The 72089-nt window shown below is 40.7% G+C and overlaps 2 protein-coding genes and 1 pseudogene across 4 annotated transcripts; all 3 read left to right on the top strand.

Moving 5' to 3' along the window:
- The first annotated feature begins 2215 nt into the window (after nt 1-2215).
- On the top strand, nt 2216-6736 carry LOC311503675 (uncharacterized protein). The gene is made up of 2 exons (XM_084566540.1): nt 2216-5900; nt 6262-6736. Exon 1 carries the CDS (start codon nt 4005-4007, stop codon nt 4935-4937), a length of 933 nt encoding a protein of 310 aa, XP_084422666.1. The 5' UTR covers nt 2216-4004; the 3' UTR covers nt 4938-5900; nt 6262-6736.
- A 15359-nt stretch (nt 6737-22095) lies between these two features.
- LOC311503115 lies at nt 22096-41413 on the top strand (annotated as a pseudogene). The gene is made up of 15 exons (XR_014700000.1): nt 22096-22668; nt 22999-23124; nt 23574-23767; nt 24092-25979; nt 26292-26462; nt 26638-26811; nt 27078-27268; nt 35616-35835; nt 36166-36288; nt 36634-36756; nt 37399-37592; nt 37686-39477; nt 39693-39860; nt 40221-40394; nt 40578-41413. The product of XR_014700000.1 is annotated as an uncharacterized misc_RNA (transcript).
- A 17836-nt stretch (nt 41414-59249) lies between these two features.
- Nucleotides 59250-71179, top strand: LOC311503642 (NLR family CARD domain-containing protein 3-like). 2 transcript variants are annotated; one of them, XM_084566492.1, is made up of 15 exons: nt 59250-59266; nt 62086-62235; nt 62354-62461; nt 62579-62686; nt 63418-63611; nt 63708-65529; nt 66072-66242; nt 66466-66639; nt 66874-67047; nt 67559-67735; nt 67994-68167; nt 68246-68419; nt 68547-68723; nt 69010-69186; nt 69912-71179. In XM_084566492.1, exons 2-15 carry the CDS (start codon nt 62102-62104, stop codon nt 69955-69957), a joined length of 3810 nt encoding a protein of 1269 aa, XP_084422618.1. In that variant the 5' UTR covers nt 59250-59266; nt 62086-62101; the 3' UTR covers nt 69958-71179. The 2 variants fall into 2 exon arrangements, with proteins under 2 accessions (XP_084422618.1, XP_084422617.1); XM_084566491.1 differs by lacking the exon at nt 59250-59266 and having other exon boundaries at nt 61972-62235.
- The last annotated feature ends 910 nt before the right edge of the window (nt 71180-72089 follow it).

Below are 72089 nucleotides of genomic sequence, written 5' to 3'. Positions count from 1 at the left end.
ACAAGCTATTGTTGTACTGATGGGTGATAAAGAACATGTAAATGAGGTTAAAGGTGAATTCAACAATTTTGTGGGTTTGTCTGAAGAAATACACCAAGTGCATAAGGTTTTGTTGGGTCTATTGCCTCATGATGATGCAACAAAGCATGATATATGGTTTCAAGCTAAAATGTTGAATGTCTATGATTTTATTGCTGGTACAACAAAGATGTTGGCTGAAATTCAAAGTTGCCCAGCCTCTGTGGTGAATGACACTGAGCAAACAAAGGAAACACAACGTAAAGCTGCTGCCCATGATCAAAAGGATGATGAAAATAAAAAAGGAGTGGAGGCTCAAAATGAAGCTGCTGGTGATGGTAATGAGGAGGAGGAGGAGATCCAGATTGAACCTCATGATAGCGTTTCAAATGTTGCTTCAAAATCTTCCAGGAAGCCATCACATCATAAAGGTTCCTCAACAGCCAGTTCCTCCTCTAGCAGCAAATCCTCTGCAGCTTCTGAAAGAATAAAAGCAGAGGCGCAAAGGGCTGGACTATTTGCTCGTGCTGCTGCTTTAAAGAATAAACACGCTCTGGAGGACCAGGAACTTCTGCTAAAGAGACAAAAAGAACAGCTTGAGTTGCACACTGAGATAGCTGTCGCTAGTGCTAAGCTGGCAGTGTTGCAGGCCAGTGGCAGCAGTAGAGGAAGCATTGCGTCGAAGCACTCTGACGGAATGGAGTCTTACTTCAACAGAGGGGCTAAGCCTAAGAACAGGCCTGTCTTTCTGAATCCACATGCTTCACAATTTGTGCCTCAGCATTCTCAGCAGCATGTGTCGCAGCATTCACCACAAGGCGCTGAGCCATTGTCAAAAAATGAGGCTGCGTTTGATCCAAATACAGGTCACCATAAACAGCAGTTGGACCCCAAAGGTTATCCAGTCGACACCATCTCAAAGCCTCTTGTGTCGCAAATAAGCTCATCTGTCATCTCAAACTCTCTACCACCGCATTTTGAGTTGCCTAAAATTCCAGCTGTCACACAAAGCAATCCATCTGTGCCAGGTCAAAATCAACCAGTAGGAGACCTCTACAGTGTGTTGCAACAACAAAATGCTATAACTGCTCGTCTTGTTCAAATGCAAACATCACAGTTACTGCCACACCGGAAATTCCAACTTATGATGGAGATCCTCTGCAGTTCAATTCATTTATGAAAGCATTTGAGCACTGTGTGGAGGCAAAGACCAAGTCTAAAGGAGACTGTCTGTACTACCTTGAGCAGTATACAAGGGGGCAGCCAAGGGACATTGTGCGCAGTTGCCTTCACATGACCGCTGAGAGAGGATACGCTGTTGCCAAGCAGCTGCTTAAGGATCATTTCGGAAATGAATTTAACATAACAGCAGCCTACATGGAAAAGGTCACTGGCTGGCCAGGTATCAAGTCCGAGGATACTAAAGCACTGAAAGCTTATGGACTCTTCCTTCGGGAATGCTGCAATGCTATGGAGGAGTTACGTTATTTAGAAGAGCTAAGCATGCCAGCTAACATGAGAATTCTGATTCAGAAGTTACCGTATAAACTCCGAGAAAAATGGAGAACAAAGGCAAATGAAATTTGTGAGAGAACGGGTCAAAGAGCATGTTTCCCAGACATTGTTAACTTCATTGAGCGGCAGATCAGAATTACCTCGGATCCAGTCTTCGGTGACATACAGGACACACCGCCTGTTAAAGGAATAACAAGACCAAGTAAACCTCAAATGAAATCACAATTTAAAAGAAATAGCTTTGCAACTCATGTTTCCATTAATGATGAGTGCAAAGCAAGTGCTCACAATAATGGAGAAACTCAGAAAAAAGATGTCTCCAAGGCAAACTCTCCCTCTAGTTTGTATTGTGCACGTGATGGTCATGTATTGGAACAATGTTATCAACTGGGTAAAAAATCACACAGAGAAAAATTTGACTTTCTAAAGGAGAAAGGCCTGTGTTTTGGCTGCCTGAACACAGGACACTTAAGCAGGAGTTGTGATAAGCGCATCACTTGCAAACACTGCAGCCAAATGCATCCCAGTATTCTGCACATTGGACAAAAGGAAAGAGTGAATCAGAAGGATACAGAGAAGCTGAAGAGGTCTTCTGAAAGCTGCACAACTTCCTCAACTTGTGGCCATACAGGGGCTGGCCACCGCAATGGTATTCTTCCCATCTTGCCTGTACAAGTAAAGAGTTCAAGAGGAAATAAGGTTATTGAAACTTATGCCTTCCTGGACCCAGGGAGCACAGGTACCTTCTGCTCTGAAAAACTCCTTCATAGGCTGAACACTCAAGGACGAAAGGCCAAGATTCATCTTCGCACTATGGGTCATGATAAAACGGTAACTACCTCCATTGTTAAAGGCCTGGGCCCGTATTCCTAAAGATTCTGAGAATCCTCTCAGAGAGCTCCTATCTTAGCCTAAAAATTCCTAGCTAGGAGTCTTAGCTTAGGAGTGATTCCAGAAAATTCTTAGAGAACTCTTAGCAAGGAATGGACAGAAACTCTTATCTTAGTGAGGAAGTGTGGTTGACCCCGTTGCCAGGTATGAGTCATCATTTAGAGAGGTGTGATTGGTTGATCCTAAAAGCTAGATAAAAATACACTTTTGGTGATAATTGGCCTAGAATAGACGTCAAATTAATAGACTTAATAACAGAATCAAATCTCTATGAAGACTGTATAATTATAAATAATACTTTACATAAAAATAAATAAATAGTACGCTATACTTTAAAAAGTATCCTATAAAATGTGTGATTAAACTCAGGCCACTACCACAGTATTCACAAGCTGATAGTTCTATTTATTTGCTTTCATTCATTTACCACACTGGTAACATTTTGCACTTCACCTATTTGGTATTAACAAGAGTAAAATGGCTCAGCTTTCATCAATTTCTGTGATTGCTAACCGGCCTAGAAGAAGCAGTGTTGGTTGGTGTTCAAATCTTCCAAAAACCGAACAGCAGTGGAGAAGAAATGAAGTAGGAAACCCAACTGAAGAGGAACAGTGTTTGCTTCTGGATCAACTGGTCAATGAGAATAAAAGTGTTTAGAGACGTAGATTTGGCTCCAAGTCATCACTGCTGCATTGTTGCATTTTTTCATTTTTCCTGTTGCTAAATACCTCAGTGTTGTGATGACTTTCATTTCCGGTGATACAGTAGTCCCTCGCTATAACGCGGTTCACCTTTCGCGGCCTCGCGGATTTTTGTAGTGCAATTTTGCATGCTTTTTTTTTTTTTTTTTTTTTTTTTTTTACAGCGCATTGTTTTCTGCGTCCTGACTGGCTAAGGGAGAGGCTGCGTGTAGTCTTCTGCGTCCTGATTGGCTAAGGGACTGTAGACCATTGTCAATCAATCTCCTCCGTACGGTGTCTACAGAATTGTTGCAAATTTACATATACAGTATCTTTGATCGCTGGCAGTGTGACTGAAGTGCGGTATGTTTGCAAGTTATTGAGAAAAGTGTATAAAGTGTGTAGTGAGGGGTTTTGCAACCTTAAAACATTTATAATCATTGTAAAAAATAAAGCTGACTACTTCGCGGATTTCGCCTATTGCGGGTTATTTTTAGAACGTAACTCCCGCGATAAACGAGGGACCACTGTATTGCGATTGTAAAAAGCTCGATCGTCATTCATTGTTTGGAGAATATCTCTCCTGCCTCTTCTTTCAGCCATTTTCTCCTCTGCTTAAGAAATTCCTAAGCCTCCTAAAAGTCCTCCTCCCTGCTCTTAGCAGATCTCACCTTTGGAGCACTCTTAAGAGCTAACATTCTTTAGGAATAGCTTTTATCTTTACTAGGAGCTACTCCTAACTTTAGGAGGGAAACGTCATGATTCTAAGAATTTTCTTAGAATTTGGCCACTAGGAGCAACTCTTAGCGCTAAGAATCTTTAGGAATACGGGCCCTGGAGATTTCAGACTTATCTGGCAAACATTTCTATCAGCTTCCCAGTACATTTACTGCAAAAGAGATGCCCGTCTCCACAGACAACATAATCAGTGAAGAGGAGCTGACCAAATGGCCCTATCTTAAAGAGCTTAAAATCCCTCTCATAAATTCTGACGTTGATTTGTTAATTGGCACCAATGCATCCAAGCTGATGGAACCATGGGAGGTGGTTAACAGTCGGGGTGAAGGGCCCTACGCCATCAGAACCTTACTGGGGTGGGTCATAAACGGTTCAGTACACGGATATGGTGATGGTGAATGGGGTTACCCTTCAGTTCATGCCAACAGAACTGTGGTTGACAGAATAGAGGAGCTGTTGACTAGCCAATACAACTGCGACTTCATGGAAAAATCCTTTACAGAGCAAGAGGAAATGTCAAGAGAGGAAAAGAAGTTCGTAGAAATAATGGAGGACTCTGCTCGGCTTGAGAACGGACACTACAAGTTCCAACTACCTTTCAGAGGGAAAGACGTCTCAAAGCCAAACAACCTCACCATTGCTCTGCACCGTGTCCGTGGTCGGAAGAGGAAGCGTCAAAGAAATGCAGGTTTTCTAAAGTACATAAGAAATGAGGACCGGAGGTTTCAAACCTTTATTGCAAACAGGATAGCTACCATCAGGGATAACACGGAAGTTGAACAATGGCGATATATTCCAACAGCTTTAAATCCTGCTGATGATGCTTCTCGTGGAGTAAAGGCAGAAAGCCTTTTGAAGCAAAGATGGATGGAAATCCCAAAGTTTCTATGGAATCCTGAAGAAAAGTTGCCAAAATCACCTATGGATTTCACTATGACTGCTGACGACCCAGAGGTAAAGGGGAACCTCAGGGTCAATGCAACAGTTATCAGCACCAATACCACTTCTCAGCTGATTATCTTTTTCTCGGACTGGCAAAGGTTAAAGGTCGCAGTGGCTTGGATCATCAAGTTGAAAGGAGCTCTGCTAAGCTGAGTAAAAAGAGGAAAGAGTTGCAGCTCGCTAATGCAAGTGCTAATGGAGCACCAGTGAATGTGCTAAAGGAGATGCAAACATTCAGAAATTCACTTGGGAATCAAAGGGTCTTGGGTGCTTGGAAATGTACTTAAAACCTTTCCAGATAAGAAAGGTGTGGTACGTGCGGTTCGTCTTAAAACCAAAACAAATGTGACAAAAAGACCTGTAACAAAAATATGTTTGTTATGTGAAGCCACAGTTTAATTTATTATGTAAAGGCTTGGGTTATGCTCTTGTGCATATATATTCTGAAGTCATAGTCGATTCATATTTGTATGGCTCCTTTAATTTATGTTTTTTAATTGCTTTGACTTCTGCCAGACGCAATTAGGGGCTGGCGTGTAGGAGCCATTTATCATGTCTTTCATTTATCATCATTGTATCTCCAAACCGCTAGGCGGCAGTATTTTCTTTTGTTTCTAACCTGAACCGGATGTTGGTGGTCAGGCGGGTTATTTGAGGTTACTCAGTGTTGAGCCAGGTGCTACTGATGAGAAGGAGCAAACAGTTTTTTGACGGGTACGGTCCTTAAGGTCTAAAAAGGTACTTCTAGGTTGGAGCATTTTTCTTTGTTATTTTTGTATACAAGTGGCTTCGTTAAAAAAATAAATGAATATTATTATTTCAAACACAAAAGGATTTCGTTGGTTTATTACGCTTTGGAGGACCAGTCAGAACTAAAGCAGTCAGTAACCAGTAGTGACCACAGGATTGGTCACTACAGGTGGTGTTTGTGACAGTTAGTTGGTGGCAGTTAGAAAAGAGGTACCCCCTGTCACCAAGACTGTATTGGCCACCAGATAACTCGCAGCCGACAGTTATCTGGTACCGCAGCTTTTTGTCCACTACACCTCCTCCCTCACTGCTGCTTCGCTGATAAGAAGCTTTCTCAGTAGACTGGACCAAAATCCTTCTGAGACGGTAGTGTCACTCTCAGTAACTTTTATTTCATGTTTATTTTTGTGTCTTAGTTTGATTCACCATTGCAAAATTATTTTTTATTATATTAAAAACCTTTGTAAAAAAAAAAAAAAAGTGATGATACATGTGACAAATGTTTTGTCTTATAGAATATAGACAACTGTTTGGTGTTTCCAAAACAGATTCAGACTGTACAAAAAGATTTAAATATAAAATATGATGACGAATAATAACAATGATAAATAATTAGTAACATCTCAATGGGCAGGTTGCTAATCCCAAATACTTCAACCTTAGACATTACAATAGGTGGTCACTGTCTCTTTTAGTCTAATTTACTGTTCTCCTGTATTTTTTTAAGTGTCTACTGGAAGAGGGAAACTCGACCTTTGATGATCTCTTTCTAGACAAGTTTCCAAATGAACAGCATGTTGATTATTATTGTTGTTGTTTCCAGATACTGAAATAAATACACATGTGTGTAATGCCATTTTGTGAATTCTTATTTTTAAGTTAGCTAAACTAAGGTATGTTGAGTGCATTTATTTAAAATGAAGTACTGCTCACTTACTTTGGCACAGTATATTAAGTTAATCTTAAGTTATCTTTATTAATTTTTGGTCAACTTTATTGAAGTAGATTACACTAAAATACCTCAAGTGAAATATATTACAAATTTCATGTTCGCTTGTTTTGGCAGAATATATTAAGTTAATGTGACACAAAGTATTTGAGTTGCGGCAACTTGATTTGAATTTAACTACTGAAATACATTAAGTTCTTACAACTTCAAAAACAAGTACAGCTCACTTAAATATAATAATTTCACACTGCTTCACACAATTAAGTTCATTTACTTACTTTTCCCAAGGTAAACGGTTTCCTAAATTTCTTTAAGTAAACTCAACTTGTTAGAATTTACAGTGCACCCACCTCCTCTGACAAGAATCATCAGCCACAGAAAAGTCACAGGAAACATGATGCAGGTGATCCTGGTCATCCTCATTGTTATATTTAATAAATGTACAGTGTACATGTATGAAGGTGAAGGTTGGACAAATAGTTTTCACATTTATGACCCACGTTTTTTTTCCCAGCATCACCTCTAAGCACGGACGTAATTTGGGGGGGGGGGGGGGGGGGCATACAGGGGACATGTCCCCTGCACTTTTTCAAAAGGCCGTTTTGGTCCCCTGCACTTTTTACCTCCAAAAACAATGTTCCGCTATAGTAAACAGAGACCCATCAAGCACTAGGACCAAGCGGAAAACGGCCGCTCAAGCTGAAGCCTGTTTCCCTTAGTTTAGTCCCGCCCACGAGCTCTTCGATTGGCTCTGCCGTTTCTTGTGTGATTGGCCGTCCCCGCTGTCACTCCACCTTGCTGTCACACCGGTCTGCTAGTCTGCGGTCAGGAGTCGTTGTTAACCTGCTACTGTAAGTTGGGCGTTTGTTCTGCCTGGGTCACGTCAGCTAGAAGGATTGTAATATCAGAGGTTTCATTTACATTAACGTTTGAATCGGTGTCCATGAGCGTGCGTGCCGACATTTTATTCAGTTTCTCTCCACCTGTGATGCCAGTTTGACCTGCGCACCACTGGGTGGTGCTATGTAAATGAGCTCTGATTACCATAAATCCCATAAATAAGTGTAAAATTGGTGGTACTGAGTTGGAGTGAAGTTGACTAACCAGGTGAAACACGGAATTGGGTGATAATGTTTTGCTACATGCTTTACAACCAGTCAAACCAAAAAAGGGAACATTAAACTTAATTTTTTTGTAAATATTGTGTATAGATGTTTGTTCTTTTTTTTAGTTCTCTATTTTTTATTGTTGATATTTAGCTTTTTGTTATATTTATGTATGGTGTTGAATGCCTGTACACTGCTGCTGCAACAGAGAAATTTCCCAGTTTGGGATTAATAAAGAATCTATCTATCTATCTATCTATCTGTCTATAAGTAGCAATAGAAAACTAGAAGAACTACTAGAAAACACAGTGAACTGAAAGATTAGAGTTTTATTAAAAATACTTGTGTCCCCCCCACTTCTGAAATCAAAATTTCGTCCTTGCCTCTAAGTGTCTCCAAAGGATCATCAGCTGCAGAAGCCAGTGTACGCCAGCCATGACGTTGGCGTGAGGCACATACAAGTTCGCGGACATTTCACTCTTGATACATCTGAACTTTTCCGTGAACGAGTACGTACCAGTCAATGGTACGTACAGAACGTTTTTGTGCGCACGCACTCTTCGTACATGAGGGCCCAGGTTTTTAAAGGGAAAAACAAATTTCATAAATATTTATTTAGTTTAACAGTAATCTGATCAGATGAGTCTTTAGCTGCCTTTTAAAAGCATCCACAGTGAACATTAATGGTGCAGACAGAGCATCACACAGTTCAGGTTCAGGCTACAATCAAAGATCCACTCTGATATGTGTTAACATATTAACATACAGTAATTGCTTTAGGAAATGCACTGCACATAAAATTATAGACAAGTAAATGGTTTTCTGTACAACAGTGTGTTTCTCCTGTCCACTGTAGGGTAGTCTACACCTTTAAAATGTCTCGTTAGGGCACCACCTCCTGTTATCGTAGGAAGAACACGGTTTAAATCAATTTATCAGTCTCAGTTCAATAATTTGCATATCTGAAGGAGTGAATCCTTTACTACAATTTGTACCAGTCATTCTCTGCCGTAAAATAACATCACAAACAACTTCTTAAGTGTGAACAAATATTTATTTAATAAAGTGACAACTATGAATAAATGAGGGACTAATAGAATATAGGAGTGTAATCAAATGAACGAATATAATAAGGTATGAAATAATTTCTGGAGCGATGGTGAGAGATGGAGATGTTTAAGTCCTAAACTAAAGGGAATGGATTTTATACCTAATCTAATTAATCTTCTCTAAAAGATGTTAGTAGGGAGTTTCAAAGTAGTGACACCAACTCTTTGTCTTAAGCGGTAGGAACAATTCAGCCTACTTTTGTAGAGTCTTCTCGGCGTCGGTGATGGCGGAGCGTCGGTGTGACGAGATGGTGACGAAGCGGCACAGCTGATGCAGGTCTCTCTTGGACCGGTAGATAGGACTTGTTGCTTGATCTGCAACTCCAACACCCAGCTTTGCTTGAGAGCGTTGTAGGTGTTCAGTCAAAGGCAGATGACACTTGGCAATGTCTTTGTATTTGAAGAAAGAAACTGGATCGTCACGTCTTCTTGATGTCGTTGCTATGGCAACAGCTTCTTGATTTCTTGATCCGTCGAAGAGATTGGGTCTTTCTCTGATATCCCAGCTGACTACGCTGGCTAACTTATAAACGATGTTGGTTAGTACTTCGGTTCGTAGATTATAAAAATGAATAAAGCTAGAAAAATATTTAAGTCACTATAAAAATCGTACGTCGGGAAAAACATCCGACGAGAAACAAACAGAGCTCGAAAAGGACCGTATTGTCAATATTCAAGTTGTTCTTAAAGTTACTAAGTAAAAACGTGACTAAGTACGTAAAGAAGAAAACTAAAATAACAGTAAACGTGAATGGAAAGTGGAAAGTATAAAAGTGCGGCGAAAGTGCGGCGAAAGAGCAAAGAGCAGAGAAAGAGGAGCGTCTCTCTGGTTTTATGAGTTAATTATTCAGGGCGTGTTTGGATCGGGTTTCCAGAATCTTGGCGCGGAAAGAGAAGAGAACGCCTTCTCCTTTGTTTCGAGATGTCTTATTGCCTGATCTTCTTAACCTATTTTATATTACTAAATTTTAATCATTCCATCACTCATCATGACTCGTTAGCAATGTTTTTCGTATGCGACAACACTCAACATTACAACATGACAAGATGAAGTATCAGAATGACTACATCAAAGTAACTCAAAAGCATCAATAAATTAATAAACTCAAGTTCTCTTTACATTGACATTTTGCTAATAATAAAAGGTCAGGGTTTCTAAAATAACAATTTCAACAGTTATGACTTCAACTAATAGCTACTATTAGTATAAGAACATACCTAAGTTTCAACATTCTTTAACTTCAACAACTGATTAAAGAGAGAAAATACTTTTAGAGATAGCCACTTGATGGCAATGTTGATCCATCCTTACTGTGACAAATTATGTGAATTTGGGCTAGCTTTATCGTACAATGATCAAAATCGTCTCATTGTGATCGTAAGCACTTCCTGAACAATAATATATAACTTACCAGGTTATTACATTTTCGATAGTCATATTATAAAACTTAGGTGCTTTTCAGAGGAAAATGCATATCAGAGTCTGGTTCTGGGGAAAGAAAGTTATTTACGACCGGCTTATCTGTGTTCGTTCCACTCTTGGAGAGGGGAAAGCAAACCTGTTTAGTGGTGTTTACATATGTAGGTGTCTCTGAAAGGAAAATTAATGAATACAGATTTAAAACATAATTAGTATCACATTAAGGCTTCTTGAATTTATCCATTCGAATCCAAAAAGGTGAGTCTTTCATTAAGACCCCCCCTTTTGTTCCTGGGATCTTGTTGATGTCTCCTCAAGTGGAAAGAGGAAGATTAGAAGAAGAAAGAGGGTGTGAAATTCCAGAGAACGGTAAATCTGTCCCCTTGTGGCTCAGATGACGTCCAGAGCATCAGGGAGGTCCGATAGCGCGGGCCTGTACCACGTTCGGACATGGCACATTTATGGCTAAGGTGTAAAAGGTTGATCTGTTAGAAGAGTTCTTCTGCAAAACAACTTCGTAAATTTAAATTCCAGAGAGGGGATAATTGAGAGGACGACTGGTTCCCCTACACCACTTTCAGGTAGGTCAGTGAGTCCTTGTTCCCTCAGATGGTGCTGGTGTAGCACCTTTATCTTCCTTCATCCTGAACCTTCACTCCTGTCAGCTGCAGTGAGGCGTTTCCTCTGGAGATGTGCTCCTTGAACAGCGATGTCCTGCCTCTGAATTGTTGTGTCTGGTCTTTAAGCTGGTCTCGGGTAAGATGCATCTTTCCATGAAAACAGAGGATGCTTCAGAATCAGTGTTCATTTGTTTTACTAAAAGAAAAATTAAGAGAAATGCAGTGAAATCTACAAAAATTGAACTTTACAGCCTCGATAAGTGACACTGAGGCTGTTGCTCTAAAATGTTTTAACTCCACTGAAGCAAAAGAATGAAGTGGTACAAATGATAATCACAGCATTACAGCTTGGTCCTGGTGCAGTCACAGACACAATTTGGTAATTATTTTGTCACCATGCATTTTTTATGCAGCTTTGTCTTTTTTTATAGAAGTTGGAGAGGACGGACCTGCAGGACTATTTATGTTTTCAAAATGAAAGGAGAGCTCTTGTGTGGTGGGTGGATTCCAAACATCGAGATGACTGGGACTTGACTGAGCAGTTCCTCTTTGGTAGGATTACGTACTTTCCATCTATGAAACTGCAAGGTACGAGGCAGATTCCCATGAAACCTCAGAACATTGTCTGAAACTGTTAAAGTCTGTTACTGAGAGGCTTGAATCAGACGAGCATCCAAAGCAGATGTAGCTTTAAATGTTTTTAAAGCTTGTCCCTTCTGTTCAATACAAACAAATGATAGAATGTATAATCACCAATCAGCCATAGCATTATGACAGGAGGTGAATGATCCTGATTATCCTGTTACCATGGCATCTGCCAGAGGATGGGATATATCAGGCAGCAAGTGAACATTTTGTCCTCAGAGTTGATGTAAAACAAATGTGGTGTGCTCTCAACAGTCTTACGCCTGGAGTTAATGGTGTGCGATACCTCTAGATTTGATATCGATCCGATATCATGTAAATATTGGGCCAGTATCGCTGATACCGATATCGATACTTTTTAATAATTAAGGTGGATGCATCGTTAATCTCAATCAGTCTAAATCTGAATAAATTTTTGGACATTTAAGTGTTTTTGTGATTTTCCTTTTTAATTATTAATCAGTTAAAATCCAGTACAGAATTTGGGCAAAGGTTATAAGTAAATAGAAAATACTTTATTGTTACAATAAAAGTTTTTGTTCAGAAACAACACAAAATGATCACTTGAGAACAAATGATAACAAATTCTTTTTCAGGCAGAGCGTTCAGAAACTACAATACAATTATAAAACAAAATATTTTTTTTCAATTCCAGTAAATGGATTAATTTAAATAACACGCTTCAATGGGATAAATGTATTATATCCATGTCTTAGCATAATTGTGGCACTTGGAGAGGTGGTTAGCAATGATGCCTCACAGCGAGAAGGTCCCGGGTTCGAATCCATGGGCCGGCCGGGCCTTTCTGTGTGGAGTTTGCATGTTCTCCCTGTGTCTGCGTGGGTTCTCTCCAGGTACTCCGGCTTCCTCCTACAATCAAAAAAAAGACATGCTGATTAGGTTCATTGGTGATTCTAAATTGGCTGTAGGTGTGAGTGTGAATGGTTGTCTGTCTCTCTGTGTTAGCCCTGTGATAGACTGGAGACCTGTCCAGGGTGTACCCCGCCTCTCGCCCAATGACAGCTGGGATATGCTCCAGCAGACCCCCACAACCCTTAACAGGAATAAGCGGATATAGAAGATGAATGAATGAATGAAAGTTGGCAAAAGTAACAAATGACAGTTGTTAATTATTATTAACCAATGCTAAAGGTAACTAAAATATTTTCTACCACTATTATCTACCTGGATATTCTCAGCCAAACTGAAAGGCCTCTGTCCATGACCTCTGCCTCTGGGTTGGGGTCAGGGGGCTGGAAACTGTATTATCGTTTTGGGCCTAAAAATAGAACAGCCCTCTTCTTTCTCTCTGCCATTCTCCTGCTCTGTCTCTGTGTTGTGCGTAACGCGCTGCTGCTGCTGGCTGGGCCTAGCTGGTAGCAGTGGGTGGTGTTTGGTTGCCAGGCACTGCAGAGTCAGTGACGGTATAACAGACTCATGAGAGGGGGAGGAGGAGCAAAGCAAGTCTGCTCTGCTCTGTGACATCAGCAGCATTTAGACAAACACAGTCGCCTCTTCAATGAAACGAGAGAAACAGAAACAGTATCGACCTCATTACATTGGTATCGATTGATAATATCGATACCAACGTTGGTATCGATATTATCAATGTTTGGATTGATCCGCCCACCACTACTGGGGAGGGGGGGCTTGAGCCTATCCCAGCTGTCATTGGGCAAGAGACGGGGTACACCCTGGACAGGTTACCAGTCTATCACAGGGCTAACACAGAGAGACAGACAACCATTCACACTCACACCTACAGCCAATTTAGAATCACCAAGCATGTCTTTGGAGAGTGGGGGGAAGCTGGAATACCTGGAGAGAACCCACGCAGACACAGGGAGAACATGCAAACTCCACACAGAAAGGCCCCCAGTCAGCCCAGAACCTTTTTGCTCTGAGGCATCAGTGCTTCAGGGATTGATTCAGTTTGAAATCACAGATCTGCCTGTGCTGTTAGTGCTCTGATCAGTCAGTGCATTAAAACAACAGGACAATAATGAAGAAAATAGAGAGAAAAATAATGTCTGTGTTTGTAAGTCTGGAAAGGAGAACAGTGATGTGTTCTACCTCCCTCAGCGAATCAGTGTGTTTGTTAGCACGAGCCAATGAGAGACATCGTAAAGCACGTCTCACTATGATGCCTCTAGTGTTAATTTCGTCAGACGAGACGAGACTAAATATGTTCGTCAACGACCTTTTTTTCCATGACTAAGACGAGACGATGATGAGACTGCACCATTGTCCAAAAACGCTGACTAAGACTAAATTATCATCCATTATTGTTGACGAAAAAAGACGAGACTAAAATGTTTTGCATAAAATAAAAACTAAGATAAAATCTCTCTTCAGTTTCGTCTACTTTTTCATCGTGAGATAGAGTAGGCCTACCGTAAATTCCGGATTATAAACCTCTTTTGTCACTTGCTTTGGACCCTGCGGCGGATGGATTTCTACAGCTAACGGTCACCAGGGGCGCACTATCATGTCATAGACGATGACACGAGGAGCGGTTTATAGTCGGGTGCGGCTTATAGTCGGGTGCGGTTTATATATGGCACAATAGTTTCCCCAAAATTTAGCTGGTGCGGCTTATATTCAGGTGCGCTTTATAGTCCGGAAAATACGGTATTCAACTGTTAGGCCTTCAAAATATTCCGAACGAGTTCGTGCTGTTGCTGCCAACCTGTGGCTATGCTGCCAACCTGTGGCTGCAACATGAAACTACATGGAGCAAAAACACTCATAGATAGACAGTAGCAAACACCAGAGATTTCTGCCAGACTCAGAGTGGGTGCAGACGTCGACATGCTAGGTAGAAGGAAGAGGCTCGATATTTGACTGAAATGGTTATCAGAAATAATCTCAGAAATAATTTGTTATATAAAAAAAGACTAAAATGTTTTGACTAAAACTTGACTAAGATATATTGAGTTTTCTTTTGACTAAATCTAGACTAAAAATTAAGAGACTTTTAGTCGACTAAAACTTGACTAAGATACCTTGAGTTCTCTTTTGACTAAAACTAGACTAAAAATGACGAGACTTTTAGTCGACTAAAACTTGACTAAGAAAAAAAGATATGTGAATGACTAAATATGACTAAAACTAACAAGGACATTTGGCACAAGACTAAGACTAAATTAAAAATAGGTGACAAAATTAACACTAGATGCCTCCAACATTCTGGTTTTGTCCAACTAACATCAAAATCTTCACATTCAAGAGGATGAAACAAGAAAATGTCTGTTTAATGTAGCTGTAAACACAACTGAAATTATTCATCCACTACTGATGAATATTTTCATATGGCTGATCAAAGTTTTACTTTATGTAAAGAAAAGTGACTCTATCTGCAAGGCTCTGGATTGTCCGTTTAAAAAAAAAAATCAGTTTTACAGCTCCAGATCATTATGTAACTCATCTGAGGCACTTCGTAAAGTCAAGACACTCTAGTATTGTAGAAAGCCCCAACAGTTCCCCTTGAGCAGCAGTTGGTGACAGCGTGGAGGAAAAAGTCCCTTTGAATAGAAACAGACTCAGGGTGGATGACTGTCTGCCTCAAGCAAGTGAAACTTTCTCTCCTGCAGCTGATCCTGTAAGTGTGTCCTTCCTCCGACCTTTGATAAGTACCAGATGGAGGGTGATTTGTCTGGAGATGACTCTGGAGAACCTAAAGTTCTATTGTTTGTGAAAAGTTATCAAGTGCCTTTGTATCAGAGCTGTTTTACTAATACGAGTTCCTAGATGTAGATGAGTCATACTGGTGTCAGTGTCTGTTCATCACTGATTTCTATAACATATCTAAACCTCTCTGTCTCCATGTCACATTTCAATTCATTCTTATTATGGCAGTGTTGTTCTACAGGACACACTGAAGGCTTTTCAAAGTAAGTCAACCTGTAACAGATCAGGTTTGCTCTGTGATTCTGTTCCTTTTATTGAAGTTAACGCTTTGACTGTTGCCTCCATCACTGCTTAGATTGTATTTTCACTTTCATTGTCCTCTTGTCTCTCAGATATCATGTACCGGAGAGTCCTCCACCTGATTCTGCTGCATGAAGACATGTCCCTGCAGTATTTTATCCCTGCTGAGACACATGAGACCAAACTCCCTTAACATCTGGGAGTCTGTCCTCCATTTGAATGATGTCTTGAAGTTGGTTGCAGTCATCACAGTGGAAGACTTTACCCTCTGTTCCTTGGTAGCAGTAAAGACATGCTGCTAAACACACATTTATCACAGAGGGAGGTCAAAGAGGCATTTGGACAGTGGAGATAAAAGAAGTTCAGATTGTTTTTCACAATAAAAATATTTAAACAATAGTTTTTTTTATAATCTTCATAGTACACACCTAAAAACCCTTTCCCTCTTATCCCTCGTGTTGCTATCACACAATACAATCAAACTGATTCAGATTTTTCTTTGGGGTTCCTTAAAACTCTAAAAATTACTTTTGAATACCTGAACAGTCATGACATCCTAAAAAGTCAAAGTTATCTCCAACCAACTGCACAAAAGTGCTGTCTATGGAAACTGTTGACAGCAAGGCATGGCCATATACTCTTAGGAGGAAGTGAGATGTAGTTTATCTGTGGTTAAGAAAATTAATGTGAGGAAGTAGTAGTAGTGGCAGTAGTAGTAGTAACACAACACACTTGACTTTACACAGGTGTAAATTACAAAATAAATGAGTACATAACCTCACCCCTCCTTATCTCTCGGATCTCCTCCACATTGTCACCCCCTCCCGCTCCCTCAGATCTTCCTCCTCTATCCACCTCTCTGTGCCCTCGGCTCGCCTCAGTACCATGGGGAGCAGAGGCTTCAGCTGCTTTGCTCCCCAACTCTGGAACTCACTCCCATCGGACATCCGAAACATCGACTCTTTCCCTCTCTTCAAATCCAGACTCAAAACCCACCTGTTCCAGAAAGCTTATTCCCCGTGACTGCACTGTTCCATTTTTTATTTATTTTTTTCTATTCTGTCTTGTTTTGTGTCCTTGTGTTTTGTAAAGTGTCCTTGTGCGTCTTGAAAGGCGCTTATAAATTAAATGTATTAATTATTATTATTAATCATCACTCTATCAGTTCCATGTGTCTTAACTAAGTCAGATTAACATGTTAGCATGTTGCTTTTATTTTGAAATCAAATGAGCAGGGAGAGCCAGGATGCACCGAGGGAACATAATAATGGACAGCTGCTGTTTCTTTTCCTTCACTGTTCTACATGTTGTGTTCTACAAGTGCAGCAGTATGTTCTTGTCCCAGTTTCAGCCTGTGAATATTCACCGCTGCATTTTAAGTCACAGAGATAAACAGCCAATTTTGTGAAGAATGATGATTCAGCGGGGCGGCACAGTGGCGAGTGTCCTGGGTTCGAATCCATGGGCCGACTGGGCCTTTCTGTGTGGAGTTTGCATGTTCTCCCTGTGTCTGCGTGGGTTCTCTCCAGGTACTCCGGCTTCCTCCCACCATCCAAAGACATGCTGGTCAGGTTAATTGGTGATTCTAAATTGGCCGTAAGTGTGAATGGTTGTCTGTCTCTCTGTGTTGGCCCTGCGATAGACTGGCGACCTGTCCAGGGTGTACCCCGCCTCTCGCCCGATGACAACTGGGATAGGCTCCAGCAGACCCCGCGACCCTTAACAGGAATAAGCGGGTACAGAAGATGAATGAATGAATGATGATTGTTTTTATGATGCAGCAAGAATACAGAATAATCTGTCATCCGAATGAGCTCTCTCTCTCTTTCTCTCTCACACACGCAGGCACGCACGCACACACACACACACACACACCCACACCCACCCACACACACACACACATTTTCTCAATGTAGGAGGGGTATCAAAAGTGAAAGTGTTCTATTGAAAGTTAACATTTTGGGTCGACAGAAAATATGAAGAAACTGAAGGCAGCAGCAGGGTGAGTGTTAACCTTATTGTCATTCATGTGGACTGTAAAGGGAAGAAGAGTCAGGAAAAAAACAACAGTTCAACCTTACATCCGTGAGATGTAGTTTATCTGCAAGAAAATTAATGTGAGGAAGTGGTAGTAGTAGTAACACAACACACTTGACACAAGACACTCTGGACACGACACAAGTGTAAAATACAAAATAAATGAATCATCACTCCATCAGTTCCGTGTGTCTTAACTAAGTCAGATTAACATGGATCATTCATCTAATAAAGACTGATTTGTAAATCCTGGATGAAGGTGTGCTGGTTACCATTGTGATTTTATTTTGAAATCAAATGAGCAGGGAGAGCCAGGATGCACCTAAAGTGAAAGTGTTCTATTTGTTGACAGTTAACATTTTGAGTCGACAGAACATACGAAGAAACTGAAGGCAGCAGCAGCCAGTAGCGGTTTTAGGCACGAGCACTTGGCAAAAAATAAATAAATAAATCTGCTACATGGTTTTCTATTATCTGTCATATCTGTGTGGGGAATTGGCAAATTGGCGCTCCCTGCAGCTGCAGTCGCCCCTGCTGCTGAGAAGGTGCCGTGCACAGAAGCTGTGTGTGAGAAAGAAAGAGAAAGAGAAAGAGAAAGAGAAAGGGGGGGGGGGCACTGTAAAAAGGGCTAAAGTCAGTCACACCTTGACTTTCTTCCATATAACGCACATTTCATTCATAATATTATAAATACAGGCCTATCCACCTTATTCCTGGGGGCGCTGATGTAGAAACGATTATGGGCGCAGCTTCCGGTGACACACCGGTAGTAGCAGTGAGCCGTTGCGGTTGCTAGCGGTTTTCGTTTCCCGTAACGGTTTATTTGGAATTTTTTTTGGTCTTTACTGTTTTTTACTAAACGATTATCGGCTCCCGCAGCATTTAAAAATGTCCTTGCGCAGCTCGGGAACATGTTGCGCTGTTCGCGGTTGTACTAATAACCAGGCGAATTTGAATCTGTGGCTACAAGAGCAGTGTTCTGAACATGCACCCCTTACGAATGTTGTTGTGACAGTCGGTACAGCTTCCACCGTCTACCGAGGGATGAGGAACTCAGAAGGTTGTGGCTGAAACAACTCAACTTGAAAAAAAAAAAAACACCGAAAACATTGTGTGCTACAAAAAGCCCACGGAGGAACACCTGTACCCTACTTGTGGTTGGGAGAGACCACCAGAGAAGAGAAGCCGGGTGCTAAAGAGGACTGACAGCAGTGTCACAAGAATAACAGTGTATAATATATACAGTACCAGTCAAAGGTTTGGACACACCTTCTCATTTAATGTTTTTTCTTTATTTTCATGACAATTTACTTTGTAGATTCTCACTGAAGACGTCAAAACTATGAATGAACACATATGGAATTATGTAGTAAACAAAAAAGTGTTTAATAACTCTAAATATGATTCATATTTTAGATTCTTCAGAGTAGCCACCCTTTGCTTTGATTACTGCTTTACACACTCTTGACATTCTCTCAATGAGCTTCATGAGGTCGTCACCTGGAATGGTTTTCCAACAGTCGAAGGAGTTCCCAGAGATGCTGAGCACTTGTTGGCCCCTTTGCCTTCACTCTGCGCTCCATCTCATCCCAAACTATCTCCACTGGGTTTAGGTCATATGACTGTGGAGGCCAGGTCATCTGGTGCACACTCCTTCTTGGTCAAATAGCCCTTACACAGCCTGGAAGTCTGTTTGGGGTCATTGTCCTGTGTCCTGGTTCAGTGTGCCTTCAGTTTTGAATAAATCCCCAACAGTGTCACCAGCAAACCCCCCCCCCCCCCCCCCCCCCCCCCCCCCCCCCCCACACACACACACACACACACCATCACACCTCCTCCTCCATGCTTCACAGTTGGAACCATGCACGTAGAGACCACCCGTTCTCTGCGTCGCACAAAGACACGGTGGTTGGAACCAAAGATCTCAAATTTGGACTCATCAGACCAAACCACAGATTTCCACTGGTCTAATGTCCATTCCTTGTGTTTCTTGACCCAAACAATTCTCTTCTGCTTGTTGCTTTTCCTTAGTTGTGGTTTTCTAGCAGCTGTTTGACCATAAATGCCTGATTGGTGCAGTCTCCTCTGAACAGTTGATGTAGAAATGTGTCTGCTACTAGAACTCTGTGTGGCATTGATCTGGGCTCTAATCTGAGGTGCTGTTAACTTGTGATTTCTGAGGCTGGTGACTTAGATGAACTTATCCTCAGCAGCAGAGGTGACTCTTGGACTTCTTTCCTGGGGCGGTCCTCATGTGAGCCAGTTTCATCGTAGTGCTTGATGGTTTTTGCAACTGCACTTGGGGACACAGTCAAAGTTTTTGCAATTTTCTGGACTGACTGACCTTCAGTTCTTAAAGTAATGATGGACTCATTTCTCTTTACTTAGAATTCATATTATGGCAAGAACCAATCAGCTAACAGTTGTCAAATATGGCTGTCAGCTGTGTACCAACCTGACTTCTGCACAACACAACTGATGGTCCCAACCATATATACATAGACGCCTCATTGAGTGCTGGACCGTACGTCAACGTCGCCGCCATATTGGAGGTGGTAGCTCTGTCCCGCAAACCAATACGAGTCAGTGGAATGAACTTTATTAAGCGCCTTCTACAAAGTACTATAAGCATTTACACATTCACACACGAACGTATGTATTGAGGAAACCGATAGGAACTAAAAACAACGTCTGATTACATTCTGAGTAGTTAATGTTTCAGACGTTGTTTTTTCTATTATTAGGCAGCGGGATTGTAATGTCGTCTTGTTTGAGCTGGTGTTCCCACATGGTTTACGTGTCGAAGTAGTCGGAGAAAGTGGATTCGCGCTGACAGCTAGCATGTAAAAACACAGCTTCCGGTTCGTACCGGAAGTCTCGCCCATAATGACTCAGTGTTACGGGAGCACCGGCCCCTGTTGATGGCCCTGGCCCCGTAAGATTGTGCTTTGCAACAAAACTGTTACAAGTTCAGTTATTATTTATTTCCATCACGATGGGTCCTTTAATTAGCCAACTGAGTTTTCATTCATTAATACACAGGATTAGATGTAACAATCCCTTGTGCCAAAATCCCAGGCAAAACACATTTAGAGGCCCTGTCCAACTGAGAAACCCTAACAAACCTATAGTCATGTGATATGACGCTTAACCTACAATCTAAATAAACTAAGTAAATGCTGCTGGCTTGTATGACCCGCTCAGCAGCAGACGCTAACTCAAACCTTGTGAAATATAAGCTAACCAAATGCTGCTGGCTAACTTAACCTACAATCTAAATGAACTAAGTAAATGCCGCTGGCTTGTAGGCCCACAGAGCAGCAGAGGATAATTCGAACCTTGTGAAATATGAGCTAACCTAACGCTGCTGGCTTGTATGGCTCGCTCAGCAGCTAACCATAGCCACCAAGCAACATGAAGACATCAGGAACCTGGCCTAAACAACAGCAGTATGCAGCATGTCGTTGGGGTTTTCAAGTGGGCACCTCCCTTCACCAATGTTTCGTTAAGTTAGGCCCACGACACCTCGAGAAGGCTTAACAGTGAATTCCAGCGTCCTCGAGTCACCCCCCTCCACGCTGCCACTGCAAAACCCCATTTTCCTCACCATTTCTCACCATTAATATTAGACAACAACTAATATTTCAATAATTAGCCTAGTCCTTTTATGAATCACGACACAAACAAATCTACCATGGTTCGCCCCAATGATGCGGACTGAACCACGAAACAAATAAACAAATCTCATATCATATCTGTAAGTAGTTTCAAAGATGAACATTTGCCATTTGCTACAACTCTATTTCGTGTCAAATATAGTTTAACCAGTCAGAACTAAAAGTGTGCCAAGCATATAATTCGAGGCAGTAACCAAGAAACTAATTGTTCCTCCCTGAAAGATAGATTAATATAGCGTCTAATGACAGACATTTAGCATGTAAGGGCATGTCTGTTTAAATTTGCAATTCATGGATGTTTTGTAGAAGAGTTATATTGTAGCCTATGGTCTTTTGATGTCAGTTTCAATTGCAATTTCAGGGGCACTTCTAAAATATTTTGGAGCATCCTCTGCCACTGGTCAGGATGAGCCACCCACTTCCCCTGCTAGACAAAACCTGCCATCTACCTACCTATGTTGGAGGTGGAGATTGTGCACCTTAAAAAGTGTGTTTCCTGTTGTAATTGCAATAGTTGATGGTCTGGGGAGTAATTCAATGTAGAACCGCCACTGGCAGCAGCAGCACGGTGAGTGTTAACTTTCTTATTATCATCCATGTGGACTGTAATGGGAAGAAGAGTCAGGAAAAAAACGTCTGAGGTTGATCCGTTAGAGTTCTGGCTGTATATAACTTAGGGTAGGTACTTATATTGAGAGTGATAACTGAAGTGATAATGACTGGCTAAGGCAGGGTAAGATTTCAGAGTAAGCCAATCAGCGGCAGGGCAGTGTTCAGTTGGGCGGGTGTTGTTTACACACAAACGCGCGCATAGCAGTATCAGACAAGCGATCAAAGATGGCCTGCAGCAATGGAGAGTTCGGAGCATTCGGAGGTAAAGTTGCTGTTTTCAAGGTGGAAGTATAGGCACTACTTTAAGCTCATTTAGGTAAAAGGCAAGAACGTGCACGTGAAGTGTACATTATGCTCAGAAAAAAACTTCTAATTCTTAGACATATTTAAACATATATATATATATATATTTATATATATTATTAGATGAATGATCCAATGACAACATGTTAATCTGACTTAGTTAAGACACATGGAATTGATGGAGTGATGATTCATTTATTTTGCAATTTACACTTGTGTCGAGTTAAGTGTGTTGTGTTACTACTACTACTACTTCCTCACATTAATTTTCTTAGCCGCAGATAAGCTACATCTCACGGATCAACCTCAGACTTGTGTAAAGGGTTGAACTATTGTTTTTTTCCTGACTCTTCTTCCCTCTACAGTCCACATGAATGATAATAAGAATAGATAGATAGATAGATAGATATACATATGTAGGTAGATCACTTTGACTTGGTCACAGCAGCTCACAGGTAGAAATGCTTTCAGCGGCATAGCCCCCCACATTGAGCATCACATACACTCTTTTTTTAAAATGGTAAAATCAGGTTTCTCCCATTCTTACTTCTACTATGGTAACCAAGTTTCTGCTGGTTTACTTTTCAGACTGACCGAAGTCCGGAACATGGAGGAAGAAGTGGAACGAGTTGAGTCTACAGTATCCAGCTGTCTATCCATGAAGAGTGACCGGTCTATAGGAGAACCTCCCCCTTTCAGAAATGAACCTGGACCCTCAGACACAAAGTATGAGAACTACTACTAATTGATTTGTATCACTCTTTTGATTTGCTTCAGCCAGTTCCAGTATATTCTATGGTCCTTGTGGTCAGTTTATTTTACTACAGTGTATTTGCTAAAATACAAATAAATATGAGTCCTGTCTTCCTCTCAGCATCTCTGACAGCTGTTAGTCACCTAAAGAAGCTGTAATCTAATGTCAGAGGACTGTTACAAACATGAAACCATGTTATTATCTGTGGTAGCTGTAGGTTGTGGGTTAAGAACTACTTAAATGTCATTTATCACAGAGTTTGTAAGGGATTGATGAGAATATAAACATATTTGTTTTTACAGAGGTCAGTACCACAGACCTCGGGGAGCATGGGAGTCTACAGTATCCAGCCGTCTGTCCATGAAGAGTGACCGGTCTAAAGGGAAACCTCCAGCTTTCAGAAATGAAGCTGGACCCTCAGACACAAAGTATTTCTACTGTAAACTGACCTTTTGGAAGAGTTTAGGATGACGTAGAAATGTTATGCTTAAATATTTATAGTCAAAATGCAAGTAGGTAAGATCCTAGTTTGGATTTTGTAATCAAGAATACTGAGGGTTTGTCTATAGAAAAACACGTGAGAACCTCCATTTCAGAAATTACACTCGTAAATATTCTGTGAAGTTGCTGAAGTCCATAACGATGTGCAGCTGGGCTACTAGTGTATGGATTGTACTGCAGTTTTGACCATATGTAAAATTGAAGAGTGGGGTTAGCAAAGGCTAAAACGCACAATGAGAATTGCTAGGATTGAATGTGATGTATGTATGTTATTGACTTTGGGTAGTAAATATATGCAAGGGGTCTGCCAACATCAATAAAAATAAATAAACACCAATCTGCAAATGTTTGAAGTGATAAATAAATGTGTTGACAGAGAGAGGAAGATGCGTCATGTTTCTGTGAAGGAGCAGCTGTCCTGCTGTGCTTTGTGTCAGGACGTCCTGAAGGATCCAGTCTCCACCAGCTGTGGACACTGGTTCTGCAGACAGTGCATCACCTCCTACTGGGACCAGTCTGCTTCATCAGGAGACACCTCATGTCCCCAGTGTGGAAATAGATCCAGAACAAGTAAGACTGTGCATCTGTCTGCTGATGGACTCTTCTCTGGACATCTATTATTTCAATACACACACATAGTGTGTTCAACGGTCTGACAATTTCAGAGCATTATAAATAATATTCTAAATTAACTACAAGTGACATTTCATTTAATTGTTTCTGCTCTGTATGTACTTGACTTGTGATCTCAGACCTCTGTCAACAGTCTGTAAGACTGTACATCTGTCTGATGATAGACTCTTTTCTGGAAAGTGGACTTGATGTCGTGATGTACTGTACCAATATTCCATTTTTATTTTTCTTGAGTTCCATTGTTCTCTTGCCCTTCAACAGATGTTGGTCTGCAGGAGATTTTAGATGAACATAAAGTCAGTTTGAGGTGGAGATGTGAACATGTGACTGAAGGGACTGCTATAACAGGAAGTGGAACCCTCCTCAACAGGATCTACACTGAGCTCTATATCACAGAGGGACAGAGTGAAGAGGTTAATACCCATCATGAGGTGAGACAGCTTGAGACAGCTTCCAAGATGAAGTCCCTCCATGACACTCCAGTCAAGTGCCACGACATCTTTAAAGCCTTACCTCACCAACAGAGACACATCAGAGTGGTTCTGACCAACGGTGTTGCTGGTGTTGGAAAAACCTCTTTAGTGCAGAAGTTCACTCTGGACTGGGCAGAGGGTTTGGAAAACCAAGATGTCAGTGTGGTGATTTTGCTTTCATTCAGGGAGCTGAATTTGATCAAAGATGAGCAGTACAGTCTTCTCAGGCTGCTCCATGTTTTCCATCCAACATTACAGAAGGTCACAGCAGAGGAGCTGGCTGTCTGTAAACTTCTGTTCATCTTTGACGGCCTGGATGAAAGCAGACTTTCATTGGACTTCAACAACAGTGAGGTTGTGTCTGATGTCACACAGAAGGCATCAGTCAACGTTCTGCTGACAAACCTCATCAAGGGGAAACTGCTTCCCTCAGCTCTGGTCTGGATAACTTCCAGACCTGCAGCAGCCAATCAGATCCCTCCTACATGTGTTGACAGGTTAACAGAAGTACGAGGCTTCACTGACGTCCAGAAGGAGGAGTACTTCAGGAGGAGGTTCAGTGATGAAGAGCTGTCCAGCAGAGTCATCTCCCACATCAAGACCTCCAGGAGCCTCCACATCCTGTGTAGAATCCCAGTCTTCTGCTGGATCACTGCTACAGTTCTGGAGCACATGTTGACTACAGAGCAGAGAGGAGAGCTGCCCAAGACCCTGACTGACATGTACTCACACTACCTGGTTGTTCAGACAAGGAGGAAGAAGAACAAGTACAGTGAAGGACATGAGATGAATGCACAGGAGCTGATGAAGGCTGACAGTAAAGTTATTCTGAATCTGGGGAGGCTGGCATTTGAACAGCTGGAGAAAGAAAACATCATGTTCTACCAAGAAGACCTGGAGTGCTGTGGTCTTGATGTGACAGAGGCCTCAGTGTACTCAGGAGTTTGTACAGAGATCTTCAGAAGAGAGAGTGTCATCTTCCAGAAAACAGTCTACTGCTTTGTTCATCTGAGTGTTCAGGAGTTTCTGGCTGCAGTCTACATGTTCCACTGTTACACCAACAGGAAGACAGAGGTGTTGAAGGACTTCCTGAAAGATTTGCAGCATTCCAATCTGGATGACCCCGTGAGAGACAGTGATGATCACGATTATCACGACGATGACATGCTGATGAAAATATCATCCAAACAAGACTTCCAGTGTATCAGGAGGTCTCTGGATGACTTCCTGTTTAGAGTCACGGAGAAATCCCTGCAGAGTAAAAATGGTCACCTGGACCTGTTTGTTCGTTTCCTTCATGGCCTCTCTCTGGAGTCCAACCAGAGACTCTTAGGAGGCCTGCTAGGTCAGACAGAGGACAGTCCAGAAATCATCCAGAAAGCCATCAACAACCTAAAGAAGATGAACACAGATAAAATCTCTCCTGACAGAAGCATTAACATATTCCACTGTCTGATGGAGATGAACGACCTCTCAGTGCATCAAGAGATCCAAGAGTTCCTGAAATCAGAGAACAGATCAGAGAAGAAACTCTCTGAGATCCACTGCTCAGCTCTGGCCTACATGCTACAGATGTCAGACGGGGTTCTGGATGAGTTGAATCTTGACAAGTACAACACATCAGAGAAAGGACGATGGAGACTAATCCCAGCTGTGAGGAACTGCAGAAAGGCTCGGTGAGTCCTGATGTGTCTAGGCCCATCACAATGTTGCACGTACGGTGTCTTGCAGTTAATACTTAGATTCATATTCTTTATTGTCAAATAGTAACTTAGTTACAACAATAATAGTAATTAATACATTTTAGTAACATGGGTTTACACGGTGTAAAACATCTTGAAACCTGCTGCTTGGACTTTGTCATCAACATGCTCTCTTTTTTTGTTCATCAGTTATAACGTCACTCTGTTTCAAATGTATTCGGTATGTAAAAGGCAGACAATTTCAATTTTAGATACAAACAGATTGTATATGTTTTGTAATCACAGACTTTCTGGATGTCGACTCTCAGAGACTCACTGTGAAGTTGTGGCCTCAGCTCTGAAGTCCAACCCCTCCCATCTGAGAGAGTTGGACCTGAGTGGAAACAGCCTGCAGGATTCAGGAGTGAAGCTCTTTGCTGGACTGGGGAGTCCAAACTGTAGACTGGAGACTCTGAGGTCAGTTCACCGATTGGAGCTGTTGTAGGAGTTCTTCATTTCTGTGCTAGAGTAAGAGAGACTTAATTTTTGTCGAAGGCTAACATGATGATATCAGAAGGGCAAAGTCAACTCCTCATTTTAACAGACATGTTGTTGATTAGATTTTTATTTATATCTTTTGTTATTTATTCAGACTGTGGGGCTGCGGTTTGTCAGAGATCAGCTTTGATTCCCTGGTCTCAGTTCTGAAATCCAACCCCTCCCATCTCAGAAAGCTGGACTTGAGTCTGAACAACCTGCAGGATTCATCAGTGAAGCAGCTGTGTGGTTTTCTGGAGAGTCCACTCTGTAGACTGGAGACCATGAGGTCAGTTCACTGGCTGTCTGTTACTATTGTAGATCTGATATATTTAATTACCAACTCAACCAAACTTTTTATGCTTTTATACAAGTGTTAAATTTCCTTTTGTTCAAGATGACTGTTTCTAGCAGAAACTGTAGAAAATGTCCACTGTTAGTTCTTAAAGTCAGCAAAGCTTAAGTGCAGTTTCATGTAATCCTAACACATCTAATTGAATTTTAACTTTTATCTGCATTATTAAATTGTATCTACATCTTTTATTCTTCATTCAGATTGAGTCACTGCAGGTTGTCAGAGATCAGCTGTGATAATCTGGTCTCAGCTTTGAAGTCCAACCCCTCCCATCTGAGAGAGCTGGACCTCAGTTACAACAATCTGCAGGATTCAGATGTGAAGCAGCTGTTTGATCTCGTGGAGAGTCCACTCTGTAGACTGGAGAATCTGAGGTCAGTAGAGGGTTGCAGTCAGTCCATGCTGCTTTCAACAGTATTGTACTAAACACCAGCTAGTGTCAAAGCAAAGATTCAGTGTACCTCCTGTACACCTTTCTGTAAACCTGCTTTCATCAGTGAAGCCATGAGAAGAGAATGGAGACAAAGAGAGACAAGAGTCTTGTTGTGATCATGTGTTCAGAAAATAAATCTGGATTCCAGCTGACAGCCTTACAAGATGTACAGCGACAGTGGTGATCATTCATCAAACTGTCCTGATATGTCTGTTTCAGACACAGATGAGATGTTCATTATCACACACAGACTGTTTCTTTAAATGGAGCAGCAGTAAATCCATCACTAAAGTGTTTGTACAGTAATGAATTGTTCAAGAATCTCAGCAGTTTATTTCTACTGTGGACTTGAGTGAAATCTGCAGAGGAAACAGACTTGATGCTAAAAGTTTCTGCAGGTCTGTGTGTGTTCACTCCAACACGTTAACAGCTGCTCCACTGCTGCTCTGAACAGGACTGAAGTCCCTGCTGCTCTTTATACTGGTGTGCTGTATCACTGACTGACAGCTGATGAAGGGAGTCTCTGGAAACACTCATGTATCTCCTCTCTTCTTTCTTCTTCTCTCTACAGATGGGAGTCTCGGTCTTTGTAAAGATGACAGTAAACAGGATGGTGTGTGAGTTCAGAGAAGATGAGCTGTGTCCTGATGATCCAGAGAGGTTGAAGCAGCAGCATCAGCTTGTGTGTAGAGTAGGGGTGTAACGGTACGCACAAGTCACAGTTTGGTACGTACCCTGGTGTGGGGGTCACGGTCACTCAACAAAAACTCACACATGTATAAGACTAGCTTTTTTTCATTCATTTATTTTGAACTGACACCAATTGACAAAAAAATAAAAAACACCTCCTGTTATAAAAGTAAAAATATAAAAGTAAAAAATAGAATAAAACATAAAAAAAAAAAAAAATGCATTAGGAGGGTTCTCATACCATTCATTCATTTTGTTCATACAAAGGAAAAGAAAAAGCACAATTTCTCGTAGGGATTAACTGTCAACTTTGGTAACTTCATTATAAGAAACTAACATTTTCAGTGTTGTATTACACAGTAAAATGTAATCAGTGAACATACTCTCACACTAGCAATATTGTCAAAAAAGTCAAACAAATATTTCAAATACTAGCAAAATCTCTTGAAAATACTACAAAATAAATAATGAGGGTGCCTGATGTACGTTAGCATGTTTCATGTGTTTCCAGCGACGCACCTCCATTAGACAGCATTGGCAGACAGTCTTTGTCCGGTCCACCACTCGCGTGGAAATTACTTTTCTTCTTCTGTAGGCTAATTACGTTTGCTGGCAGCTTTTAGGCTCATTACCGCCACCTGATTGAAGTGACAACTCGACTTTTTCTTTTTTTTAATAGGCTGCTCACTCAGACATACATTCGCCGCATGACTGCGTGCACCAAAACCGTGACACCCGTACCGTGACACCGGGACAAATACAAATACCGTTACACCTCTAGTGTAGAGAGACTCAGACTTCCTGCTGAAAAACATGAGCGAAAACACATCCATTTTACTCACAGTGATGCAGACTCTGTTTAGTTTCACTGACTCAGCATTTAGATATGTTTCTCTTTCTGTTCCGTGCTTATAGTTCATTGAGTGAAGATCATTTCTGATATTTACTATAACAAATGCAAATGCAGAATACTTTAACCTTCACGAAGCTTAATAATGATAACATGATTACATGGAGTAGAGGCCTGGAGTGATGCACGTAAAGCCTGAATTAAATAATTCTCCAGGACAGGGACATTTCATATCCCTCTAAAATCAAGAATGAGAAGATGACTTCAGTCATGAAAGACCTGTATCCTCCCCCCAGAATAACACCCAGAGCCATTTGTATCCTGACATTTCTACTTTGTTTTTTCTTCTGTTACTTTTCTGTTACTCTTCAGGATTTTAGAAAGAGCTAATCAGTGATTTCCTGCTTATGATGTTTCTGTGTAAATTAGATTAGTGTGTCATTCTACAGAGTGATCTTTCTATCTTCTACTCTCAGCAGAATCAGTTTGCAGCTCAGATTGACTTTGGCGCCCAAGCTTGGGAAGAGAGTGCTTTATGCTACCATGATAGCAAAAGTTTCCTTGTCCAAAGTATTTCTGGTGAATAATGAATAAGATGATGTGCAGACTGATGCAGAATATTTGCTTTTAAAAAAAAAAAAATAATAAATAAATAAATAAATAAATAAAATTAAAAAAAATTGAATTATTATGATTTTGTAAACTCTTTTGTCTGGTCTCCACTTAATGAATCGGGTTGTAAATCTGGTTAACTCCTTTAACTCTTCTGCAACATCTTCCAGATGCGGATATTTCAAGCTCTCTAAGCAGACAGTTTGCCAGGAAATGAGTACTTGTTGGAAACATTTAGAGGTCCCCTAATTCTCCCATAAAATTAGTTATTTAGAAACACTCCTAAACTACCAACTGGAGCTATGTATTTACTAAGAGGACCTGCTACTCATCACTGTCTGTCCATTTACTGGCTGATAGAGAGTTGTTGCTGAGGTTCCTCTAAAGGCCACCAGATGGTGGTGTTTCCTCATCCACTTCCCTTCATCTCATTTTTCCAGAAGTTTGAACACAAGATGATAAATTACACCCTCTTCATATGATCTGACATTGCCATGCCCTTAATACGACATTAACATGTGAAGCTGCCAAGTGTAACAATTTGAAGAAACATTTGAAAGAAAAATGTAATATAACTTGTTTAAAGATTGTCTTTGACAGAAAAATATTGGGTTTAGGTACTAGATTTAGCAAAACAGGTTATATTCATGTACGATTATGTGCCTTGCTTTGTAGAAAACTTGTTAGTTCAAGGAGAGTTCAGGAGGCCTGAGACCTTGGTGCCACCTGAAGATACTCCCTCTCTCAGTAGAATAGATAACATGTTTGATGACAGGCAGTATGACGTGTACTGAAGATAATCTAGCATTGTGTATAAATACTGTTTCATTCTTCTGTTCGGAGAGCTCCTCTCCCATAACCTTGTGTTGTGTGAGATTCAGTGCACTGCTTGAATAAAGAAACGCCGACTTCGAGATCCTCATTTCAAGAGTGGTGATTCCTTTTTTCACCTCACAGTCTTCTTCAGAAAAAGCCTTTATTTGTCTCACAATGGGGAACTTGCAGTTTACAACAGCATACAAAAGAGCAGCAATATCAAGAATAAAAAGTACAGGGTATAAAAGATAGATAATAAAATAAAATAGAATAAAAAATACTGGCATATATACAAAAAGTACAATGGACTACACAGGTTTTGAATTGCACAGATGATTGTCAGGTATTGCACAGATGGACCATGTTATCAAGTTGTACACAGTAGTAAATAGTAAGAACGTTAAACCTTGAGGTGTAATAATATTGCACATATTAGTAGTGGAGGCAGGAGGCAGGAAAGACCTTCTGAATGTTTCCTTCACACAGCGAGGGTGAAGCAGTCTGTCCCTGAAGCTACTCCTCAGTGCTGTCAGGTCATCCTGCAGGGGGTAGGACTCATTGTCCAGCATGGAGGACAGTTTAGCCATGACTGTTCTGTCACCCACTTCCCTCACTGAGCCCAGAGAGCAGCCCAGGACAGAGCTGGACTTCCTGATGACCTTGTCCAGCTTCTTCCCCTCCCTTTTCTTCAGTTTTCTAAAATAAAAACTCAACAAAAACGCAAGTCTCACAATAAAGTCTATTAAAAAGTGAAAATAACTTCAAGCTATATCTGGAAACTCCTCTTCTGTTATTACAGCTAGTGAATTAACCACTTTTTTGTAATGTTTCTCTCCAACAGTCAGCAAGGGTTACGATGTGTTTATTTGCTGGAAATTTTTAGAAGTGTCCTGAATTACCATTATTATCATTCAATTTAAAAAATCTTGAACATCCACTAAATCTATGTACTCGCATGAGCTCCAACTGCTGAAGAAGTCAGCTGCAGTTCTTCTAATGCTTGATTATTCTGTTGTTATCACAGACAGTTAACCAACCACAGTAACACTGATGTTTCAAACTCTCCAAGCTGACAGTCAGCCAGGATGTGTGTATTTACAGGAAATAAATAGAGGTCCCTGAAGAAACTATCAAATCATTATTCTAAAAACAATTGAACTATGGATCTATGTATGGATGGCAGTTGAAGTATTGGCTGGGATGTTGTGCCTGATGGTTCCAACTCATTTTGTTTCATCTGGGGCCTATAAACACACCGTCAGATCCACACATCGATAAACTCACCAGATTTCCTGTAAATAAACGGGGGAGGAGCTCACCTGAGCAGGTGATCAAGTTTCATGAGAACAGGAAGAGAACACTGAAATCAACTCTGACTTTGTTGTGAATCGACAGAAGGCGGTTGAACGATGAGGCAGGGTGAGTGTTAACGCAACATTATAGTCCTTTTTCATGATATTTTAACTTGTCACAGTGAGGAAACCACAGGAGTACCCATGATGGTTCAGTTCCTTTAAGCATCTCAAAATGCCATGACAGGACCTCCCCTAAGTGGACGGCACCTATTATTAATACACCTGTGTTTTCCTCACTATGACCAATCAAAAAGTTAAATTATAATTTTTCTCTGTATGCATTGGGGAGAGAAGAAGATTCAGAATTGACTTCTGTCAAAAAAACAAAACAAAACAAAAAAACGACATTTGTTGTGTTTTCTTGGTGTTTTCAGGAGTGCCACTTGACAGACTGGCTTGTCCTGATTCTTGTGTTCTGACGTCACACTCTGTGCTGCTTGTTTACCTCTAAAAAAAGAAATGAAAGAAGCAATGAATGGAATCTCCAGTACCCAGATTAGACTGACCTGAATTCTGTGTGGTGTCTCAGTTCAGCAGTGACAACAAACTTAGAGCATGTTAATTATAAGCAGATTAAATGATGATGAAGACTGCAGATCTGGAGAAGAAGTTGTCCCTCAGTCTGTTAGTTGTTCTTCTGATTGTCTTGTATCTTTCCCTGATGGCAAGGGGACAAACACACTGTAGTCTTGGTGGTTCAGGTCAGAGCTGTTAGCTCTTTTGTGTAGGCAGCTTGAATACATATAATCCGGATCTGGAAGAACAGTTTCCATTAACTGTGAAAAAAGTGAGTATAGATAAACACAGGTGGCAGTGCCTCACCTGGCATCATGAAAAGTAATTATGATAAAATAAATTACACTATTTGTCCATTGGTCTGTGATATAAATGCAATTTCTGTATGATTCCCGTCATTTCGATCATTTTTATAATCAAAATCGCTGAATGTACATTTCCTGTGTGAATACAACCATAGGGAGCGACGCAAGTTGAAGCAGCAGCGAGCTGAGCCTCACCTCGAGTTGCACAATTTCTCACAAACCGGGTTAGGCTCTTGTGCTTGGCGCTGGATGGTAGCAGTCCATTTATTGTGATCTTTTCTCTGTGTGAAAGCCAAAAATGAAAGACTGTCGAGGGTGAAATGTGTTTGAAGATAATGTATTAGTAGGAATGTACAGTGAAATGTATTTTTGTACCAGTAGCCAGTAGTAAAAAGTTATGCAGTAAAACAGTAATAATTGCACATAGCACACAAGGTAAACAATATAAATATAAATGTAAAACTGGGAAAAATAAAATAGAATAAAATATGGACTGTACATAAAATATAGACTGTTAACTTGAAATGTAAACTTAGAAGGGGTAGCTCGTATGTATACACATTCACAGTATTTGAAAGCAGCTATGTGACTAAAGTGCAGTAGTGCTGTGGTATTAAGGTCCAGTTAAGGCTCAGTGTTGAGCAGACGGATGGCCTGTGGATAGAAACTCTTCTTAAGCCTCTCAGTCTTTGTCCTCAAGCAGCAGAAACGCCGACCTGATGGCAGTAGAGAGAAGCAAGAGTGTCCGGGGTGACTGGGCTGTTTGAGGATCTTCTTGGCCATTAACCTGCAACATTTTGTGTAAATGTCCTGCAGGTTTGCAGGTTAGGGAGGGGGATTCTGATGGTCTGATGAATGGACGACTCTTTCTACCTCTGAGCCACTGATAATAACTGGATGCAAGACCCTCTGCTGTTTCCTGCTGAAGTCCACTATCAGCTCCTTTGTTTTGCTGACGTTCAGCAGGAGGTTCTCCCGGCACCAGTCCTCCAGGTGGGAGACCTCCCTCCCTTAGGCTGTCTCGTCATCGCGGGAGATTAGTCCCACAACAATGGTGTCATCAGCAAACTTGATGCTGAGTACAGCAGAGGGCTGAGCACACAGCCCTGGGGGAATCTGATGTTGAAAGTGAGGGGGGCTGAAGTGTGGTGACCGACTCGAACCACCTGTGGTCTGCCGGTCAGGAATCTTAAGACCCACCTGCACAGGGAGGAGTCCAGACCCAGGTCATGCAGCTTAGAGGCCACTCTAAGCACTCTCACATAGTTTCTCTTGCCAGTGTCCACATGTGAGAGGGTTTTGTGGAGGAGGAAGGTTATGGCGTAATTAGTGGATCTGTCCGGCTGGTATGCCGGTCTCTCAATTGGACCAATATTACAAGATTCAAGCCTTGGTTGTTTCATACTTCAGCTGTAAAATGAAGAAAATAAAGTAAATCTTTCATCGTTTCATAGGAATAATCTGCAGTTTACCAGGGGCGATTCTAGACCTGGAGCTTTGCTGGGGCACAGGCCCCCAACTCCCAATACATTAAAAATAAAAATAAAAAATTAAATGTGTGCACAATATGAAATAAATGGCTAGCCTACGGGTACAAGCTTCAAAATCATTATTGTCACTGTCATACTGTAGGCTATATTAAACCACTGGTAAAGATACAAGGATAGATTCATGGGTACAATATAATGATATTTATTTGCACATGCACACCTCAAAGATTTACAAACAACATCCTCTTACTGCAACCATTTAAGATTAGAAAGAGTCAGATTCTTTACTACCTAAACCTCAGTCCATGTTTAAAACAAGTAGTTCAGGAAAGCAAAGTAGGCTTTCCTACTAATACAAGGGAAGCTTATTTTTAGTCAAAATTGAGATATACCTACCTCCCAGGCAAGGGTCCTAGTCATCCTGGCAATACTGCAGTTCTTTGTAGCTTAAATAGCCTACTAAAGCCTTCATACTGACTTTTGGTGATAATTTGCAAATGTATCAGAGCTCTGACTCTGTGTAGATTAGTATAGGCTACATTATAGGCAAATTATCACCTATAGGCTACTCTGACTCTGTGTAGATTATTATAGGCTACATTTGCAAATGCACAAACTTATTTAAGTTTGCCATTAAACCATTGATCAAATCATAGCACTGGCTATTACCAGCATAAATGTTAATGTTACCGTGTGGACAATTATCATACCTCCCTCGTCCTCCTCATCTCTCCTCACTGTTCCTCTCCCTCTGCCTCTGTTCAGGAAGAATCTGATGTCCATCTCTGAATAGTTTATCAGAAGGCTATGTTTAGTTTTACAGTAGGACAGCTTCACAAACAGTATAGGCTACTTTTACAGGGCTCTCTCTACAGTATACGTGTAAATCATTATTAATTGTCCGCATGTGTGCATGCAGCCTACGCATGGTGTGAGTGTGTGTGTGAGGGAGAGAGCACAAGCTGGTAAACTGTTGCTAAATTTAGGCTACAATGACGCTAAGCATTGAAAAACAGATGCTAATTATGTGGGCAACATTCTCTAACAGCGATCAACTTGTCATTTTTTCTGTCAAACAAGTTGTGAATTTGTTGTAACATTAAAACAGGGGACGACTTACTCTGTGCTGAAAGTGATGTGACGAGCTCCAGCGGTTTCCACTGTGTACTGTATGTGTGTGTGTGCATACAACGAAACACTCGGAAGAATCATGTGAACGATTTTCATTGGTTGTTGCGTTCAATCTTACCCAGCTACAGAGGTGCTATTTCCTGATCGGCTATTATGGCCCCTTTCTTTTTTCTTTGTTTTTTTTTTTTTTACTGGCTGGTAAGTGACAGGCTCGAGTCGTGACTAAAGCAGGCACGGAGATGTGCTCATGAATGCCGTTTCCAGCGAGAGCAGCGCTAGAATTTTACTGGGGCACTGGAGACTTTTACTAAGGCACGTGCCCCAGTGAATAAGGTCTAGTAACGCCCCTGCAGTTTACTGTATGTAGGCAACATAGACATGCTCCCAAGAGGAGAGAGTCAAAGTGTCCATATATCGAAGACACTCACTGGTTTGTTTACAACCTGGACTCTTTAGACAGACACAATATGTATGGCAATGGTACAATGCTGAAATGATGGACAAGAAGCAGCCGCACACTGACTGCTTGATGAAAACTAGAGAAAAGCTTTGTCCTGTTCTGTTGTTCAGTTCAACTCTTTGTGGGGGTAAACAAACTCATTATTCCTAGTTTACCTCTCAGACTGATGGAAGTCCAGAAGATGAAGGAAGAAAAGGACAGAGCAGAGTCTCCAGTATTTAGCTGTCTGTCCATGAAGAGTGACGTGTCCAGGTTTGAACCTCCTGTCTTCAGTGATAAACCTGGACCCTCAGACACAAAGTAAGTGAGCTGCTACTAACTCATCTATGTGACTAATTCTGAACAATTTCAGCTAAAATGTAAGTTCCTGGTGGTTGATTCATTTTACTACAGGACTATTACTATTATGAAACATCAATTAAATGAATTCAGTTAGTTTCCAGTCATTCTGCAGCATGGAATATGTTGCAGAATGACTGGAGAGTAACTGAGTTCATTTCACTGAGCACTTTTAAATCCAAACTGAGAGGACATGAAGCTGACTCCACAATATGCACATGTTTTTATAATCTCCTCTTAAATATAATCTTTTTTCCTTTACTTGTCTTTTGTTTGTGTTTCAAAATACAGAGGTTGGTACCACAGACCTCAGAGAGCAGAGTCTCCAGTATCCAGCTGTCTGTCCATGAAGAGTGACGGGTCCAGGTTTGAACCCTCATTCTTCGGTGATGAACCTGGACCCTCAGACACAAAGTAAGTGAACTGCTACCAATTTTGATTCACTTTAGTCAGTTCCAGTACAGTTTCTGTTTCCTGGTTGATTCATTTTACTAAAATGTATTTTCTGAACTAAATCAATTTTCTTTTTTTGTTTTGACACATAAATATAATTAGTCCTGTCTTCCTCTTAGCATCTCTCACAGTTGTCAGTCACATAGAGAAGCTGTAATCTAATCTCAGAGGACTGTTACAAACATGAAACCATCTTATTATTTGCAGTAGCAGAAGTCTGTGTATTAACATTAACTTAAATGACTTTTATTACAGGAGTAATATCATCAGTGATTGCTGACAATAGAAATACATTTGTTTTTACAGAGGTCGGTACCACAGACCTCAGAGAGCAGAGTCTCCAGTATCCAGCTGTCTGTCCATGAAGAGTGACGGGTCCAGGTTTGAACCTCCATTCTTCAGTGATGAACCTGGACCTTCTGTCACAAAGTAAGTGATCTTCTATGAACTCATTAATATGACTCTTTTGAATCCAGATCATTCAGTTTTATTGAAGGACTGATACAAACCAGTCTGGTTCCTTTCTGAGCAGAGTTTTCATGTTCTTCCTGTGCATGCGTGGGGTTTCTGTGGGTTGTCTGGTTTCCTCCCACATTCCAAAGAAATGCATGTTACGTTAATTGGTGATTCTAAATTTGCCCTTGGTATGCACGTGAGTTTGAATGGTTGTTTACCTCTGTGTTTGCCCTGTCATAGACTGGTGACCTGTAAGCATGTTCCCCATCTATTGACCAAGCTGTAGTTTATGTATTTAGAACTACTTAAGAAACTTGGAGTGCTTATGGTTTAGAAAGTAGAGTGGGTTCTCCACAAACCAGAGGGTTTCCAGTTTGACTCCCAGTACAGGGACCACATGTCAAAGTGTCTTGAGCAAAACACTGAGCCCTGTGGTTGGCACTGGTGTGTTCTTGAGTGAACGAGTGGGTGACATTGTGAATGTAAAGCGCTTTGAGTACCAACAGGTAGAAAGGTACTTTATATTGTATATATACGTAAATACAAACCATTTACCATTTTTACATTAATCACAGAATTAGTCATGGTTTTAGTAATAAATAAATGTGCTGACAGACAGAGGAAGAGGAGTCATGTTTCTGTGGAGGAGCAGCTGTCCTGCTGTGCTTTGTGTCAGGACGTTCTGAAGGATCCAGTCTTTACCAGCTGTGGACACTGGTTCTGCAGACACTGCATCACCTCATACTGGGACCAGTCTACTTCATCAGGAGACTCCTCCTGTCCCCAATGTGGACAAAGATCACAAACAAGTAAGACTACATCTGTCTGCTGATGGGCTCTATTCTGAAAACTGGAACTGCCATTTTTTTTTCAAATATTACATTGTTAATTTTCCCCAACAGATGTCTGTCTGCAGGAGGTTTTAGATGAACATAAGATCAGTCTGAGAAGGAGATGTGAACGTGTGACTGAAGGAACTGATCTAACAGGAAGTGAAACCCTCCTCAACACGATCTACACTGAGCTCTACATCGTAGAAGGACAGAGTATACAGGTTAATACCCAACATGAGGTGAAGCAGCTTGAGACAGCTTCCAAGAAATCCCTCCATGACACTCCAATCAAGTGCCACGACATCTTTAAAGCCTTACCTGACCAACAGAGACACAGCAGAGTGGTTCTGACCAACGGTGTCGCTGGCGTTGGAAAAACCTTTTCAGTGCAGAAGTTCACTCTGGACTGGGCAGAGGGTTTGGAAAACCAAGATGTCAGTGTGGTGATTGTGCGTTCATTCAGGGAGCTGAATTTGATCAAAGATGAGCAGTACAGTCTTCTCAGGCTGCTCCATGTTTTCCATCCAACATTACAGAAGGTCACAGCAGAGAAGCTGGCTGTCTGTAAACTTCTGTTCATCTTTGACGGCTTGGATGAAAGCAGAATTTCATTGGACTTCAACAACAGTGAGATTGTGTCTGATGTCACACAGAAGGCATCAGTCAACGTTCTGCTGACAAACCTCATCAAGAGGAAACTGCTTCCCTCAGCTCTGGTCTGGATAACTTCCAGACCTGCAGCAGCCAATCAGATTCCTCCTACATGTGTTGACAGGTTAACAGAAGTACGAGGCTTCACTGACGTCCAGAAGGAGGAGTACTTCAGGAGGAGGTTCAGTGATGAAGAGCTGTCCAGCAGAGTCATCTCCCACATCAAGACCTCCAGGAGCCTCCACATCCTGTGCAGAATCCCTGTCTTCTGCTGGATCACTGCTACAGTTCTGGAGCACATGTTGACTACAGAGCAGAGAGGAGAGCTGCCCAAGACCCTGACTGACATGTACTCACACTTCCTGGCTGTTCAGACAAAGAGAAAGAAGAACAAGTACAATGAAGGACATGAGATGAGTGCACAGGAGCTGATGGAGGCTGATAAGGAAATTCTTCTGAAGCTGGGGAGGCTGGCGTTTGAACATCTGGAGAAAGGAAACATCATGTTCTACTAAGAAGACTTGGAGCGATGTGGTCTTGAAGTGACAGAGGCCTCAGTGTACTCAGGACTTTGTACAGAGATCTTCAAAAGAGAGAGTGTGATCTTCCAGAAAACAGTCTACTGCTTTGTTCATCTGAGCATTCAGGAGTTTCTGGCTGCAGTCTACATGTTCCACTGTTACACCAACAGGAAAACAAAGGTGCTGGAGGATTTCTTGGGGAAAGACTTGCAGCACCTCACTAAGTCTCTGGATGACTTCCTGCTTAGAGTCATGGAGAAATCCCTGCAGAGTAAGAATGGTCACCTGGAACTGTTTGTTCGCTTCCTTCATGGCCTCTCTCTGGAGTCCAACCAGAGACTCTTAGGAGGGCTTCTGGGCCAGACAGAGAACAGTCCAGACACTATCCAGAGAGCCATCAACAACCTGAAGGATATGAATACAACTCAATTCTGTCCTGACAGAAGCATCAACACCTTTCACTGTCTGATGGAGATGAACGACCTCTCAGTTCATCAGGAGATCCAAGAGTTCTTAAAGTCAGAGAACAGATCAGAGAAGACACTCTCTGGAATCCTCTGCTCAGCTCTGGCCTACATGCTGCAGATGTCAGAGGAGGTTCTGGAAGAGTTGGACCTGGACAAGTACAACACAACATGGGAGGGGCGACGGAGGCTGTGCCCAGCTTTGAGGAACTGTAGAAAAGCTCGGTGAGTCCTGATGTGATCATTAACATAATCAATCAGTGTAGATTAGTAATTTAGTTCTTCAAATATGCATCGTATTAAACTGAACCACAGATATGAAGAGGAGATGTTCATCAGATTATGACTTCACACTGTTTCATATGTTCATATGCATTCAGTTTGTATTTAGATTGTAAATGATCTGCTTTTACAACAGATGTAATGTTTTCTAATCACAGACTTACTGAGTGTGGAGTCTCAATGACTTTCTGTGCAATATCAGCTCTGAAATCTAACCCTTCCTACCTGAGAGATCTGGACCTCAGTAGAAACAATCTGCCGGATTCAGTCGTGAAGGCGCTGTCTGGTGGACTAGAGAGTCCAAACTGTAAACTGGAGATTCTGAGGTCAGTTCACTGACTGTAGCTGCTGTAGGTTTTCTCCATTTATCCAGGTCAAATCATTGAGTGATGTGTCAAAAATTCAGTAATGCAGTATGTACAAATCTAAAGAAGTTCCTACTTTTTCTCAAATGTTCTGTCTTTCCAAATGTCTTATGGCTACAAATATACTGAAAACTTTAAAATCTGTTCCAAAATACACTAATAATCAGTGATGGATGCTAAATGTTGTGTTACATTTAGTAGTCGTGTCTGGTTGAAATGATGATGATCCACAATAACAGAAGGACTAAGCCAGTCTGCACATTTTAACAAAACATGTCTGATTAGAATTTTTATCTAAATCTTTTCTTCTTCTTCATTCAGATTGAAGTGCTGTGGTTTGTTAGATGCCACCTATGCTGACATTGTCTCAGCTCTGAAGTCCAACCCCTCCCATCTGAGAGAACTGGACCTGAGTGGAAACAATCTTCAGGATTCAGGAGTGAAGCAGCTGTGCGTTTTTCTGGAGAGTCCAGACTGTAGACTGGAGAGTCTGAGGTCAGACACCATGTTTTATTTGTCTGATGAGGTTAAAATTATGTAAAAGCTAACACATACGTTTCTATACATAGAGCATCTGGTGGAACTGGCTGAAGTCACTTTGTCTTTATTGAAGCAGCACTGGATGATTTCAAGCAGGAACTTTTCCTTCTAAACTGACATCTTTTAATCTTTATTCAGGTTAGCTGGCTGCAGTTTGTCAGAGATCAGCTGTGACTTTCTGGTCTCAGCTCTGAAGTCCAACCCCTCCCATCTGAGAGAGCTGGACTTGAGTGACAACTATCTGCAGGATTCAGGAGTGAAGAAGATGCTTGATCTGAAGATGAGTCCAGACTATAGACTTGAGACTCTAGGGTCAGTATGAAGTTGCAGTCAGCAAGCATGCTGCTTTCATGGGTATGGGTACTCTCCAGAAGCTTGTTGAGATCATGTGTTTTGTGTGAGTTGATGTGAAGACTGTTGTTGTTGTTGTTATTCTGATCATGTATTCAGGAAATGAATCTGGATTCCAACTGACAGCCTTACAAGATGTATAGAGACAATGATGATCATTCATCAAACTGTCCTACCATTAAATCTGATGTCAGACTGTGTGTTTTCTTATTTCATCAACGAACAACTGATCACAGCTCTGAGATCAGTCTGACTGAAGCCTGCACAGCCAAGTACCATCATTACATTTAGTAACCATGAGCAGAGTCATCACATTTGTATCTCTGTCCTTGTGATATCTTCAGGCGGCAACCTTCGGGTCTGAACTGAAGCCCATGTGGAAGTGTTTTCCACATGAACTGCAGTTCATCGAGTGGCCGCCTGAGGCTGGCTCCAAAACAGATCAAATCCACATAGACCCCCATGTTAAAATGCCCAACTTCACAACAGTGTTAATATTTCTGAAACGGATGAGATGTTCATCAACACACACAGACTCTTTCTTTAAATGGAGCAGCAGTAAACCCATCACTAAAGTGCTCCTGCTGCTCTTTATACTGGGTGTGCTGCATCACTGACTGACAGCTGATGAAGGGAGTCTCTGGAAACACTCATCTGTCCCCTCTCTTCATTTTTCTGCAGATGGTGATAATGCTCTTGTAAAGGTGAGAGGGAAGAGGAAGGTGTATAAGCTGAGAGAAGATGAGCTGTGTCCTGATGATCCAGAGAGGTTGAAGCAGCAGCAGCTTGTGTGTAGAGAGACTCCGCATGGTGTTGCAGCGGATAGCAGGGTATGAACCTGCCGGCCAGTTGGAGACAGTTCTCCCTGGGCCTGCATGGTTTTTCTCTGGATGCTCTGGCCTCCTTACATAATCCAAAAACGTGCTTATTAGGTGAATTAGTGATTCTAAATTGGACATAGGGGAGCATCTAAGGGTGAATAGTTTTTTTATCTCTTTCTGTAGATTGCCGGCCTGTCCATGGTGTACCTCGCCTCTCGCCGAATGTCTAACGGGATCGGCTGTAGCCCAGCCACTACCCTAGAGGATAAACAGTAATGTATAATAGATGGTTGGATGAACATTTTAGCTAAAAGTGAAGGCTAATAGTTGCAAGGTGCATTCCTTGTGAGTTTTTGAGGGTGCAGCCCCAAGATACATTGAAAATTCACTATTAAGATAGACTGCTTGTTGGTTGAAAGGTTGCAAAAGGAAGCTTGACTCAGTCGGCAATGTTATATATTTTGCCATTCTTTCATATATTAAGTTCTACTTAAATGATGAGAAATCATATATGGCCATTTTGTATTTTGATGGTGTTTTTGTTTTTGCTGAGATTTTTTTCTCTCCACTGATTATAATTGCTATTTTTTCATGGAAGAGTTTATTTCCAATTTAAGAATCAGTGTTGCAGCAAATAAATGAATCAAAATGAATTCCATTGTATTCAGAGTCCTCAGTTCTTCCCCTACTGTACATGTCAACTGTCATGTTGTTCTTCTTTCACAAATATGGTAATGATAGTCAAAAATACCATTAAAATGCATAATTGTATGTAAAATAGCATCAAAAAATTTCGCCGCTGTGTTGGGGGGCCCGTAAAGATTCTTTTCATGGGGCCCAAAATCCCTAGCGGTGCCCCTGTGTTGTTACATCAACAAACAGTGTTAGAAACACACATACATGTTGAATTTACATGGCCTTATAGCCTCCTAAATGGAGAATGCCACGCTGAGAAAGAAGTCAACAAAAGGTCAAAAGAAGAGGCCTCATAATGAGGAAGAAGAGCCCTAGCCAGCCCTTTCTACCACAGGGAATCCAGAGTACCAAGCAGAATGCACTGCTCCACTTGCACATCACCAACACCTGGTCTGTCAACCACAAAAAGAAATCTGGAGCTGAAGAGCATCGAGCAAACATCAGTAGTATAAGGAAATGGAGGATAAACTGAAGAATAATTTGATGAGCTACTAACATGTAATCAGCTAAGAATCCTCATAATGCATGATTACATTTGAAAGTAAGTTATTTATGTTATACATACATACCATGTTGTTTCCATATTGTTTGAGAAAAATACATTGTTGTAGATGAATTTTGCTCATGTTAAAGAAAATGTGCGCCTTGAATATTAATTATTTTACATTATATATCAACATGTAACTATGCAGGATTTTTAAGATACAAACTGTTGAAATCACTGATATTCATGTTAATCACAGTCTACAGTTAATGTGGTTCAACATTATACTATGCACTACATCCTGTTTGGTCTGTGTTTTATTCATTATGTTTCACTTACAATGTTATTGCTAGTTTTAAATGTCTGTTAGTATCACTTGGTGTCTTTGAGCGCTCAGCTGAACGGAGTGGAAGGAGACATGGGTTGTGTGAAAACAGGAATTGATCTTCATAACAGTGTTCAGATCTGGACACCTGAAATCAAGGAAGACAGAGTGAAGAAGAACGTACGGCTACTCACGTTCACATCCTCCTCTCCCTGACCCTTACATTAGCCAGCTGACAGACAGAAACATGAACTCAGATAGAAAACGGAAAAATAGCTCATGGGTGAATGCCAAGTGTTCTGTGTCCAAGTGGGAATTGCACAGCATGTGGGTGGTTCATCATGATGTGACCATTGTTATACTAAATAGAAGAAGAAGAGGAATAGAAAGCTGAAGGTCACTGCTCCGAGAACACGTGGGCCTTCTTGTAATAAGACATGTAATGAATCCAGTGATCTGAGATCATTTGTCTGTTCTCATTAGTGAGTTGGTCAGAAGTTGTCTTAGTTCCCACCTGCTGGCTTCTGGTGAATGTTTGGGTCAATATGGCCTCAAGTGGCAGGAAGAAAAGGGAGTAAAGCCCTGAAGTGAAACTTAAATCTGAAATGATCTTCTTTTACTAAATACAAATACTCCTCATACAGTCACATGGTGACGTCACCCAGAGCTTTGATTGTAAGGATGATGTGAAGTAAGAGAAGAAGAGGAGACAACACAAGGTATCATATAGAAAGTACTGTAAAAGTCTTTAAAGCTGAATGTTGGAACACAACCCTAGACAAACATAATCTGGAGTTTATTTAAAGCGACTAATAAAAGAACTGAATACATCTCAAGTTTTCTGAGTGCTTCATGAGAGCTGTCAGCTTGTGATGAGATCACCAAGGACTCATGCTAATACCAGGTGTGGACTGGGCCTTAGAACTACAGAAGCCTGGAATGTCTCCAAGAACCAAACAGAGGTCCAGATGTTCTCTACTGGAGCTCTTAAGATTACCAACTAGGTTAACTTTACCTCAAACCAGTGGTTTGGTTTGACCCAGTAATTTATATTCTTTTTATTACTGCTGGATACTTAACCTTAAAGCTCTTTTGATCCAGTGCCTAATACATGAAAACTGTCACAAATGTATTATTACTTGCACAAAAAAACCAACTCAGATACTTTTTTTTTTTCGGGACGGGTCGATCACCCAACCTGCAGAGAGAAGGAATCATTTTGCATACAATTTTTTCATTCATGTAGATAGAAAACTTTCTCTGTTGTTCATTCATTCATTTATCAGCTGTACCCGCTCATTCCTGTTAAGGGTCGTGGGGGTCTGCTGGAGCCTATCCCAGCTGTCATCATGTGAGAGGCAGGGTACACCCTGGACAGGACGCCAGTCAATTGCAGGGCCAACACAGAGAGACAGACAACCATTCACACTCACACTCACACCTATGGCCAATTTAGAATCACCAGTTAACCTAATGAGCATGTCTTTGGATGGTGGGAGGAAGCTGGAGTACCCAGAGAGAACCCACGCAGACACAGGGAGAACATACAAACTCCACACAGAAAGGCCCAGTCGGCCCATAGATTCGCTGTGAGGCATCAGTGCTAACCACCTCGTCACTGTGCCGCCCCCTTCTCTGTTGTGACAGATTGATTTTGGTTCTTGTTCCATCACGGCTGCTTCAGCTGCTGTGTTAAATTTAACATAAAACTCTGCGAACTAGAGCCCGACCGATAAAGGATTTTGAAGGCCGATACCGATACAAATACACTATATTACCAAAAGTATTCGCTCACCTGCCTTTACTCATTCTATGAACTGAAGTGCCATCCCATTCCTAACTCATAGAATTCAATATGATGTCGGTCCACCTTTTGCAGCTATTACAGCTTCAACTCTTCTGGGAAGACTGTCCACAAGGTTGAGGAGAGTGTTTATAGGAATTTTTGACCATTCTTCCAAAAGCGCATTGGTGAGGTCACACACTGATGTTGGTCGAGAAGGCCTGGCTCTCAGTCTCCGCTCTAATTCATCCCAAAGGTGTTCTATCGGGTTCAGGTCAGGACTCTGTGCAGGCCAGTCAAGTTCATCCACACCAGACTCTGTCATCCACGTCTTTCTGGACCTTGCTTTGTGCACTGGTGCACAGTCATGTTGGAAGAGGAAGGGGCCCGCTCCAAACTGTTCCCACAAGGTTGGGAGCATGGAATTGTCCAAAATGTTTTGGTATCCTGAAGCATTCAATGTTCCTTTCACTGGAACTAAGGGGCCAAGCCCAGCTCCTGAAAAACAACCCCATACCATAATTCCTCCTCCACCAAATTTCACAGTTGGCACAATGCAATCTGAAATGTACCGTTCTCCTGGCAACCTCCAAACCCAGACTCGTCCATCAGATTGCCAGATGGTAAAGCGTGATTCATCACTCCAGAGAACGCGTCTCCACTGCTCTAGAGGCCAGTGGCGGCGTGCTTTACACCATTGCATCCGACGCCTTGCATTGCACTTGGTGATGTGTGGCTTGGCTGCAGCTGCTCGGCCATGGAAACCCATTCCATGAAGCTCTCTGCGTACTGTACTTGGGCTAATCTGAAGGTCACATGAAGTTTGTAGCTCTGTAGCAATTGACTGTGCAGAAAGTCGGCGACCTCTTTGCACTATGCGCTTCAGCATCCGCTGACCCCTCTCCGTCACTTTACGTGGCCTACCACTTCGTGGCTGAGTTGCTGTTTTTCCCAAACGCTTCCATTTTGTTATAATAGAGCTGACAGTTGACTGTGGAATATTTAGGAGCGAGGAAATTTCACGACTGGATTTGTTGCACAAGTGGCATCCTATGACAGTTCCACGCTGGAATTCACTGAGCTCCTGAGAGCGGCCCATTCTTTCACAAATGTCTTGTTTCACAGTCTGCATGCCTGAGTGCTTGAATTTATACACCTGGGGCCAGGCCAAGTGATTAGAACACCTGATTCTGATCATTTGAATGGGTGAGCGAATACTTTTGGTAATATAGTGTATTTGTTGGTTTTAAAATCCGATATTCCAATATATCGGCCGACATTTTTTTTTTTCAGAAACGCGCAACAAAACATTAACAGATTTCCCTAACATTAGTTATTTGTAGTTATTTATGAGTTTTAACTAAAATAATATGATAATGCATTCCTTTACCTGCACTTTTTAAATGCTTTCCATCAAGCTACATCAAACCATTTTCAATCATCAGTTGCTGCCTGCCTTCTAAATCCCTTATGTGACTCGTTAATGCTGCGGCTGAACGACAGTCTGCAACGCACACTTGGCGTCATTGGATTTCACACACGTGTAAAAGAAAAGCTAACTTTTATGCACAAGCTACGTTTGATACTTTTTCTCTATGTCTATATGTTCACTCCTCGCAAGTCTAACTTACATTTTACAATGCAGGGACTGTAACTAGAGATATGCTAGTTATAAATACAGTAATCATTACAGTACTTTATTTAGGCAGAATAAGTTCGTTGTGGTTTCCAAGCTCATGTTAACGTTAGCGGTCTTCCACTGATAGTGGCATTAGCTAGCTTTGTGGTTAGCTAGTCTATGATGAGCCATAATTTAGCAATGGATAACGTCATACTGCAAATTGTAAAACATACATTTTCAATATAAAAGGCCAAGGAGAGATGATACGTCTCATTGCTATAACTGTCACGCTATTAAAGAAATACTTCAGTCACACTGTCAAAAGTTAAAAGGACAGTCAGTCAACTACACTGTAACAACGTAACGTAATTAGCTACTAGCTAATTCCGCTTCACTCTCGGCTTATTTAACAGCAGCAAAACTGGACATGATAGTCACGAATTTTGTCATGCTTATTTGAGTTAAGAGAACTGATGGGGATGTTCTTTTAATTGTTATTCAAGCAATGTATGTCTCGTGACCAACTCACCATGAACACACTTCACCGATGATCTTACTCGCGGATAACTGGTTCTCTCTGCCCGACTCTGGCTGGATCAGCACGAGTTATACACGAGTGTTGCCAACAGGGACGGTGTAGTGCCCTCTGGTGGACAAACTAAACTATACAACGCCAACACTCATGGTTGAAGGGTGTTTCGTTTTTATTTTATTTTTGAAATATTCATTTATCGGCCATTATAAATGCCGATACCGATAGTTTTGAAAATGCCTAATATCGGCCGATAATATCGGCCGGCCGATATATCGGTCGGGCTCTACTGCGAACACATAAGAAATTATTATAACTACTAGTTCAATTCAACATTTCCACCCCTGTAGGGAGCTGCAGTGAACCACTTTTTTCCTCAGTGATTAACCTGCAGCATACATAGTTTTTACTCTTGAAGTTTAGTACTGCTTTTAACTTTGCTGAACTGACAAAATTAGAAGTTAGTTAAAGATTTCAGAATATTTCTCCCTAAAAAGGTATGTCTTGTAGTGAGGATATTTTTAATACATTTCCAGTTTTTGTAACCATTCAAAGCATTCAGGTACCAATCGTGAACATTTTTAAATAGTTTGTCACTTTAAATACTAAAAATCATTCTAATGTTATTGACCAGTGAGCATATCTCTCCCATGGTGGATTAATCATTTACACTTTTAATTTATTGGAACAGTATGGAAGCCCATTTCCGCCACTTGATGAAAAAAAAATATGAGACACTAAGTCATAATTATGAGATACTAAGTCAAAATTATGAGATAGCTAAGTCATAATTATGAGATACTAAGTCATAATTATGAGATACTAAGTCGAAATTATGAGATAGCTAAGTCGAAATTATGAGATACTAAGTCATAATTATGAGATACTAAATCGAAATTATGAGATAGCTAAATCGAAATTATGAGATAGCTAAGTCATAATTATGAGATACTAAGTCATAATTATGAGATACTAAGTCGAAATTATGAGATAGCTAAGTCGAAATTATGAGATACTAAGTCATAATTATGAGATACTAAATCGAAATTATGAGATAGCTAAGTCGAAATTATGAGATAGCTAAGTCATAATTATGAGATACTAAGTCATAATTATGAGATACTAAATCGAAATTATGAGATAGCTAAATCGAAATTATGAGATACTAAGTCATAATTATGAGATACTAAGTCGAAATTATGAGATAGCTAAATCGAAATTATGAAATACTAAGTCATAATTATGAGATACTAAGTCGAAATTATGAGATAGCTAAATCGAAATTATGAGATAGCTAAGTCATAATTATGAGATACTAAGTCAAAAAGGTGAGATGCGGGGGGTCGCTGTAAAGCTCGCCGCCGGAGCCGGCGAGCCACCTTCGCCCCGAGCACTTCCAGGCCGACCCAGAGCCGGTCGCGGCGCACCGCCACGGAGGAAATGCGCCCGGCGGGGGCCGGCCGACGCCGGGGAGAGGTCCCGCACACCGTGCCGCCGAAATCCTGACCCGCCGAGATGGTTCTAATAATAGCCCCGGCCACTATTAGAGACCGCCCTTTATTTACCTCCGCTGACAGCGACCGGCCAATGTTGGAGACCCGGCCGCTAATGGAATACAGGCCAATATTAGAGGATTTACGGTAGCTATCTCATAATTATGACTTAGCTATCTCATAATTATGACTTAGCTATCTCATAATTATGACTTAGCTATCTCATAATTTTGACTTAGTATCTCATAATTTCGACTTAGTATCTCATAATTATGACTTAGCTATCTCATAATTTTGACTTAGTATCTCATAATTTTGACTTAGTATCTCATAATTATGACTTAGCTATCTCATAATTATGACTTAGTATCTCATAATTTTGACTTAGTATCTCATAATTTTGACTTAGTATCTCATAATTATGACTTAGCTATCTCATAAGTTTGACTTAGTATCTCATAATTTTGACTTAGTATCTCATAATTATGACTTAGCTATCTCATAATTTTGACTTAGTATCTCATAATTTTGACTTAGTATCTCATAATTATGACTTAGCTATCTCATAATTTTGACTTAGTATCTCATAATTATGACTTAGCTATCTCATAATTTTGACTTAGTATCTCATATTTTTGACTTAGTATCTCATAATTATGACTTAGCTATCTCATAATTTTGACTTAGTATCTCATAATTTTGACTTAGTATCTCATAATTATGACTTAGTATCTCATATTTTTTTTCATCAAGTGGCGGAAATGGGCTTCCATAGTAACAGAAAACAAATAAAATAAAAAAAATTGTAAAAGAAAGTTCACAGACAAAGTGCACATTTCCAGCGAATTTGTGTGTGTGTATGGAAGCCCATTTCCGCCACTTGATGAAAAAAAATATGAGACACTAAGTCATAATTATGAGATAGCTAAGTCATAATTATGAGATACTAAGTCAAAATTATGAGATAGCTAAGTCGAAATTATGAGATACTAAGTCATAATTATGAGATACTAAGTCGAAATTATGAGATAGCTAAATCGAAATTATGAGATACTAAGTCGAAATTATGAGATAGCTAAATCGAAATTATGAGATAGCTAAATCGAAATTATGAGATACTAAGTCATAATTATGAGATAGCTAAGTCATAATTATGAGATACTAAATCGAAATTATGAGATAGCTAAGTCGAAATTATGAGATACTAAGTCGAAATTATGAGATAGCTAAGTCGAAATTATGAGATACTAAGTCATAATTATGAGATACTAAGTCATAATTATGAGATGCTAAGTCGAAATTATGAGATAGCTAAGTCGAAATTATGAGATACTAAGTCATAATTATGAGATACTAAGTCGAAATTATGAGATACTAAGTCATAATTATGAGATACTAAGTCGAAATTATGAGATAGCTAAATCGAAATTATGAGATAGCTAAGTCATAATTATGAGATACTAAGTCATAATTATGAGATACTAAGTCGAAATTATGAGATACTAAGTCGAAATTATGAGATAGCTAAATCGAAATTATGAGATAGCTAAGTCATAATTATGAGATAGATAGCTAAGTCATAATTATGAGATACACTTTTGCTGTGTCTTAAAGTCATACTTAGGCTAAAACGAAAATGGATGCCATTATTGAGGACTACTTCAGACGTGGATTCACAAATAGGGAGATTTTAACCTTACTGGAAGAAAGACACAATATTAGGTTAAGCCTTCGGACGCTGGAGAGGAAGCTGCAGAGGAACCAGCTATGGCGGAGAAAACACAAAGCAGATGAAGCAGAGGTGGCCTCCTTTATATCTGAGCAGCTGCAAACATCAGGCAAACAGCACGGGTACCGCTGGATGCACCAGAAATGTTGGATGGCAGGACTGATAACTGACAGGGAAACCGTGCGCCAGATAATGAGACTGCTGGACCCAAATGGGGTCGATCTCCGTGCCCGCAACCGTTTGCGACGGCGCATTTATGTCAGCCGTGGTCCGAATTATGTTTGGCATGTGGACGGATATGACAAGTTGAAGCCTTACGGCATATGTGTTAGTGGGTGCATAGATGGCTTCTCTAGGAAGATGATATGGCTCGAGGCGTTCAATACCAACAGCGATCCCCGAATTATTGCGGGGTATTTTATTGATGCCGTGAGTGACAACAGTGGATGCCCACAAAGAGTCAGGATAGACCACGGTACTGAAAACACGCACCTTGCAGAGATGCAGAGGTTTCTCTGCAACAGAGAAGATGAAGATGAGAATGGAGCAGAGTGTGTCACTTTAGGTCCAAGTACTGGTAATCAGAGAATCGAACGCTGGTGGTGCACCTTGAGAAGCGAATGCACCCAGTTCTGGATGGACCATTTTGACCAACTGAAAGCAGATGGACATTTTGCTGGCAGCTTCATTGACAAATCACTGATCCAGTTTTGCTTCCAAAATACCATACAGGTACAGTATACTAGTAAAACCTATTGCTTGCCAATTTTACACTGTTGGTTGGTTTAACTAACAAGCAGCTATAAATACGAATTATTAATCCTGACCTGCAGAGCAGAAAGATTCAGGAATCCTTTATTTATATACATATATACATATATATATATAGTTGATTTTACATTGAAACAATGTAACTGAATCAATACAGAATCAACCATTACCTAAATGGAAGTCTACATGTAAATTGTAGGCAGATAAAAATGTTATTTTAGTCCAAAATTACTTCTGCATGCTTAAAGTAATGAAAATTTATATTAAATTAAATTAAAACGCATGACATGAACATCTTGAGTAACTTAAATAAAGTCACAGAAAACAAGCTTTTTCAGAGGCAGTTTTTGATATGGGCGACGTTGGCGAGCGCCCGGGACGCATCTGAGTAAGGGCGCGTGAGCGCAAAAACAAAAAAACAGCTGTTTCTATAATATATTATCGCTTTTATTTGCGCCAACCTACCGCTCATTTCCACGTCTTAGTGGAGTGGGTGTACCGTATTTTGTGCAAGCACGTCAGCTTGCTGCTGAGAAAGTCTGGATCCTAGGCCACTAATGCAATTAAAATCAATCGCACCACCAACCGCTTAATTGGACCGGGGGTGAGAATGGCACAGCGCTCAGGTGGGACACTCGGGCCACGGTCGGATCAAAGTCCTGGCAAGAGTGATCAGAGACGGGGTGAAGACAGTGGTGAGGTCTTACAGTTTAGGTCCGGGAGCTAAGGTAAAGAGGGAGGAGAGGGGCGCACTGGAGGAAACGCACGGTGTGCATAACGGCGCTTAAAGGACTTTTGCCACCTGAAAAACTGCAACAGTTCACTGGAATGACAGAGATGAAAGAACTTTTGCCATGTCAGGTAGCCTACTAACTAACTGATTCATGTGAGTGGCTACAAATCAGTTTGGTTCATCCAACAGCTCCAAAATGACCTGACTGACAGATGATACGTCTGAATGATCTGTCATTCCAACAATGTAAATTAAATGAAAAATGAGAAAAACTTATTTACATTACTCTTACATTGGGCCTACATCTCCTTCTCCTTGCAGTATCAGCAGACACAGTACCACCTATTTTTCTTTTCAAGTTATTTGTATTAAATTCGACCAGGGCGCAAAACAAGCCAAGACCGTCTCTGGTTTAGGTTTATTCTTTTTAATTTCATTTCATTATGAATACAACTGTAAAAAAAGAAGATAAAAGCAAACAAAAAAGCTGCATACAAAAGCCAGTAAAATTACAGAAATCACCTGTTAATCAGCAGAATTTTAAATAAGATATTCTACTTTAATTTTAGTTAGTCTAAACCTCAATCCCACAAACCTCTGCTCAATAACCAATACGGAGAACAGTTAATATAGAAATAAACCCATATACATCCAAAGAGGATAAAGCATGACTCTATGGAAGCGAAAGACAGTATACGCTCCTGACCAAAATCTTGGTCGTGGGAAAAATTACAAGTATTCGCATTTCACAGTAGTGGATCATAATAAGATTATAAGTAGAACTTCAAAATACAAAAAGAACATACAGGAGCAAGCAACAAAAACATAAATTAGGCAGTTTATTAAACAATTGCAATTAAACTCAAACAGGCTGTTCGTCAGCTGATCAAAAGTTTAAGACCACAGCCTTAAAAAGTCAAAATTCATGCTAAGATCTGGCTTTCATGTCATTTTCTGTCAGACATTCACACTGTCATGACCTGATACCAAATGCAAAAAAACTTTCTGTCTTTGAACAAGGCAGGATTGTTCAGGTGCACAAGCAAGGTCAAAGGTCAACGTGCCATCGCTGCAGGTTGGACGCAGTAAGACAGTCATTTTAAATTTCTTAAAAGATCCTGAGGGTTATGGGACATAAAAGTCAAGTGGTAGACCCAAAAAAAATTCACCTGCGCTGAGCTGGACGATCTGACGGGCTACCTGAGAAGACACAGGCCAATCCTCGACCCAAATTAAGGCCCTTACTGATGCATTGCCTGTAAAACAAAGCAAAAATTAATTAATTTTAAAAAATCTGTTGTTTTTTCATTTTCTTCCATAAATTAAATCATACTATTGACATCAAAACACTGAGTGAAAGTTATAAATACTGAAGAACATGGTTCAGCATCATAACCTTCCTTCTCCCCTCGGTCCTCCTACAGTAATGTTACAGCTGATGTGAGCCTGTCTGCCTACACAACGCATCAATACACGTAGATAAGATCACTCCAAACAGGAAGTCAAACGCACAGAGCATCCGGGAAATTTCAAAATATAACAGAATGGACAAACTTCCAGGCAACAGACATGGAGGGCTGAGTACTTTGCGGGCCGCGGCTATTCGTTTTTTGTTTGATGTAAGCAATCAAAAACGGGAAGCCAGTCGTCTCCCGTTTCTCGTTTGGAAATTGTAAATCGAAAAACGGGAGAACGAGTTTTTATCCGATTTCCTATTATATGTTTATGAGAAAAAAGTCGGGAAAGAAATATGCGATCACAATTATTTTAATCATGCTTAATCAAGAGTTTATTTTTTTGAAACTTTTGGTATTTAAAGAATTTTCGCTTCTCAACCTAACATTAGCCCGGGGTAAGACCGGAGATACCGGTACTTGTCATATCTCTTACGTTAGCTTGCTCTATAGAACTAAGTATAGCCTACTCTACCATGACTTCTAAACCGCCTAACACACATAAGAGCAGCATCTTATTTCAGTAATGCCATTTGGCCTTAATAATGTAGGCGTCAAAGACTAATTTAACAGCCTTCGGTCGGCGCTATTTTGGACTCTTTACGTACATTACTCTCACGGTAAAGCAGACGTTTTTCCCCCAAAATGAACCGTTAACTGTATGCTCGAAAATGTGCCACTAAATTAAATAATTGAAATAAAACATTATCAAAATTGAATAAACTCTGTTAAGCACAAAACATAACAGTTATCTTTAGTATCAATAAAATTATAAAATATTGCTAACTTACTTGAGCAGGATCAGGGGAGGAGCGCGTCGTGAGTATACTTCCTACGAGGAGGAATCACAGCGACAGTCACCCACATCAACAAGCTGTTACTGCCATCTACTGGCGGAAATTAGAACCAATTCGCCAACTCGCACACAAGCGTCCCAATCTTGCAAACATGTTGTAAAGTCACTGTAATAAATAAGTGTGTGTGTGTGTGTGTTTGTGTATGTGTGTAAACAAAGGTCATTTAGCCTACATTTAAGCCTAATTAAGTGAAAAAAGTCACATGAAAAAATAACACTGTAAATAGTTAATTCACTAATGAGATAACAGCCCAAACACACTGATTACTCTCTAAGAAATATTTTTATTCTATGTCTTGCAGGAGGAGCTTGATGCAGTTGTAACTGCCTGGAATGACCATCGGATAAGAAGATCAAACAACCCTCGGGCTCCCAATGGTCGCCCTTCCATCATGCATGTGGTCCCCAGTCTTTATGGGGCACAGGATTTCCTGCGGCCAGTTGAGCCAATGAAGGCTGAAATTTGTCGAGAGGACTGCAGATTCAAGGACTATCCTTGTGATGAGGACATGTTCCACTTATGTACGGAACTGATTGCTGAGCACAACCTGGAAATGTCTGATGATGTGTTTGCAATTACTGACCTGTATCTTAGACTTCGCCAACTGATTAATGATGGGCTGAGGGAGTAAAGTAGGCTTATGGGCCACAAACACCTTATGTGTCACTTTAATACGTAAATGCATTTGTTTATTTCTTTGGTTATGTTCAGTTTTTAAGTAGAGCATTGTCTGCATCTGATAAAAGTGTATTACATCTTTTGTACAGTATAGCATAACATTTTTCTAAATGTTGTCAGTAAAATAACATCACCACACAGTGCAGGATAACAATTGTAATTGTGACAAATTCATCAACAAGAACATTTGAAGAAAGACAGTTAAACATTTTTAACCATTTGCTGCTGATGGGAAAACTTGGCCACGGCAGCCAAAAATAAGACAACAGTAGAATATGTGTTTTATATGAGCATTATCAAAGAAAAAGATGAAGAAGACCTTTCCTTGAGGCATGTATTTGCACAAAAACATGTGGTCTAGAACTTAACTGTCGTTAAAGACAGCCAAATGTTCATAAGTAACTTAACAAAAAAAAGTATTGTCAGGTGGCTCCAAAAAAACCCCACAAAGACAAGATAAAAACATTTTTGCGCAGACCTTGATAGTTAAGATTCTCAAAAGTGCAAAGTAACATAAGTCAAATTAATATGTTTGCCATTGTTGATCTTCACTACTGTGTTATATGTTATTATGCTTAGCAAATGACCGGCTGAGAAGAAATATATTGTCATTTTACTGTAAAGCTACCTGTTCAACAATTTCAACACTGTAATGTTTTACAGATGGACACATGGTCACTGATAACAGGAAATAAACATTTTATGTTGTATATGGATCATATACAAATACTGTCTTGACTGAGTTAGATTATGTCCATTACCCACACATTGGAGGACAACACCTTGTTCATTTCAGAGCTGAAGTCTGGGTAGTTATCATAATGGACTGACAGCTCCAGCACACAGCCACATGTATGGGCCACGGGTCTTCTTTGGAAACCTTGAATCTGAGTGAACTCAACTATGATGTTCTTCCCTAAGAACAGATCAGAACCAGTGCAGAACCTGAGGAACAAACACAGGTGCTGCGTATCAGTGTTCTTTAAGTATGTAGTGAGGTGCTTTTGAATGTCCTTCTGGTGGACATTCATATCCTCTGGGAAGGTGAGGGACTTCAAAACCTTTCTCACAGTTGGTTTCAGTGTTTCATACACTGTGCTGATTTCCTGAAGGCTGTGTTTAGCCATGCTGAGTACTGTTGCCCATTGCTCGATCACATACGCAGGCTCTTGGACAAGCGTTTTGTGGGCAAGTTCTTGGAGAATTTCAGTGACATTGCTGGCTGTTGGTATCCTCCTGCAGCTGTTGTTATCAAGGATCTCAATTAATTCTTCCTGATCAACAGTGTCAAAATCTGATTGGCAAGATTCAAATACTGTACGCTCAGATTCAGGCAAGTATTTAAGGAAATTCTCCACCAAATCACTCTTCACATAACCCAAAGCAGCTTGCTCTAATATGACGGGTGCAATCTTCACAGGAAGATATTTCTCTCTCTCCCATCCAAAAGCAATTATTCGACCTACACTCTCCCACTGCTGCTGTCCAAAATCATGTCTCAGGAAAGGTACTTTCAAAGCACTTCCCACTGTGCACTGCTCGTAAAATTCAGTCCAGAATTCTGAGAGACAGTCTCTCACAACTCCACCATCGTCATACGCCTTCTCAGATTTTCCATCTGGCAGTACAAGCTGGATTTTAATGTCAGCCTCCGTAAGTCCATCATCACTGAAATGAGCAATGAGCTCTCGCAATACCTGCCCCCTGTGAACAACCAATATTTTCTTCACTCTCTCATTAGATGGCGTGGCTTGTGGCAATGTATCATCCAAATTCTGTGGTTCATTTTCATAAAAGTCTCCAACAAAAACAATGTTGCTACTCTCAAAAACATCCTCACTGTTGCCATCTGTTTCATACAGTGCAAACTGCAAACTTTCATCACTTATATTACTTCCAACAAATAGCACATCAGGGCTGACTGTTTCAAATGTATCTAATGGTTGGGATGTTGCAACATTAACGAGTGCAGTAGAGGACTCAATCTCCTGTCTTTCCACAGATGGAGCCAAATCTGGGCTGTGTGGTCTGTCATTGTGTTCTTTTGTTTGTGTGGTCAGATAAAACCGAAGAAGAGGAAGTTTTGTCTCCTGGTACAACTTCCCAACTGTGGTCACCTCATCAAGTGGGATCTCTTGATAATTTGTGAGATCTAACTCAAAATCTGTTAAGGACCCCAGATTATTTCTCCCATTTGGAAAGAAGAGGCCAGCTGCTTCATGTATCAAGTCCTTTTTCTGAGCATCCTTTGAAACGTCGAGTTTTCTTGTTCCCCCTCCTCGTTTGGCTCTCACTTGCTTGAAAACCTTTTTTTCATTATCATAATGCATCCATCCCATTTCAATTTTTCTTATTGTCTTCATAGCATTCCTTCTCTGACTTGGTTGGCCTTCCTGTGAGCTACTTTCTCCTTCACAAGATTTTCTTTTAGACAGTTTGTTTTTTAAGCGCTCATACAGTTTTGTTTTGCGAGTGTTGCAGGGGCTGTTATCCCTGCGCCTGCAAAATGCAAAGACTGCTAGGCGATCCCCATAGGATGGCAAATACTGCTTCAGTTCTTCATCAGTCATCAGCAGTATGGTGCTGGCATCAATCTAAATATGGAAAATGCATTTGGTTAAAAAACAGTGATCCTGATTAGATGACCTTGTCATGTGACTGTTGATAACATCTAGCCTAGTTATGTTGAGTTTCAGGAAACAACTACTAGAAAGTTGTTAGTCAAGAAATGTCCATGAAAAGTATTAAGCTGTTTGACTGAAATCGGTGCTTTACAGTTAAATAGCCCACCTTCTGTTTCTCCAGGGCTTCCACTGTTTCCTCAGAGACATTTCTCTCCCTCAGGAATGTACTTAGGTCATCCATCCTGTACAGTACAAGGAAGGTGACGGTAGTCATTTAACAAAACCCGCAATCTTTTGTTTATGACAGTTAACACTACACACATATACACGTCGTAACATGGTATGTGTTATATAACGTCATTCACCGCTCCATGGATGGATTTTTCGCCGGCTTCGTTGTAAACAAATGCACATGGCCAGGCGGTGGGTTAGCAAAACAGAGGAAAAGCGACCAGACTTGCATAGTTTCCCTTTAGCATGAAGCTTTATTTAGCCTGACTTGGATGTCACCTTAATGATTTGATTTAGTAACTCACACTGGTACATGTCAGCTTTTAAAAATCAAAACTAGAGGATTCACTTAAAAAAATGTTAGCAGTCACCTAAACATTAAAAGAAGGCGAGACATCTCAGAAACCAAATATTAGCATCTTAGCAGTTGACATTAAGGGACTAAATGACTGTCGATAGTACCTTCATTTGTGCATCAAAATCCGCGTCTTAAGGTCCAAGTCACAAAGATATTGCTCAGATCACAGGTAAAATGCAGTATTACAGCGCAAGCTATCAATAAAGTTATGCCTAATTAGTCTGTGATCAAAATTCTGAATGGAGACATTACGAGTGGCTGCTGGGTTAGCACTTAGGCTAGCCTTTCTGCTAGCACTGCAACGGCTACCACCTATACTACTATACTACTGAAAAAAAAGCATCAGGACATATAATAGAAATCCCGAACAACATTGTGTGATCCACTGATTTATCACTTAGGCCACTTACTTATTATGACAGGAGCTGGACCGATTCACACAAACCCCATCACATGTGGTATGACTTTAAGACGCAGCAAGAGTGTATCTCATAATTTTGACTTAGCTATCTCATAATTATGACTTAGCTATCTCATAATTTTGACTTAGTATCTCATAATTTTGACTTAGTATCTCATAATTATGACTTAGCTATCTCATAATTATGACTTAGTATCTCATAATTATGACTTAGTATCTCATAATTTCGACTTAGTATCTCATAATTATGACTTAGCTATCTCATAATTTCGACTTAGTATCTCATAATTATGACTTAGTATCTCATAATTTCGACTTAGCTATCTCATAATTTCGACTTAGCATCTCATAATTATGACTTAGTATCTCATAATTATGACTTAGTATCTCATAATTTCGACTTAGCTATCTCATAATTTCGACTTAGTATCTCATAATTTCGACTTAGCTATCTCATAATTTCGATTTAGTATCTCATAATTATGACTTAGCTATCTCATAATTATGACTTAGTATCTCATAATTTCGATTTAGCTATCTCATAATTTCGATTTAGCTATCTCATAATTTCGACTTAGTATCTCATAATTTCGATTTAGCTATCTCATAATTTCGACTTAGTATCTCATAATTATGACTTAGTATCTCATAATTTCGACTTAGCTATCTCATAATTTTGACTTAGTATCTCATAATTATGACTTAGCTATCTCATAATTATGACTTAGTGTCTCATATTTTTTTTCATCAAGTGGCGGAAATGGGCTTCCATATGTGTGAGAGGGGGAGGAGAAACGAAAGTGAAAGTGTTCCTTCTGTTTGTTCGTGCATTTTGTGTCGATAGAACAGAAGAAGGCAGTTGAGGGTGAGTGTTAATATTCTTCTTCTTCTTCTTTGTGTAGAGTACAAAGGGAATAAGAATCAGAACTCAGCAATTTGATTCAATTATTCACACAAACTTGTGATTTATTACTTTGAGTTCTGTCTGCTTTTATTTAACTGTGTTTGTGTAACATCCTGTTCTCAGTCAGCGTATGAATGAATACGAGGCTGATCAACGACTTCCGTGGTATATATGTTTAGTGCATACACTATATACAGTGCTGAATAAAAGTGAATTTACTACGTTAATGCATAAAAATGAGTCCTGGAAGAAGACCAAGAGAACTAAATCAAATAAATGAATCAAGCTCAGCTCCTCTACCAGAGGCCTGGGAGCTTGATGGTCATCCACAGTATCTTGGCTGTTCCTGGTACTAAACTCTTCTGAACAGAGATGTTGTTCCCGTTCAGAGTTAATGCCTTTTAGCCTGAGCTCCACTCTTAACATTGTAATCAATCTTCCAAAATTGCATTTCAGAGTCCAAAGATTAAAGAGACTGACAGAGATTCAGTATTAATGGTTTTATTCTGCATGCAGACCAAAATGCTAAAACCCTGAGTGAATTAACTTTATTTCACTTTTACACCAAATATTGTTTCAGTTTTAGGGGTTTTCCCCCCAACACCTTTGTTGAATTATGTAATGCTGTACTTTCCATGATCTACCTGATCACTGTAATGGCATCTTGTTACCTTGGGAATTTTCCTATCTTCAATAGTCTAAATATGCTAGATTTGTTATTGTACAGTACGCTGCTATAATTATGCCTCTGTGCTGCATTTCAGTCTAACCTTTTCCTGCCCCACTGGTTTCTCGATATCAGCTGCTTATGTTATCTGCCAGTGATACATACCATGCAGGGGTTCGTCCTCCCATGATGGCACCCGCTCCTTTATCTCTTCGTCCTCAGGTTTCAGGTGACTGAAGTATTACACTACAAAGGGGAAAGATTTCAGTGACAGTATATCACAATTTCTAGACTCCATATCAATCCATGTATTTGTAGCGTCTGAAGTTACCCATTCATATATGTACCGCATTTGTGCTGCCCAATAACATAGTCGAATGTTTGAGACATTTTTGCCTCTCTGTAATTTACCTATTTTCATTCTGACCTTTTTCACCTGTCAAATGAATCTTATAAACATCCCGTCCAAATCTATGAAAAAGCTATTGGGGATTGAGTTTGGTAACATCTGTAGAGGATACAACAACCTGGGTAATATATTCATTTTGAGCACACTTACCTAGCCCTGAAGTATTTTCAAGTATATCATAGCTTGTCCTTCTCATTCAGCTGACTTCTCAGGACTTGCCTTACAGTCTGAATGACATTCCAATGTCATTGCTGTTGCTCTTGGTGGTGTGGATCAGTGAGTTGATGTCTTGGTCCCTCCTGACATACAGCTTGATGGAGACTTTTGGTTAGCCATTGAGGATGGGTCCAGTCCCTTTGCAGCTGGTTCATTTGGAGTGCAGTTAGCTTCTTTAGCTGCTGGGCTAAAGTCTCTTCAGACCTGGAACCGTTTCTTGGATGTTTACCATTATGATGGTTATTAGATTCTGTTCTGACCTGCTCTCAGGTCCACTACCCACGGTGCATTGGTGTTGGTGATGGGATTCCTCCTTCTCCCATATGTCATGCCTCGGTGGTTTTTGCTCACATATTATTACCCATCTTCTGTGAGTACACTTTGGATGGCTCAGTGGAAAACCGCCTGTTTATTCTCCAGGCTCCTGCCTCTGTGGTGCATCTGTAGGCAGGTTGCTAGGGCTGCAAGTAGAGATGCACCGATTACAATTTTCCCGGCCGATTCCGATTTCCGATTTTTCATTGAGTTTGACCTGCCGATACCGATTAGCCGATTCCGATTTCATTTTTTCTAACCACTTTACAACACACACAAAGATTTCTTTTCTCTTCTTTAATAGAATATTAATATTATCTTTTCTTTAATAGAACATTTTTTGAACAGATAATCGCTATCACTATAAAAATAGAACTATATAAATTACTCCTGGTGTGGGAAAATCTAAGATTATCTCGTCCCGGGCCCAGGCAAGACTGTCAGCTGGCCTGCGTGTGATGCTGATGTTGCGCGATGTAAATCATGCGGCGCCCGAGTGCATTTGACCGACAGAAAATCGGCATATGTCAGACTGACCAGCCGGTCTCCGGTCATGGCCGATCACGTGAAAATCGGCCGATTCCGGTCACCAGCCGATAAATCGGTGCATCTCTGGCTGCAAGTCTTTGCTTGGCAGTTTATAAGGCTACTTATATCCACAGCTTTTTGTACTAAGTTCTGATAGCTGGCTAACTTCTCTCTGTGTTGCCTTGATCTTGACCTCTAATCTCTTTCTCCTTATGGCTGATGTTCATCTTGTACCCAGTGAACTTATATTTGTCAGAGTTAAATCATTTGGGATGAGTGGTTCTTCTCCTTCTATGAGAGATATTGTCAAAATTCTGGCCTGTTTGGAAGCAGTGATATCTTGTAAAGGTTTATTCAACTTTACTCTGCTAAACAATAATGTGACAAATAAGAACATCCATCAAAGCAATACATTTACAATAGACATAACATTTAATGTTTTCATGCTTGAGAACATTTGGTCTTAAATGTCATCAAAATGGTTTTGAAACGGTCTTAAAAGTCACCAGGTGAAATCATACATCTCTACTTGTGTTACAGTAAACAGATTTCTGATTTACATTACAGTTAAGAACTCATCTTAAGAAGGCTGAACTAAAGTTTATTTCATATAAACTCACTGAGTGTTACTCTTTTACCTCTTAGACAGGCTGATGTCCAAATGATGATTGTCTGTGTGGAGGGAGAGGAGGACAGAGCAGAGTCTACAGTATCCAGCTGTCTTTCTATAAAGAGTGACTGGTCGAAGGATAGACCTCCAGACTTCAGTAATGATCCTGGAACCCCAGGCACAAAGTAAAAGGACTGCTACTAACTAATTTATATGACTCATTTTGAAGCACTTGTATCAGTTCCAGTATATTTTCTGTATTTTGAGCTACTTAAATGGATAAGTACACATTTGTTTTTGCAGAGTTCAGAGAGCAGAGTCTACAGTGTCCAGTTGTCTTTCTATGAAGAGTGACTGGTCTAAGGATAGGCCTCCAGACTTCAGTAATGAACCAGGACCCTCAGACACACAGTAAGAGAACTGCTACTAACTTGTTTATTGACTCATTTTGAATCACTTGTATCAGTTCCAGTATATTTTCTGTATTTATAGCTACTTAAATGGATAAATACACATTTGCTTTTTCAGAGTTCAGAGAGCAGAGTCTACAGTGTCCAGTTTTCTTTCTATGAAGAGTAACTGGTCTAAGGCTAAACCTCCAGACTTCAGTAATGAACCCGCACCTTCAGACACAAAGTAAGAGAAATAACTCGTTCATAGTCTCAAGTTGTCTTTCTGTGAAGAAGGACAAGTCTAAGGATAGGCCTCCAGACTTTAGTAATGAACCTAGATCCCAGAAACAAAGTAAGAGACTGTTTCTACTGTAAACTGACTTGATGGAAAGTAATGGATTTAGGATGAAGCAAGAATGTTATGCTGAAAGATTTGAAATCATAATGCAGATGTTTTAGTGCAGGTCTGATGGTAGGTCTGTAGAAAAACACCATTTCAGAATTTACACACAAATATTCCTAATGTTGAAGTCTGTAAAGATTTGCAGTTGTCCTACTAGGCAGTGGATTTCAGCTGTTGATTTTTCATCCTCTCATAGTTTATCTTTACCTGATCTGAACTCTCCATCAGTCCAGTTCACTATCAATCAAACCTCAGTTCAGACTGAACTAACTCAAGCTAAAACAGTGAACAGTGGACGCAGTCAGCTCTCTTAGATGGAATGCTTTTACTGTGAAGTCTCTGCTGAAAGTGGAGAGTTTGAATTAATAGCAAATGACAGATAAATCATTCAGTGTTTAATAAGACAGCGAGGATGAAAAAGCAGTTAATTTGTGTTTATGAAAGCAGGAGAGTTGAAATCAAATGAACCACTTTCATTTCAGACTGAATTGAAACAAAAAAGATGCTAGTGTTGCAAATGTTTTTCACCAACAATCTGCAAAGGTTTTAGTGATAAATAAATGTGTTGACAGAGAGGGGAAGAGGAGTCATGTTTCTGTGGAGGAGCAGCTGTCCTGCTGTGCTTTGTGTCAGGACGTCCTGAAGGATCCAGTCTCTACCAGCTGTGGACACTGGTTCTGCAGACAATGCATCACCTTGTACTGGGACCAGTCTACTTCATCGGGAGACTCCTCCTGTCCCCAGTGTGGAGAAAGAACAAGAACAAGTAAGACTGTACATCTGTCTGCTGTTGGACCCTTTTTTGAAAACTGAAATTGCCAAGTTTATTGTACAAATATAATTTTTTTTTCTTTTTCTTTAGTTCCATTTTTCCCAACAGATGTTTGTCTGCAGGAGGTTTTAGATGAATATAAGATCAGTCTGAAGAGGAGATGTGAACGTGTGACTGAAGGAACTGATATAACAGGAAGTGGAACCCTCCTCAACGCGATCTATACTAAGCTCTACATCACAGAAGGACAGAATGAAGAGGCTTATACCCAACATGAGGTGAGGCAGCTTGAGACAGAATACAAGATGAAGTCCCTCCATGACACTCCAATCAAGTGCCACGACATCTTTAAAGCCTTACCTGACCAACAGAGAGACATCAGAGTGGTTCTGACCAACGGCGTTGCTGGTGTTGGAAAAACCTTCTCAGTGCAGAAGTTCACTTTGGACTGGGCAGAGGGTTTGGAAAACCAAGATGTCAGTGTGGTGATTGTGCTTTCATTCAGGGAGCTGAACTTGATCAAAGATGAGCAGTACAGTCTTCTCAGGCTGCTCCATGCTTTCCATCCAACATTACAGAAGGTCACAGCAGAGAAGCTGGCTGTCTGTAAACTTCTGTTCATCTTTGACGGCCTGGATGAAAGCAGACTTTCATTGGACTTCAACAACAGTGAGGTTGTGTCTGAGGTCACACAGAAGGCATCAGTCAATGCTCTGCTGACAAACCTCATCAAGGGGAAACTGCTTCCCTCAGCTCTGGTCTGGATAACTTCCAGACCTGCAGCAGCCAATCAGATCCCTCCTACATGGGTTGACAGGGTAACAGAAGTACGAGGCTTCACTGACGTCCAGAAGGAGGAGTACTTCAGGAGGAGGTTCAGTGATGAAGAGCTGTCCAGCAGAATCATCTCCCACATCAAGACCTCCAGGAGCCTCCACATCCTGTGTAGAATCCCAGTCTTCTGTTGGATCACTGCCACAGTTCTGGAGCACATGTTGACTACAGAGCAGAGAGAGGAGCTGCCCAAGACCCTGACTGACATGTACTCACACTTCCTGATGGTTCAGACAAAGAGGAAGAAGAACAAGTACAAAGAAGGACATGAGACGAGTCCACAGGAGCTGATGGAGGCTGATAGGGAAGTTCTTCTGAAACTGGGGAGGCTGGCGTTTGAGCATCTGGAGAAAGAAAACATCATGTTCTACCAAGAAGACCTGGAGCGCTGTGGTCTTGATGTGACAGAGGCCTCAGTATACTCGGGAGTTTGTACAGAGATCTTCAAAAGAGAGAGTGTGATCTTCCAGAAAACAGTCTACTGCTTTGTTCATCTGAGTGTTCAGGAGTTTCTGGCTGCAGTCTACATGTTCCACTGTTACACCAACAGGAAAACAGAGGTGTTGGAGGACTTCCTGAAAGATTGGTATGATGATCATGACATGGACAGCTCATCTTTGGATGACTTTCTTTATAGTACCATGGAGAGATCCCTGCAGACTAAAAATGGTCACCTGGACTTGTTTATTCGCTTCCTTCACGGCCTCTCTCTGGAGTCCAACCAGAGACTCTTAGGAGGCATTATCGGTCAGACAGAGAACAGTCCAGAAACCGTACAGAGAGCCATCAACAAGCTGAAGAAGATGAACACATCTCAATTCTGTCCTGACAGAAGCATCAACATCTTCCACTGTCTGATGGAGATGAAAGACCTCTCACTTCATCACGAGATCCAAGAGTTCCTGAAGTCAGAGAACAGATCAGAGAAGGAACTCTCTGAGATCCACTGCTCAGCTCTGGCCTACATGCTGCAGATGTCAGAGGACGTTCTGGATGAGTTGGACCTGGAAGAGTACAACACATCATTGGAAGGGCAACGGAGACTGATCCCTGCTCTGAGGAACTGTAGAAAAGCTCGGTGAGTCCTTGACATTGACATTTTATTCCAAGCATAAATGTTGATTAGCGCCACTGAGGTTTTTGGTTGAGTACAAAACAATTAATTTTTCCAAACACCACAGAAGTCGTAGTGAGACAGGTGGAATATCTCCCTCTAATGTCAGAGATTATCACCATTGTACCAATTAAAACTGTATTTTGCAGTCGCATTTTATACAGCATCCTAACTTCTGATGCAGGGTTTTAAATGGTATGAATGCTTTGATATTCGACAGGCTAATCTTGTTAATCGTATTTGACAGCATAAAGGGCGGCTGTTCATAGCCCATTATATATAACAATAATATGGATATGTGATGTCATTTGTACCTGAAAATCATGTTACGGTTTCAAAGATTGTTATTAAAAGTCTCCAGGTATGAGAGAGACTCAAGACACATTAAGATGAGATGATCTGAACCAGATGCGAAGAACAGATGTTCATCAGATTATGACATCACTCTGTTCCACATGTCAGTCTGTATCTAGAATATAAAGATTTGCTTTATTTTGTCATTACAGACTTACTGGATGTGGACTCTCAGAGACTCACTGTGAAGTTGTGGCCTCAGCTCTGAAGTCCACCCCTTCCCATCTGACAGAGCTGGACCTGAGTGAAAACTGGCTACCGGTTTCAGGAGTGAAGCTTTTTGCTGGACTGGAGAGTCCAAACTGTAAACTGGAGACTCTGAGGTCAGTTCACTGACTGAAGCCGTTGTAGGTTTTCTTTATTTATCCAGTCCAAATCATTGTTTCAAATGTTCTTTAGTTGTTAAATGTTCAGTATTTCCAAGTGTATGTGAGATAGAAAGCCTTACTGTCTGTAGAAGGCTGATTTGTTCCACAATAACAGAAAAACAACGTCAGTTGTCTCATTTGAATTGATTCTTATCTATGTATTTAATTTTATATTCAGATTAAGGTGCTGCAGTTTGTCAGAGACCAGCTGTGATTCTCTGATCTCAGCTCTGATGTCCAATCCCTCCCATCTGAGAGAGCTGGACCTGAGTGAAAACGACCTGCAGGATTCATCAGTGAAGCAGCTGTGTGGTTTTCTGGAGAGTCCACACTGTCGACTGGAGACTCTGAGGTCAGTTCACTGACTGTTACTAATATAGATCTGATATGTTACCAGCTGAACCTGATTACCCATTAAATGTATTGTTCATGTATTTGTTCAAGATGCATTTTTGCAAGCACAAACTGTAGAAAATGTCCACTGTTAGTTGTTAAAGTCAATGCAGCTTAAGGACACAGTAATGTTGAGCTGCACATTTAAAACCTGAATACACCTGATTGAATTATTGATGGTTTTATTTTTCAGAATGAGGAGCTGCAAGTTGTCAGATATCAGCTGTGATTGTCTGAGCTCAGCCCTGGGGTCCAACCCCTCCCATCTGAGAGAGCTGGACCTGAGAGGAAATACGTTGCAGGATTCATCAGTGAAGCAGCTGTGTGGTTTTCTGGAGAGTCCACTCTGTAGACTGGAGACTCTGAGGTCAGTCTCCATGTTTTACTTGTGTGCCAACATTAATATGATGGTACATAAGCCTGATATTCTACTGATCCACTCTGAGGATCTTCATGGTAAAGTCTGGTTTCCTCTTCTGTAGTTTAGTTAATTGACTATTGCAGAGCCACGTTGAGCTCCATATTTCAGACCATTATAGAAAAGGCACAATCCTCCTTAAAAATCGAATATTTAATTCAAAACCACCAAAACTGTCAGCCACTGGGACTGATTCAAAAAACGCCAATCCATGTGTATATTCAGGCCAGGCCTTCCTGTATGGGACCTAGCTACCAGAAGCAGCAGCGTGTTATTAATATTAATGAGAGCTCCTTTTCATCTGTTCTGTTCTGTTCTGTACTGTCCCAATCTGCATCCTGTTGGGTTCAGCAGTTTGGAGTTAAGGTTTTCTAAACTTGTTCATTCTGAACCTCCTTCAACTCAGAACAGGATTTCATTCAGGAACTTTGTCTCCATTAATCTTTTATTTGTTATTCAGATTGAGTCACTGCAGTTTGTCAGAGGTCAGCTGTGATTCTCTGGGCTCAGCTCTGAAGTCCAACATCTCCCATCTGAAATATCTGGATCTGAGAAACAACTACGAGCTGCAGGATTCAGGAGTGAAGCAGCTGTGTGGTTTTCTGAAGAGTCCACACTGTAGACTGGAGACTCTGAGGTCAGTTCACTGACTTTTACTGTTGTAGATCTTACTACTTTAATCTCCAACTGAACCTCATTTATTTTCATATATAAATGTTTTGGTCCTCAAATTGAAGACAAACACAGATTAATTCAAATAACTCTATAATGTCCATAGCTGCATTCCAACATACTATATTTTCAGGTTCAGATGCAGGTGTTTGAGGTGTGTTTAATGTCTGTCAATCTGCTTATTTTAACAAAATGAAGGAGTTATGTTTTATTCTTTAATCAGATTGAGGGGCTGCAGTTTGTCAGAGATCAGCTGTGATTTTCTGGGCTCAGCTCTGGAGTCCAACCCCTCCCATCTGAGAGAGGTGGACCTGAGCCTCAACAACCTGCAGGATTCAGGAGTGAAAGAGCTGTGTGATTTTCTAGAGAGTCCACATTGTAGACTGGAGATTCTGAGGTCTGCAACTCTTTAATAAACAATGACTGATTCAAGCAGAAACCTTGTCTTTTTAACTGATATTTTTTTTTTTTTCAGATTGAAGTACTGCAGACTGTCAACAAGTAGCTGTGAGTTTCTGATCTCAGCTCTGGAGTCCAACCCCTCCCATCTGAAACATCTGGACCTGAGTAGAAACAATCTAAAAGATTCAGGAGTGGAGCAGCTTTGCGTTTTTCTGGAGAGTCCAGACTGTAGACTGGAGAGTCTGAGGTCAATTTACTGAATTCAACTGTAAATCTCATAGCTGTAGTTCACAGTGGAACCTTGCTTATTTTTTCCTCACATTGGAAACACATTCAACTAATTATATTATCTACATTGTTTGTTTTATATTCAGACTGAAGGACTGTAGTTTGACAGAGATCAGCTGTGATTATCTGGTCTCAGCTCTGGAGTCCAACCCCTCCTATCTGAAACATCTGGACCTTAGTCGAAACAGGAAGTTACAGGATTCAGGAGTGAAACAGCTGTGTGTTTTTCTGGAGAGTCCACACTGTAGACTAGAGACTCTGAGGTCAGGTCATTGTCTTTTACTATTGTAGATCTGATTTATTTACCAGTTAAATCTAATTTATGTTCAAACAGAAACCTAATTTATTTGTTTAAATTCAATTTAAAGACAAATAAAAAACATTCAAATAACTATATAGCTTTCATTCATAAAGCTGTAAATGTCCTTTAGTTGAAGGCAAGTGTTTGTACCAGAAACTATAGAGAATGTCTACTGTCAGTTGTTAAAATCAGTACACATCTGACTGAATCATTGAATACTTCATCTCCACCTTTGATTCTTAATTCAGGCTGAGGTTCTGCAGGTTGTCAAACATCAGCTGTGATTCTCTGGGCTCAGCTCTGAAGTCCAACCCCTCCCATCTGAGAGAGCTGGACCTGAGTGAAAACTACGAGATGCAGGATTCATCTTTGAAGCAGCTGTTTGATCTCGTGGAGAGTCCACTCTGTAGACTGGAGACTCTGAGGTCAGTAGAGGGTTGCAGTTAGTCCATGTTGCTTTCAGCAGTATTGTACTAAACACAGTTTGTTTTAAGCAAAGATCCAACATTTCCGGTAAACCTGTAGCTTGTTGAGAAGCTTGTTGTGATCATGTGTTTCCGTTGCTGTGAAGACAACGTTTGTTATTGTGTTTATGTGTACAGGAAAAATACTAGACAACTGATCACTCAGAGATCAGTCTGACCGAAGCCCGCAGATCACAGAACCATCATTGCATTTTGTAACCATGAGCAGAATCATCACATTTGTATCTCTGTCCTTGTGATATCCTCAATGACAGTCTCAATGTTTATTAGTCAGCTGATATTTCAGAAATAGGTGAGATGTTCATAAACACACACAGACAATTTCTTTAAATGGAGCAGCAGTAAATCCATCACTAAAGTGTTTGTGCAGTAATGAAGTGTCCAAGACTCTCAGCAGTTTATTTCCACTGGATTGATATCTGCAGAAGAAACAGACTTGATGCGAAAAGTCTCTGCAGGTCTGTGTATGGTCACTCCAACATGTTAACATGAGAGCTGAAAGGAAGCTGGCTGAGCTCCACAGCTGCTCCACTGCTGCTCTGAACAGGACTGAAGTCTCTGCTGCTCTTTATACTGGATGTGCTGCATCACTGACTGACAGCTGATGAAGGGAGTCTCTGGAAACGCTCATCTATCTCCTCTCTTCTTTCTTCTTCTCTCTCCAGCTGGGAGCCAGCTGACGGGGAACAGGACGGTGTTTTTGCTGAGTGAGGATGAGCTGTGTCTTGATGATACAGAGAGGTTGAAGCAGCAGCAGGCACATGTGTGCACTGTTACTGCAGATAAATGCTGCAAATTAAGCAGCATGTTCAGCACTAAGTGAGCAGGTCAGTCAAAAATATGAGTTGAAACACAAAGTCGTCCGTAATGCAGCTAGTGTTCAATTTCACATCCATTTCTTTGTTTTGGAACATTGGAATTTAAAACTTGTAGTCGAGAGCTTTTTGGACTTATTTTTTTATATTTTTATATATATTTTTTTACACTATTGGAGCTTCTGTTCAGTTCCAGTGAATGTGTGGATATGCTGGATGCTTGATGCTTGAATAGAAGCATTTGAACATGTGATCTAACTGTGAATTACAGTGTTTTAACAAGTGAAGGCTAATAGTTTTGTGTGTCTTTGTACATTTGTATGTGCTATGATTGTGGTTTTCCATGCGAGTCTTTGAAGGTACGGCTATAGGACACCTTGAAAACCCAGTGTTGTAGACTACTGGTCGGTCCGACCAAAGGACCTGTTTTCATTCAATGCTGTCACTCATCTCTTTTAAGCTAAAATAAGCACACAAGTAATTCCAGTAACCAAGATAAATATTACTTTCAAGCTTTTTCAACACGTCTAGTCTAGTCTAGAGCTCACACCTTCCTTCTCCCAGAGAACCCCTTCACTGCATCACTACTCTGTCCTGTGGTGACAGAGCCAATAAACTGATCCAGCTGCTGTTGAACCCACATCTGGCACCCACAATGTCCCAGGAAGTGTCGCTTGGTTAGAAAGTTGCACAATGCCCAGAACCAAAACCACAACTTTGGGTTCGACTGTAAAGAAGCAAGTTCTATGACAATGATGTATCTGTAGATTAAACTTTACCTCTGTTTAGATGAGAGCTGATCCAAGATGAAATCCTGATCCCACATTTTCATAACTTGTAGAATTGTAGTCAGAAATAAAATACCTTCATGTATCACTGAGTCTTGTCCATTCCTTCAATGAAGCAGAATGAAGTCAGTGTGTTGCGAATTTACTCCACCTTATGAGATTGATTCATGTGATCAATTACGTATTGAGCTAAAAGTAAGATGTAATCTGCTTCGAATCATTAGTGTGATTGATGAATGTTTTGAAAGGAAGTTCATATTTCCTGCTTATCTTGTTTCCATGTACATTGTATCCATGTTGTCTGGCTCTGGTCCACAGATTTAGAATTCACTGTCCTGTTTTTACAGACCTTGAACTAACTAACTATGGATTCAAGGATTATTTGTTGTCATTTCAACACGTCAATAAAGAATCCTTGAATCTTTGAATCCTTGATTGAACGCATGGACTGTCCTGTTGTTTCTATATACAGTGAACTAACCACAGATGCTGAACTGTCCTGTTGTTCTTACAGACAGTGAACTCACCACGTACAGAGCACTGTCTTGTCGTTTTAACAGACAATGAACCTCACATTTTATGGTCATTAAATCACTTTAATATGCAGGGCTATATACATATGAAACAGGACATTTGTGTTGCATCAGTCAAAGTCATATATAGTCTGAAAAGTTGATGTACAGTAAACACACTGCTGCCGCAGTTTAAATAATATACATTTACTTATATATTTAACAACAAGATCTCATGTGAAGAAGCTTGCCAATAGATTCTACTCAGAATCAGTAACAGTAAATAATCCAGCAGATCCGTCTCCATCCTCCCTCCTGTTAGACAGAGACACTGAATGAAACTGAACCATTAAATTCCCTTGAACTCCATGAGTCTTTTGTCAAGCACTCCCAAATAATACAACCAATTCTATGTTTGTGGCATATATGAGACAGACAACCATTCACACTCACACGCACACCTACGGCCAATTTAGAATCACCAACCTAACCAGCATGTCTTTGGACGGTGGGAGGAAGCTGGAGTCCCCGAAGAGAACCCACACAGACACAGGGAGAACATGCTCCACACAGAAAAGCCCAGTCGGCCCATGGATTTGAACCCGGGACCTTCTCACTGTGGGGCATCAGTGCTAACCACCTCCCCACTATGCCGCCCAATATTGTACTTTAAAATGTTAATTTTTATACTGTAGTTCATTCAGAGCAGTAGAGAATTGTACATTTAC

The sequence above is a fragment of the Chelon labrosus genome (assembly GCF_963514085.1).
Source record: "Chelon labrosus genome assembly, chromosome: 18".
NCBI classification, from domain to species: Eukaryota; Metazoa; Chordata; class Actinopteri; order Mugiliformes; family Mugilidae; genus Chelon; species Chelon labrosus.
The sequence above is the reverse complement of the archived record's forward strand: the minus strand, read 5'-3'. Positions and strand labels throughout refer to the sequence as shown.

Bases quoted from the DNA above. Each gene is read 5' to 3' on its own strand.
- LOC311503675 (XM_084566540.1), top strand. From the start codon at position 4,005: ATGCCCGTCTCCACAGACAACATAATCAGTGAAGAGGAGCTGACCAAA.
- LOC311503642 (XM_084566492.1), top strand. From the start codon at position 62,102: ATGATGATTGTCTGTGTGGAGGGAGAGGAGGACAGAGCAGAGTCTACA. The intron at 62,462-62,578 runs GTAAGAGAACTG...TTGCTTTTTCAG, and splicing joins CCAGGACCCTCAGACACACA to AGTTCAGAGAGCAGAGTCTA. The intron at 62,687-63,417 runs GTAAGAGAAATA...ATGTGTTGACAG, and splicing joins CCCGCACCTTCAGACACAAA to AGAGGGGAAGAGGAGTCATG.